This window comes from Pristiophorus japonicus, unplaced genomic scaffold (assembly GCF_044704955.1).
Source record: "Pristiophorus japonicus isolate sPriJap1 unplaced genomic scaffold, sPriJap1.hap1 HAP1_SCAFFOLD_117, whole genome shotgun sequence".
Classification (NCBI taxonomy): domain Eukaryota; kingdom Metazoa; phylum Chordata; class Chondrichthyes; family Pristiophoridae; genus Pristiophorus; species Pristiophorus japonicus.
In genome coordinates, this window is record NW_027250831.1 from 1,111,569 (window position 1) to 1,183,657 (window position 72,089).

The following is a 72,089-nucleotide window of genomic DNA, read 5'->3' on the forward strand; positions in this document are numbered from 1 at the left end:
CACATCATTCCAAATATCATTCCACAAATCATTCCAAACATCATTCCACATGTCATTCAACACAACATTCCACACATCATTCCACACCTCATTCCACACATCATTACACACCTCATTCCACACATCATTCCACACCACATTCTATACCTCATTCCACAACTCATTCCACACATCATTCCACACATCATACCACACATCATTCCAAACATCATTCCACACATCATTCCACACATCATTCCATATCACATGCCACACCTCGTTCCACACATAATTCCAAACATCATTGCATGCATCATTCCACACATCATTCCACACCTCATTCCACACCTCATTCCACACCTTATTCCAAACATCATTCCACATATCTTTCCACACCTCATTCCACACATCATTCCATACATCATTCCACACAACAGTCCACACCTCATTCCATACCAAATTCCACACTTATTTCTACACCTCATTCCACACATCATTCCAAACCTCATTCCACAACACATTCCACACATCATTCCACACATCATTCCACACCTCATTCCACACATCATTCCACACAACATTCCATACCTCATTCCACACATCATTCCACAACTCATTCCATACATTATTCCAAACCTCATTCTACACATCATTCCACACATCATTCCACAACTCATTACACACATCATTCCACACATCATTCAAAACATCATTCAAAACATCATTCCACACATCATTCCACACCTGATTCCACACATCATTCCACACAACATTCCAAACCTCATTTCACACATCATTCCACAACTCATTCCACACATCATTCCACAACTCTCTCCACGCTTCATTCCACACATCATTCCACACATCATTCCACACCTCATTCCACACATCATTCCACACCTCATTCAACACATCATTCCACACATAATTCCACAACTCTCTCCACGCTTCATTCCACACATCATTCCACACATCATTCCACACCTCATTCCACACATCATTCCACACCTCATTCAACACATCTCATTCCACACATCATACCAAACCTCATTCCACACGTAATTCCACACATCATTCCACACCACATTCCACATCTCAATCTACACATCATTCCACACATAATTCAACACATCATTACACACATCATACCTCTCATCATTCCACACACCATTTTACACATCATTCCACACCTGATTCCAAACCTCATTTCACACATCATTCCACACATCATTCTACACATCATTCCACACATCATTCCACACATCATTCCACCATCATAGTAGACATCAGTCCACACATCATTGTACACATCATTCCACATATCATTCCACACCTCATTCCACACATCATTCCACACATATCATTCCACTCATCATTCTACACATCATAGTACACATCATTCCATACATCATTCCATCCATCATTCCACACCTCATTCCACACCTCATTCTACACCTCATTCCACACATCATTCCACACCTCATTCCACACATCATTCCACACATCATTCTACACCTCATTCCACACAACATTCCACACCTCATTCCACACCTCATTCCACACATCATTCAACACATCATTCCACTCCTCATACCACTCATCATTCCACACATCATTCCACATATCATTCCGCACCTCATTCCGCACCTCATTCCACACATCATTCCGCACATCATTCTGCACCTCATTCCTCACATCATTATAAACATCATTCCAAAAATCATTGCACACATCATTCCACAGCTCATTCTAAATCTCATTCCACACCTCATTCTCAACTCGTTCCACACATCATTGCACACATCATTCCACACATCATTCTGCACATCATTCCTCACATCATTTCACAACTCATTCCACAGCTCATTCCACACCATATTCCACACATCATTCCACACATCATTCCACACATCATTCCACACCTCATTCCACACATCATTCCACATCTCATTCCACACATCATTCCACACATCATTCCACACATCATTGATACATCATTCCACACCTCATTCCACACATCATTCCAAACAACATTCCAAATATCATCCACTCCTCATTCGACATGTCATTCCACGCATCATTTCACATCTAATTCCACACCTCGTTCCACATATCATTCCACATCTCATTCCACACCTCGTTCCACACATCATTCAACACATCTTTCCACAAATCATTCCACACATCATTGCACACCTCATTCAATGCATCATTCCACACATCATTCCAAACTGATTCCACACATCATTATACAATCATCCACACGTCATTCCACACCACTTTTCACACATCATTCCAAACATTCTTCCACACATCCGGCCACACATTATTCCACAGTTCATTACACATCTCATTACAGATCTCATTCCACACCGGATTCCACACATCATTGCACACATCATTCCACACATCATTGCTCATATCATTCCACACATCATTCCACACATGATTCCACACATCATTCCACACTTCCTTCCACACATCATTCCACACATCATTCCACACATCATTCCACACTTCCTGCCACACATCATTCCACACATCATTCGGCACATCATTCCAGACATCATTCCACACAACATTTCACACATAATTCCAAACCTCATTCCACACCTCATTCCACATCGCATTCCACAAATCATTCGAAACAACATGCCACACATCATTCCCCACATCGTTCTACACCTTATTCCACACAACATACCACACATCATTCCACACCTCATTCCACACATCATTCAACACATCATTCCACACATCAATCCACATATCATTCCGCACCTCATTCCACACATCATTCCACACCTCATTCCACACATCATTCCACACGTCATTCTACACCTCATTGCACACAACATTCCACACCTCATTCCACACCACATTCCACACATCATTCAACACATCATTCCACACATCATTCAACACATCATTCCACACATCATTCCACATATCATTCCGCACCTCATTCCACACATCATTCCACACCTCATTCCACACATCATTCCACACGTCATTCTACACCTCATTCCACACAACATTCCACACCTCATTCCACACCTCATTCCACACATCATTCAACACATCATTCCACACATCATTCAACACATCATACCACACATCATTCCACATATCATTCCGCTAATCATTCCACACATCATTCCACACCACATTCTATACCTCATTCCACAACTCATTCCACACATCATTCCACACATCATACCACACATCATTCCAAACATCATTCCACACATCATTCCACACATCATTCCATATCACATGCCACACCTCGTTCCACACATAATTCCAAACATCATTGCATGCATCATTCCACACATCATTCCACACCTCATTCCACACCTCATTCCACACCTTATTCCAAACCTCATTCCACACATCTTTCCACACCTCATTCCACACATAATTCCATACATCATTCCACACAACAGTCCACACCTCATTCCATACCAAATTCTACACTTGTTTCCACACCTCATTCCACACATCATTCCAAACCTCATTCCACAACACATTCCACACATCATTCCACACATCATTCCACACCTCATTCCACACATCATTCCACACAACATTCCAAACCTCATTCCACACATCATTCCACAACTCATTCCACACATTATTCCAAACATCATTCTACACATCATTCCACACATCATTCCACAACTCATTCCACACATCATTCCACACATCATTCAAAACATCATTCAAAACATCATTCCACACATTATTGCACACCTCATTCCACACATCATTCCACACAACATTCCAAACCTCATTTCACACATCATTCCACAACTCATTCCACACGTTATTCCACACATCATTCTAAATATCATTCCACACATCATTCCACAATTCATTCCACGCTTCATTCCACACATCATTCCACACATCATTGCACACCTCATTCCACACATCATTCCACACCTCATTCAACACATCATTCCACACATAATTCCATGCATCATTCCACATCTCATTCCACACATCATTCCAAACCTCATTCCACACATAATTCCACACATCATTCCACACATCATTCCACACCACATTCCACATCTCATTCTACACATCATTCCACACATAATTCAGCACATCATTACACATATCATACCTCTCATCATTCCACACATCATTTTACACATCATTCCACACCTGATTCCAAACCTCATTTCACACATCATTCCACACATCATTCTACACATCATTCCACACATCATTCCACACGTCATTCCACACATCATAGAAGACATCAGTCCACACATCTTTGTACACATCATTCCACATATCATTCCACACCTCATTCCACATATCATTCCACAAATCATTCCACTCATCATTCTATACATCATAGTACACATCATTCCATACATCATTCCATACATCATTCCACACCTCATTCCACACCTCATTCTACACCTCATTCCACACATCATTCCACACCTCATTCCACACATCATTCCACACATCATTCTACACCTCATTCCATACAACATTCCACACCTCATTCAACACCTCATTCCACACATCATTCAACACATCATTCCACACATCATACCACTCATCATTCCACACATCATTCCACATATCATTCCGCACCGCATTCCGCACCTCATTCCACGCATCATTCCGCACATCATTCTGCACATCATTCCTCACATCATTATAAACATCATTCCAAAACTCATTGCACACATCATTCCATAGCTCATTCTAAATCTCATTCCACACCTCATTCTCACATCATTCCACACATCATTGCACACATCATTCCACACATCATTCCGCACATCATTCTGCACATCATTCCTCACATCATTCCACAACTCATTCCACAGCTCATTCCACACCATATTCCACACATCATTCCACACATCATTCCACACATCATTCCACACCTCATTCCACACATCATTCCACATCTCATTCCACACATCATTCCACACATCATTCCACAAATCATTCAACACATCACCACAGATCATTCTACTCATCATTCCACACATCATTCCACACTTCATTCTACACATCATTCCACACATCATTCCACACCTCATTCCACAACTCATTACACACATCATTCCACACATCATTCCACACATCATTCCACACATCATTGATACATCATTCCACACCTCATTCCACACATCATTCCAAACAACATTCCAAATATCATCCACTCCTCATTCGACATATCATTCCACGCATCATTCCACATCTCATTCCACACCTCGTTCCACACATCATTCCACACATCTTTCCACACTTCATTCCACACATCATTCTCCACTCCATTCCACACCTCATTCCAGACATTATTCCACACATCATTCCACATATCATTCCACACATCATTGCACACTTCATTCAATGCATCATTCCACACATCATTCCAAACCTGATTCCACACATCATTATACAATCATCCACACCTCATTGCACACCACATTTCATACATCATTCCACACATCCGTCCACACATTATTTCACAGTTTATTACACATCTCATTACAGATCTCATTCCACACCGGATTCCACACATCATTGCACACATCATTCCACACATCATTCCACTTATCATTCCACACATCATTCCACACATGATTCCACACATCATTCCACACTTCCTTCCACACATCATTCCACACATCATTCCACACATCATTCCACACTTTCTTCCACACATCATTCCGCACATCATTCGGCACATCATTCCAGACATCATTCCAGTCATCATTCCACACATCATTCCAAACCTCATTCCACACCTCATTCCACATCTCATTCCACAAATCATTCGAAACAACATGCCACACATCATTCCCCACATCGTACTACACCTTATTCCACACAATATTCCACACATCATTCCACACCTCATTCCACACATCATTCAACACATCATTCCACACATCATTCCACATATCATTCCGCACCTCATTCCACACATCATTCCGCACCTCATTCCACACATCATTCCACACATCATTCTACACCTCATTCCACACAACATTCCAAACGTCATTCCGCACCTCATTCCGCACCTCATTCCACACATCATTCCTTAACATTCCACACATCATTACACACGTCAATCCACACTTCATGCCGCACATCATTCTACACATCATTCCAAACATCATTCCACACCACATTCCACACATCATTCCATAACATTCCACACATCATTACACACGTTAATCCTCACTTCATGCCGCACATCATTCCACACATCATTCCAAACATCATTCCACACCTCATTCCACACTTCATTCCATAACATTCCACACATCATTACACACATCAATCCACACATCATTCCAAACAACATTCCAAATATCATCCACTCCTCATTCCACATGTCATTCCACGCATCATTCCACATCTCATTCCACAACTCGTTCCCACATCATTCCACACATCTTTCCACACTTCATTCCAAACATCATTCCTCACCTCATTCCACACATCATTCCACACATCATTCAATACAACATTCCACATATCATTCCCACATCATTCCACGCATCATTCCACATCTCATTCCACACATAATTCCACACATCTTTCCACACCTCAATTCACACCTCGTTCCACACATCATTAAACACATCTTTCCACACAACATTCCACACATCATTCCACACATCATTCCACACATAATTCCACATATCATTCCACACTTATTTCCACACATCATTCCACAGATCATTCCATACACCATTCCACATTTCATTTACCGCGTACTTCCATACTTCATTCCACACATCATTTCACACATCATTCCACACATCATTCCAAACCTCATTCCAAAGATCATTCCACACCTCATTCCACATAACATTCCACACCACATTCCACAACTCATTCCACACATCATTCCACAAAACATTCCACACATCATTGCACACATCATTCCACACATCATTCCACACATCATTGCACACATCATTCCACACGTAATTCCACACATCATTCCACATTTCATTCCACGCATCATTCCATACATCATTCCACACATCATTCCACACATCATTCCACAAATCATTCCACACAGCATTTGACACATCATTCCACACGTCATTCCACACCTCATTCCACACCTCATTCCACACGTCATTCCAAATATCATTCCACGCATCATTCCACACATCATTACACACATCATACAATACATCATTCAATATATCATTCCACACATCATTCCACACAACATTCCACACATCATTCCACCCATCATTCCACACATCATTCCACACCTCATTCAACACCACATTCCACACCTCATTCCAAATATCATTCCACGCATCATTCCACACGTCATTCAACACAACATTCCACACGTCATTCCAAACCTCATTCCAAACATCATTCCACACGTCATTACATACCTCATTCCACAACTCATTCCACACATCATTCCACACATCATTCTACACATCATTCCACACATCATTCCACATCACATGCCACACCTCCTTCCATACATAATTCCAAACATCATTGCATACATCATTCCACACATCATTCCACACCTCATTCCACACATCATTCCAAACCTCATTTCACAATTCATTCCACACATCATTCCACACATCATTCCACACCACATTCCACATCTGATTCTACACATCATTCCACACATAATTCAACACATCATTACACACATCATACCTCTCATCATTCCACACATCATTTTACACGTCATTCCACACCTGATTCCAAACCTCATTTCACACATCATTCCACACATCATTCTACACATCATTCCACACATCATTCCACACGTCATTCCACACATCATAGAAGACATCAGTCCACACATCGTTGTACACATCATTCCACATATCATTCCACACCTCATTCCACACATCATTCCACAAATTATTCCACTCATCATTCTACACATCATAGTACACATCATTCCATACATCATTCCATACATCATTCCACACATGATTCCACACATCATTCCACACTTCCTTCCACACATCATTCCACACATCATTCCACACATCATTCCACACTTTCTTCCACACATCATTCCGCACATCATTCGGCACATCATTCCAGACATCATTCCAGACATCATTCCACACATCATTCCAAACCTCATTCCACACCTCATTCCACATCTCATTCCACAAATCATTCGAAACAACATGCCACACATCATTCCCCACATCGTTCTACACCTTATTCCACACAACATTCCACACATCATTCCACACCTCATTCCACACATCATTCAACACATCATTCCACACATCATTCCACATATCATTCCGCACCTCATTCCACACATCATTCCGCACCTCATTCCACACATCATTCCACACATCATTCTACACCTCATTCCACACAACATTCCAAACCTCATTCCGCACCTCATTCCGCACCTCATTCCACACATCATTCCTTAACATTCCACACATCATTACACACGTCAATCCACACTTCATGCCGCACATCATTCTACACATCATTCCAAACATCATTCCACACCACATTCCACACATCATTCCATAACATTCCACACATCATTACACACGTTAATCCTCACTTCATGCCGCACATCATTCCACACATCATTCCAAACATCATTCCACACCTCATTCCACACTTCATTCCATAACATTCCACACATCATTACACACATCAATCCACACATCATTCCAAACAACATTCCAAATATCATCCACTCCTCATTCCACATGTCATTCCACGCATCATTCCACATCTCATTCCACAACTCGTTCCCACATCATTCCACACATCTTTCCACACTTCATTCCAAACATCATTCCTCACCTCATTCCACACATCATTCCACACATCATTCAATACAACATTCCACATATCATTCCCAATCATTCCACGCATCATTCCACATCTCATTCCACACATAATTCCACACATCTTTCCACACCTCAATTCACACCTCGTTCCACACATCATTAAACACATCATTCCACACATAATTCCACATATCATTCCACACTTATTTCCACATATCATTCCACAGATCATTCCATACACCATTCCACATTTCATTTACCGCGTACTTCCATACTTCATTCCACACATCATTCCACACATCATTCCACACATCATTCCAAACCTCATTCCAAAGATCATTCCACACCTCATTCCACATAACATTCCACACCACATTCCACAACTCATTCCACACATCATTCCACAAAACATTCCACACATCATTGCACACATCATTCCACACATCATTCCACACATCATTGCACACATCATTCCACACGTAATTCCACACATCATTCCACATTTCATTCCACGCATCATTCCATACATCATTCCACACATCATTCCACACATCATTCCACAAATCATTCCACACAGCATTTGACACATCATTCCACACGTCATTCCACACCTCATTCCACACCTCATTCCACACGTCATTCCAAATATCATTCCACGCATCATTCCACACATCATTACACACATCATACAATACATCATTCAATATATCATTCCACACATCATTCCACACAACATTCCACACATCATTCCACACATCATTCCACACATCATTCCACACCTCATTCAACACCAAATTCCACACCTCATTCCAAATATCATTCCACGCATCATTCCACACGTCATTCAACACAACATTCCACACGTCATTCCAAACCTCATTCCAAACATCATTCCACACGTCATTCCATACCTCATTCCACAACTCATTCCACACATCATTCCACACATCATTCTACACATCATTCCACACATCATTCCACATCACATGCCACACCTCCTTCCATACATAATTCCAAACATCATTGCATACATCATTCCACACATCATTCCACACCTCATTCCACACATCATTCCAAACCTCATTTCACAATTCATTCCACACATCATTCCACACATCATTCCACACCACATTCCACATCTGATTCTACACATCATTCCACACATAATTCAACACATCATTACACACATCATACCTCTCATCATTCCACACATCATTTTACACATCATTCCACACCTGATTCCAAACCTCATTTCACACATCATTCCACACATCATTCTACACATCATTCCACACCTCATTCCACACAACATTCCACACCTCATTCCACACCTCATTCCACACATCATTCAACACATCATTCCACACATCATACCACTCCTCATTCCACACATCATTCCACATATCATTCCGCACCTCATTCCGCACCTCATTCCACACATCATTACGCACATCATTCTGCACATCATTCCTCACATCATTATAAACATCATTCCAAAACTCATTGCATACATCATTCCATAGCTCATTCTAAATCTCATTCCACACCTCAATCTCACATCATTCCACACATCATTGCACACATCATTCCACACATCATTCCGCACATCATTCTGCACATCATTCCTCACATCATTCCACAACTCATTCCACAGCTCATTCCACACCATATTCCACACATCATTCCACACATCATTCCACACATCATTCCACACCTCATTCCACACATCATTCCAAATCTCATTCCACACATCATTCCACACATCATTCCACAAATCATTCAACACATCACCACAGATCATTCTACTCATCATTCCACACATCATTCCACACCTCATTCCACAACTCATTACACACATCATTCCACACACCATTCCACACATCATTCCACACATCATTGATACATCATTCCACACCTCATTCCACACATCATTCCAAACAACATTCCAAATATCATCCACTCCTCATTCGACATGTCATTCCACGCATCATTCCACATCTCATTCCACACCTCGTTCCACACATCATTCCACACATCTTTCCACACTTCATTCCACACATCATTCTCCACTCCATTCCATACCTCATTCCACACATTATTCCACACATCATTCCACATATCATTCCACACATCATTGCACACCTCATTCAATGCATCATTCCACACATCATTCCAAACCTGATTCCACACATCATTATACAACCATCCACACCTCATTCCACACCACATTTCACACATCATTCCACACATCCTTCCACACATCCGTCCACACATTATTCCACAGTTTATTACACATCTCATTACAGATGTCATTCCACACCGGATTCCACACATCATTGCACACATCATTCCACACATCATTCCACATATCATTCCACACATCATTCCACACATGATTCCACACATCATTCCACACTTCCTTCCACACATCATTCCACACATCATTCCACACATCATTCCAAACTTCCTTCCACACATCATTCCGCACACCATTCGGCACATCATTCCAGACATCATTCCAGACATCATTCCACACATCATTCCAAACCTCATTCCACACCTCATTCCACATCTCATTCCACAAATCATTCGAAACAACATGCCACACATCATTCCCCACACCATTCTACACCTTATTCCACACAACATTCCACACATCATTCCACACCGCATTCCACACATCATTCAACACATCATTCCACACATCATTCCACATATCATTCCGCACCTCATTCCACACATCATTCCGCACCTCATTCCACACATCATTCCACCCCTCATTCCACAGCTCATTCCACACCTTATTCCAAACCTCATTCCACACAGCTTTCCACACCTCATTCCACACATCATTCTATACATCATTCCACACAACAGTCCACACCTCATTCCATACCACATTCCACACTTCTTCCCACACCTCATTCCACACATCATTCCAAACCTCATTCCACAACACATTCCACACATCATTCCACACATCATTCAAAACATCATTCAAAACATCATTCCACACATCAGTCCACACCTCATTCCACACATCATTCCACACAACATTCCAAACCTCATTTCACACATCATTCCACAACTCATTCCACACATTATTCCACACATCATTCTACACATCATTCCACACATCATTCCACGACTCATTCCATGCTTCATTCCACACATCATTCCACACATCATTCCACACCTCATTCCACACATCATTCCACACATCATTCAACACATAATTCCACACATAATTCCATGCATCATTCCACATCTCATTCCACACATCATTCCAAACCTCATTCCACACATAATTCCACGCATCATTCCACACAGCATTCCACACCACATTCCACATCTCATTCTACACATCATTCCACACATAATTCAACACATTATTACACACATCATACCTCTCATCATTCCACACATCATTTTACACATCATTCCACACCTGATTCCAAACCTCATTTCACACATCATTCCACACATCATTCTACACATCATTCCACACATCATTCCACACGTCATTCCACACATCATAGTAGACATCAGTCCATACATCATTCCACACCTCATTCCACACCTCATTCTAAACCTCATTCCACACATCATTCCACACCTCATTCCACACATCATTCCATACCTCATTCCACACATTATTCCACACATCATTCCACATATCATTCCACACATCATTGCACACCTCATTCAATGCATCATTCCACACATCATTCCAAATCTGATTCCACACATCATTTTACAACCATCCACACCTCATTCCACACCACATTTCACACATCATTCCACACATCCTTCCACACATCCGTCCACACATTATTCCACAGTTTATTACACATCTCATTACAGATCTCATTCCACACCGGATTCCACACATCATTGCACACATCATTCCACACATCATTCCACACTTCCTTCCACACATCATTCCACACATCATTCCACACATCATTCCACACTTCCTTCCACACATCATTCCGCACACAATTCGGCACATCATTCCAGACATCATTCCAGACATCATTCCACACATCATTCCAAACCTCATTCCACACCTCATTCCACATCTCATTCCACAAATCATTCGAAACAACTTGCCACACATCATTCCCCACACCATTCTACACCTTATTCCACACAACATTCCACACATCATTCCACACCTCATTCCACACATCATTCAACACATCATTCCACACATCATTCCACATATCATTCCGCACCTCATTCCACACATCATTCCGCACCTCATTCCACACATCATTCCACCCCTCATTCCACAGCTCATTCCACACCTTATTCCAAACATCATACCACACACCTTTCCACACCTCATTCTATACATCATTCCACACAACAGTCCACACCTCATTCCATACCACATTCCACACTTCTTCCCACACCTCATTCCACACATCATTCCAAACCTCATTCCACACATCATTCCACACCTCATTCCACACATCATTCAACACATCATTCCACACATCATTCCACATATCATTCCGCACCTCATTCCACACATCATTCCGCACCTCATTCCACACATCATTCCACCCCTCATTCCACAGCTCATTCCACACCTTATTCCAAACATCATACCACACAGCTTTCCACACCTCATTCCACACATCATTCTATACATCATTCCACACAACAGTCCACACCTCATTCCATACCACATTCCACCCTTCTTCCCACACATCATTCCACACAACATTCCAAACCTCATTTCACACATCATTCCACAACTCATTCCACACATTATTCCACACATCATTCCACACATCATTCCACACATCATTCCACGACTCATTCCATGCTTCATTCCACACATCATTCCACACATCATTCCACACATCATTCCACACATCATTCCACACATCATTCCACGACTCATTCCATGCTTCATTCTACACATCATTCCACACATAATTCAACACATTATTACACACATCATACCTCTCATCATTCCACACATCATTTTACACATCATTCCACACCTGATTCCAAACCTCATTTCACACATCATTCCACACATCATTCTACACATCATTCCACACATCATTCCACAAGTCATTCCACACATCATAGTAGACATCAGTCCATACATCATTCCACACCTCATTCCACACCTAATTCTAAACCTCATTCCACACATCATTCCACACCTCATTCCACACATCATTCCACACATCATTCCACACATTATTCCACACTACATTCCACACTTCATTCCACACATCATTGCACACCTCATTCAATGCATCATTCCACACATCATTCCAATCCTCATTCCACACATCATTATACAATCATCCACACCTCATTCCACACCACATTTCACACATCATTCCACACATGCTTCCACACATGCGTCCACACATTATTCCACAGTTCATTACACATCTCATTACAGATCTCATTCCACACCGGATTCCACACATCATTCCACACATCATTCCACACATCATTCCACATATCATTCCACACATCATTCGACACATGATTCCACACATCATTCCACAACTCATTCCACAGCTCATTCCTCATATCATTACAAATCTCACTCCACACATCATTCGAAACATCATTCCAAACCTCATTACAAACATCATTCCACATCTCATTCCACTCTTCATTCCACACCTCATTCCACACCTCATTCCACACCTCATTCCAAACCTCATTCCACACATCATTCCATACATCATTCCATACAACAGTCCACACCTCATTCCATACCACATTCCACACTTCTTTCCACACATCATTACACACAACATTCCACACCTCATTCCATACCACATTCAACACATCATTCCACACATCATTCCACACAGCATTCCACACATCGTTCCGCACATCATTCCACACATCATTCCACACATCATTCCACACATCAGTCCACACCTCATTCCACACATCATTCCACACAACATTCCAAACCTCATTTCACACATCATTCCACAACTCATTCCACACATTATTCCACACATCATTCTACACATCATTCCACACATCATTCCACGACTCATTCCATGCTTCATTCCACACATCATTCCACACATCATTCCACACCTCATTCCACACATCATTCCACACCTCATTCAACACATAATTCCACACATAATTCCATGCATCATTCCACATCTCATTCCACACATCATTCCAAACCTCATTCCACACATAATTCCACGCATCATTCCACACAGCATTCCACACCACATTCCACATCTCATTCTACACATCATTCCACACATAATTCAACACATTATTACACACATCATACCTCTCATCATTCCACACATCATTTTACACATCATTCCACACCTGATTCCAAACCTCATTTCACACATCATTCCACACATCATTCTACACATCATTCCACACATCATTCCACAAGTCATTCCACACATCATAGTAGACATCAGTCCATACATCATTCCACACCTCATTCCACACCTCATTCTAAACCTCATTCCACACATCATTCCACACCTCATTCCACACATCATTCCACACATCATTCCACACATTATTCCACACTACATTCCACACTTCATTCCACACATCATTGCACACCTCATTCAATGCATCATTCCACACATCATTCCAATCCTCATTCCACACATCATTATACAATCATCCACACCTCATTCCACACCACATTTCACACATCATTCCACACATGCTTCCACACATGCGTCCACACATTATTCCACAGTTCATTACACATCTCATTACAGATCTCATTCCTCACCGGATTCCACACATCATTCCACACATCATTCCACACATCATTCCACATATCATTCCACACATCATTCGACACATGATTCCACACATCATTCCACAACTCATTCCACAGCTCATTCCTCACATCATTACAAATCTCACTCCACACATCATTCGAAACATCATTCCAAACCTCATTACAAACATCATTCCACATCTCATTCCACTCTTCATTCCACACCTCATTCCACACCTCATTCCACACCTCATTCCAAACCTCATTCCACACATCATTCCATACATCATTCCATACAACAGTCCACACCTCATTCCATACCACATTCCACACTTCTTTCCACACATCATTACACACAACATTCCACACCTCATTCCATACCACATTCAACACATCATTCCACACATCATTCCACACAGCATTCCACACATCGTTCCGCACATCATTCCACACATCATTCCACACATCATAGTACACATCATTCTACACATCATTCCACACATCATTCCACACATCATTCTACACCTCATTCCACACCACATTTCACTCATCATTCCACACTTCATTCCACACATCATTCTTCACATCATTCCACACATCATTCCACAACTCATTCCACACATTATTCCAGACATCTTTCCACACCTCATTCCACAACTCATTCCACACATCATTACCCACATCACTCCACACATCATTGATACATCATTCCACACATCATTCCACACATCATTGCACACAACTTTCCACACATCATTCCAAACATCATTTCACACATCATTCCACACATCATTCCATAGAATTTCACACATCATTCCAAACTTCAATCCACATATCATTCCACACATCAGTTCCTACCTCATTTCACACATCATTCCACATATCATTCCACACATCATTCTCCACTCCATTCCACACCTCATTCCACACATTATTCCACACATCATTCCACATATCATTCCACACATGATTCCACGCTTCATTCCACACATCATTCCACACATCATTCCACACATCATTCCACACTTCCTTCCACACATCATTCCATACATCATTCGGCACATCATTCCAGACATCATTCCACACATCATTCCACACTTCATTCCAAACCTCATTACACACTTCATTCCATATCTCATTCCACAAATCATTCGAAACAACATGCCACACATCATTCCACACATCATTCCACACATCATTCTACACCTTATTCCACACAACATTCCACACATCATTCCACACCTCATTCCACACTTCATTCAACACATCATTCCACACATCATTCCACATAACATTCCGCACCTCATTCCACACATCATTGCATACCTCATTCCACACATCATTCCACACATTATTCTTCACCTCACTCCACCCAACATGCCACACCTCATTCCACACCTCATTCCACACATCATTCAACACATCATTCCACACATCATACCACTCATCATTCCACACATCATTCCACATATCATTCCGCACGTCATTCCGCACCTCATTCCACACATCATTCCGCACATCATTCTGCACATCATTCCTCACATCATTATAAACATCATTCCAAAACTCATTACACACATCATTCCACAGCTCATTCCAGATCTCATTCAGACCTCATTCTCACATCATTCCGCACATCATTGCACACATCATTCCACACATCATTCCACACCTCATTCCGCACATCATTCTGCACATCATTCCTCACATCATTCCACAACTCATTCCACAGCTCATTCCACACCATATTCCACACATCATTCAACACATCATTCCACACATCATTCCACACCACATTCCACACCTCATTCCTCCAATCATTACAAATCTCACTCCACACATCATTCGAAACATCATTCCAAACCTCATTACAAACATCATTCCACATCTCATTCCACTCTTCATTCCACACCTCATTCCACACCTCATGCCAAACCTCATTCCAAACCTCATTCCACACATCTTTCCACACCTCATTCCACACATCATTCCATATTTCATTCCACACAACAGTTAACACCTCATTCCATACCACATTCCACACTTCTTTCCACACATCATTCCACACAACATTCCACATCTCATTCCATACCACATTCAACACATCATTCCACACATCATTCCAAACAGCATTCCACACATCGTTCCACACATCATTCCACACATCATTCCACACATCATAGTACACATCATTCCACAAAATATTCCACAAATCATTCCACACGTCATTCCATGCATCATTCCACACCTCATTCCACACCTCATTCCTTACATCATTCCACACATCATTCTACACCTCATTCCACAGCAAATTTCACTCATCATTCCTCACCTCATTCCACACATCACTCTACACATCATTCCACACATGATTCCACAACTCATTCCACACATTATTCCAGACATCTTTCCACACCTCATTCCACAACTCATTCCACACATCATTCCACATTTCATTCCACGCATCATTCCATACATCATTCCACACATCATTCCACACTGCATTTGACACATCATTCCACACGTCATTCCACACCTCATTCCACACCTCATTCCAGACGTCATTCCAAATATCATTCCAGGCATCATTCCACACATCATTCCACACATCATTCAATACATCATTCAATATATCATTCCACACAACATTCCACACATCCTTCCACACATCATTCCACACATCATTCCACATTTCATTGCATGCGTCATTCCATACATCATTCCACACATCATTCCACACATCATTCCACACATCATTCCACACAGCATTTGACACATCATTCCACACGTCATTCCACACCTGATTCCGCACCTCATTCAACACCTCATTCCAAATATCATTCCACGCATCATTCCACACGTAATTCAACACAATATTCCACACGTCATTCCACACCTCATTCCACACATCATTCCACACGTCATTCCATACCTCATTCCACAACTCATTCCACACATCATTCCACACATCATTCCAAACATCATTCCACATCACATGCCACACCTCCTTCCAAACATAATTCCAAACATCATTGCATACATCATTCCACACATCATTCCACACCTCATTCCACACATCATTCCAAACCTCATTCCACAAATCATTCCACACATCATTCCACCCACTGATCATTCAAAACATCATTCCAAACATCATTCCACACCTCATTCCACACATCATTCCACGCAACATTCCAAACCTCATTCCACACATCATTCCACAACTCATTGCACACATTATTAAACACATCATTCTAAACATCATTCCACACATCATTCCACAACTCATTCCACACATCATTCAAAACATCATTCAAAACATCATTCTATACTTCATTCCATACATCATTCCACACCTCATTCCACACATCATTCCACACATCATTCCACGCATCATTCCACACATCATTCCACACCTCATTCCACACATCATACCACACCTCATTCAACACATCATTCCACACATAATTCCATGCATTATTCCACATCTCATTCCACACATCATTCCACACCTCATTCCACACGTAATTCCACACATCATTCCACACATCATTCCACACCACATTCCACATCTCATTCTGCACATCATTCCACACATAATTCAACACATCATTACACACATCATACCTCTCATCATTCCACACATCATTTTACACATCATTCCACACCTGATTCCAAACCTCATTTCACACATCATTCCACACATCATTCTATGCATCATTCCACACATCATTCCACACGTCATTCCACACATCATATTAGACATCAGTCCACACATCATTGTACACATCATTCCACATATCATTCCACACCTCATTTCATACATCATTCCACAAATCATTCCACTCATCATTCTACACATCATAGTACACATCATTCCGAACATCATTCCACACATTATTCCACACTACATTCCACACCTCATTCCACACATCATTCCACACATCATTCCACACATCATTCCACACATCATTCCACATATCATTCCACACATCATTGCACAGCTCATTCAACGCATCATTCCACACATCATTCCAAACCTCATTCCAAACATCATTATACAATCATCCACACCTCATTCCAAATCACATTTCACACGTCATTCCACACATCCTTCCACACATCCGTCCACATATTATTCCACAGTTCATTACACATCTCATCACAGTTCTGATTCCACAACGGATTCCACACATCATTCCACACATCATTCCTCATCACATGCCACACCTCCTTCCACACATAATTCCAAACATCATTGCATACATCATTCCACACATCATTCCACACCTCATTCCACACATCATTCCAAACCTCATTCCACAAATCATTCCACACATCATTCCACCCACTGATCATTCAAAACATCATTCCAAACATCATTCCACACCTCATGCCACACATCATTCCACGCAACATTCCAAACCTCATTTCACACGTCATTCCACAACTCATTGCACACATTATTATACACATCATTCTAAACATCATTCCACACATCATTCCACAACTCATTCCACACATCATTCCACACATCATTCAAAACATCATTCTACACTTCATTCCATACATCATTCCACACCTCATTCCACACATCATTCCACACATCATTCCACACATCATTCCACACATCATTCCACACCTCATTCCACACATCATTCCACACCTCATTCAACACATCATTCCACACATAATTCCATGCATTATTCCACATCTCATTCCACACATCATTCCACACCTCATTCCACACATAATTCCACACATCATTCCACACATCATTCCACACCACATTCCACATCTCATTCTGCACATCATTCCACACATAATTCAACACATCATTACACACATCATACCTCTCATCATTCCACACATCATTTTACACATCATTCCACACCTGATTCCAAACCTCATTTCACACATCATTCCACACATCATTCTACGCATCATTCCACACATCATTCCACACGTCATTCCACACATCATATTAGACATCAGTCCACACATCATTGTACACATCATTCCACATATCATTCCACACCTCATTTCATACATCATTCCACAAATCATTCCACTCATCATTCTACACATCATAGTACACATCATTCCGAACATCATTCCACACATTATTCCACACTACATTCCACACCTCATTCCACACATCATTCCACACATCATTCCACACATCATTCCACACATCATTCCACATATCATTCCACACATCATTGCACAGCTTATTCAACGCATCATTCCACACATCATTCCAAACCTCATTCCAAACATCATTATACAATCATCCACACCTCATTCCAAATCACATTTCACACGTCATTCCACACATACTTCCACACATCCGTCCACATATTATTCCACAGTTCATTACACATCTCATCACAGTTCTGATTCCACACCGGATTCCACAATTCATTCCACACATCATTCCACACATCATTCCACACATCATTCCACACATCATTCCACACATGATTCCACACATGATTCCACACTTCTTTCCACACTTCCTTCCACACATCATTCCACACATCATTCCACACATCATTCCACACTTCCTTCCACACATCATTCCACACATCATTCCACACTTCCTTCCACACTTTTTTCCACACATCATTCGGCACATCATTCCAGACATCATTCCACACATCATTTCACACATCATTCCAAACCTCATTCCACACCTCATTCCACATCTCATTCCACAAATCATTCGAAACAACATTCCACACATCATTCCACACCTCATTCCACACATCATTCAACACATCATTCCACACATCATTCCACATTTCATTCCACACCTCATTCCACACATCATTCCACACATCATTCTACACCTCATTCCACGCAACATTCCACACCTCATTCCACACATCATACCACTCATCATTCCACACATCATTCCACTTATCATTCCGCACCTCATTCCACACATCATTCCGCACGTCATTCTGTACATCATTCCTCACATCATTCTAAACATCATTCCAAAACTCATTACGGACATCATTCCACAGCTCATTTTTAATCTCATTCCACATTCATTCTCACATCATTCAACACATCATTCCACACATCATTCCACATTTCATTCCGCACCTCATTCCACACATCATACCACACCTCATTCCACACATCATTCCACACATCATTCTACACCTCATTCCACACAACATTCCACACCTCATTCCGCACATCATTCTGCACATCATTCCTCACATCATTCCACAACACATTCCACAGCTCATTAGACACCATATTCCACACATCATTGCACACATCATTCCACACATCATTCCACACCACATTCCACACCTCATTCCTCACATCATTACAAATCTCACTCCACACATCATTCGAAACATCATTCCAAAGCTCATTACAAACATCATTCAACTCTTCATTCCACTCTTCATTCCACACCTCATTCCACACCTCATTCCACACCTGTTTTCCGAGATCCACTCCTTCACAAAACCGTTGTCCCATATTTGCTCTCAATATAAAAAACAACAAATTTTGTACCAAACGGAGCGGCCGCGTGGCCTAATGCATAAGGTGTCTGACTTCGATTGTAATTGTAATTTTATCAGAAGATTGCAGGTTCGAGTCCTGCTGCGGTCAGCTAACGCGCCGTGTGAACTTTTATATTCTTTGCTTTGATTCTGCCTCAAAACCAGGCATCTCGGACAGTCACTCACCTGAAGTAAAGGAAGGCTGTTTGGTTTAAGAAGCTAATGGCACATTTTCATCACTGTCGATCTAGTTTCACGGGCAAAACAAGCGGTGAAGTAGACTTTCGTGCAAATTATTTCTGTTTGAATGCAAAAAGTAGGGGATGGATGTCTGACTTTGCAGTTAATAGGAGACAAGGTGACTGAGAGGTTCAGGCAATGGACTGCTGATCCAGTATGCCCCAGCTTCGTCGTTATTGTGTTAAATATTTCCCCTCGTTTTTTTTATTCAATCACATTTATCCTCATTGCCAAATTCACCTTTTACTGAAAAGGATGCAACTCGTTGCTGAAGTAATGTCACAAAAAATAATCACTTCATCAAAGGGAAAACATTAGCAGGACGATGGAGAGGGGGACTCATGAGATCGGTCTCTGAGAGTCAGCACAGGCACGATGGGCCGAATAGCAAACTAACGTCAGAAACTGAGAGCTACGTTTCTCGCTGTCGGTGGCTCGTTGGTCTAGGGGTATGATTCTCGCTTTGGGATTATAATAATTGAAATGCGAGAGGTCCCGGGTTCAAATCCCGGACGAGCCCTGCCAACTTTTAGTCAAAAAACGACTTCTCAGCCGGTCGACATGTGAGAAAACTGACATGTTTCAAATTAAAACGTGTGATTGCACTCCGTTGTTCACACAGCTTCTAAAAATCCTGGAGATTCACAGGAGCAAAGTGAAACTCACCGAACTGAGTAAAGTTCATGTCTCTCAGATGTACTCGGCTCTGCGTCTCATTGGACAACCTAAACCCCGGTGTGATTCCGGCAAATACTTGATCAGTGTATCTTCCTTTCTGCACGCATGAGCTCACCTCCAAAGGGATAAGCATACATTCAACGTCAATCTCAAATTCAACTTGAAACAGACTCTGCCCTGAATATGATTGCGTCCTGTTTCTCTCGCGCTGAAAATATGTGAGAAGCTGGCATTGGATTTAGTCCCTTGGCTGCCGAATTTAAATCATGCAGGAAATCAATCCGGGGTGGCCAAGCTGCCTGGTCTGATTAAAAGGCGTTCAAACCCTACATTCCAGGCATGTCATAGTGTTCTGGCCTCAACATTCGGTTCAACGTATCGGATCATAAGCACCGCTCCCATTGTCTGCTAATGGTTCTGCTGTTCACACTAACACCTCCTCTGGTCCATCCTTTGTTACTTTATTGCCCGCTTACCACCCACTTTGCCTTTTCGCATTGTGCCATGTATTATTCAATCACTCCTACGCTCCACTGTATCACAAGCATTCCCTTTTGTCCTTCCTCGCTGCCTATTTTTTTCCAGGCGCTATTTTCGTGGAAAAATCTGTAAACTTTACATTTTTCTTAAAAGATCGGAATGATCATCTGACTGAACGTGAGCCCGGGAAATTCATCCACAGGGTGTTCACGGCCTGCTGAGTTTTACAGAATGCTTTGTTTTTGTTCATTGTGTTTCTGTATCCCTTTTAAGGTGATGTGCTGGTCTGCCCGGGGTCATTCTCTGTCTCTCCAAAATGGTGTGCTATCAGTATCGGATCATTATCTATCTGTTTAAAAGGAATGTGCTGTCTGTCCCGGATTTCAAATTTCAAATTTCAAAAACTGCCTTTGGAGGGTGCAGAATTTTTAGTTTGTTGGAGTGTTTGTGTAAGTGAGAGAGTGCGTGGAAACGTTCTGCGCGATCTTACTGTGCATTTCATGTCATGGGAGGAAAAATGCATTACATGCAACTTGACGCCACACTGATTTGATTCAACACGCATTCGGGGACTGCCTGACAGGAGAAGAATCTGCTGTGGGATTTTGCTATTCCACATGTGAAAGAAGGCAAATTATATAAGTTAGAAACATAGCGATTTTAGCGAGAGCTTGCGGATGGGCTGTGTGACATGATGAGCTCCTTCCCCCTTATTTTCAAATACAAATCAAATCCAGACAAGACAAGACATGACTGACTGACTGACTTTGTTTATATAAATATATGTATCAATATTTATATATGCATATATTTACATACATTCCCTACTTTTTAACTTTCACAATAAATGTGCTTTTTCTGTTCTGCCTGCATTGGCACTATTACATTTGACCTCTTTCACAGCACACGCAGCTTCTGTCTGATCCTGCAGAAAAGCACTCGCGACTTTAAAAGATGGCCTTTGTTGCCCACATCTTCCCTCGTGGCTTGTCTTACACCATGGGCTTACTGTGTTTGGGTATTTACTGACTGCACACCATGATTTCCAGTGGATTTCATGCAGTCGCACAGACTTCGTTCAATCAAAAATATATAGATTAAGAAACAATTATTTATTTATTTCAATCAAATCAAATTTAATTTTTTGCAATAAAATTGTAAATTTATTTATTTTCTTATCATGATAAATATATATATGTTTTAAATTGTCTGTTTGTCTGGGTTGGTTTTATTTCCCTCCCTCTTTCCTGCTTGTCTGTCACCTGTGGCTTCAACAACCGTCCCAGTCCCGCGTGCTCATGAGAACCGCGCTCAATCACGCACAGCACAATTGCATTCAGGAATGATAGAAATCCCACTTTATTCTTCTGAAAGACAACTGCTGTCCGTGAATGGCAATTCTACAGCTGTGTAAGAGGGATGTGCTTCCTGTCCAGGATCATTCGGTGTCTGTTTCAACGGGATGGTTGTCAGTTCCGGTTCATCAATTGCCCCTTTAAAACGTATTTTCTCATTATCCGGATCCTCCTGTACATTTAAAAAGGAGTGTGATTATCAGCTGTGAGAACCGAGTTGTTAAACTGTTGTGTTTCAAGCTACATTGACAATGCCTGTGTCCGTGTACATCCATATCGCAGCGCATCTGTTCACGACTCAAAATATGCTCATGTTTTCCGATATCCACTCCTTGATGCAACCCTTGTCCCAAATTTGCTCTCAATAGAAAAAACAACAAATTATGCACCGACGATAGCGGCCACGTGGCCTAAAGGATAAGGTGTCTGACTTCGATTGTAACTGTGATCTTATCAGAAGATTGCAAGTTCGAGTCCTGCAGCGGTCAGCTATCGCGCCGCGTGAAATTTTATATTCTTTGTTTTGATTCTGCCTCAAAACCAAGCATCTCGGACAGTCACTCACCTGAAGTAAAGGAAGGCTGTGTGCTTTAAGAAGCTAATGGCATATTTTCATCACTGTCGATCTGGTTGCACGGACAAAACAAGCGGTGAACTAGACTTTCGTGCACATTATTTCTGTTTGAATGCAAAAATAGGGGATGGATGTCTGACTTTGCAGGAAAGAGGAGACAAGGTGACTGACAGGTTGAGGCAATGGACTGCTGATCCAGTATGCCCCCAGCTTCGTCGTTATTGTGTTAAACACTTTCCCCTCGTTTTTTTATTCAATCACATTTATCCTCATTGCCAAATTCACCTTTTACTGAAAAGGATGCAACTCGTTGCTGAAGTAATGTCACAAAAAATAATCACTTCATCAAAGGGAAAACATTAGCAGGACGATGGAGAGGGGGACTCATGAGATCGGTCTCTGAGAGTCAGCACAGGCACGATGGGCCGAATAGCAAACTAACGTCAGAAACTGAGAGCTACGTTTCTCGCTGTCGGTGGCTCGTTGGTCTAGGGGTATGATTCTCGCTTTGGGATTATAATAATTGAAATGCGAGAGGTCCCGGGTTCAAATCCCGGACGAGCCCTGCCAACTTTTAGTCAAAAAACGACTTCTCAGCCGGTCGACATGTGAGAAAACTGACATGTTTCAAATTAAAACGTGTGATTGCACTCCGTTGTTCACACAGCTTCTAAAAATCCTGGAGATTCACAGGAGCAAAGTGAAACTCACCGAACTGAGTAAAGTTCATGTCTCTCAGATGTACTCGGCTCTGCGTCTCATTGGACAACCTAAACCCCGGTGTGATTCCGGCAAATACTTGATCAGTGAATCTTCCTTTCTGCACGCATGAGCTCACCTCCAAAGGGATAAGCATACATTCAACGTCAATCTCAAATTCAACTTGAAACAGACTCTGCCCTGAATATGATTGCGTCCTGTTTCTCTCGCGCTGAAAAGATGTGAGAAGCTGGCTTTGGATTTAGTCCCTTGGCTGCCGAATTTAAATCATGCAGGAAATCAATCCGGGGTGGCCAAGCTGCCTGGTCTGATTAAAAGGCGTTCAAACCCTACATTCCAGGCATGTCATAGTGTTCTGGCCTCAACATTCGGTTCAACGTATCGGATCATAAGCACCGCTCCCATTGTATGCTAATGGTTCTGCTGTTCACACTAACACCTCCTCTGGTCCATCCTTTGTTACTTTATTGCCCGCTTACCACCCACTTTGCCTTTTCGCATTGTGCCATTTATTATTCAATCACTCCTACGCTCCACTGTATCACAAGCATTCCCTTTTGTCCTTCCTCGCTGCCTATTTTTTTCCAGGCGCTATTTTCGTGGAAAAATCTGTAAACTTTAAATTTTTCTTAAAAGATCGGAATGATCATCTGACTGAACGTGAGCCCGGGAAATTCATCCACAGAATGTTCACGGCCTGCTGAGTTTTACAGAATGCTTTGTTTTTGTTCATTGTGTTTCTGTATCCCTTTTAAGGTGATGTGCAGGTCTGCCCGGGGTCATTCTCTGTCTCTACAAAATGGTGTGCTATCAGTATCGGATCATTATCTATCTGTTTAAAAGGAATGTGCTGTCTGTCCCGGATTTCAAATTTCTAATTTCAAAAACTGCCTTTGGAGGGTGCAGAATTTTTAGTTTGTTGGAGTGTTTGTGTAAGTGAGAGAGTGCGTGGAAACGTTCTGCGCGATCTTACTGTGCATTTCATGTCATGGGAGGAAAAATGCATTACATGCAACTTGAAGCCACACTGATTTGATTCAACACGCATTCGGGGACTGCCTGACAGGAGAAGAATCTGCTGTGGGATTTTGCTATTCCACATGTGAAAGAAGGCAAATTATATAAGTTAGAAACATAGCGATTTTAGCGAGAGCTTGCGGATGGGCTGTGTGACATGATGAGCTCCTTTCCCCTTATTTCCAAATACAAATCAAATCAAGACAAGACAAGACATGACTGACTGACTGACTTTGTTTATATAAATATATGTATCAATATTTATATATGCATATATTTACATACATTCCCTACTTTTTAACTTTGACAATAAATGTGCTTTTCTGTTCTGCCTGCATTGGCTCTATTACATTTGACCTCTTTCACAGCACACGCAGCTTCTGTCCGATCCTGCAGAAAAGCACTCGCGACTTTAAAAGATGCCCTTTGTTGCCCACATCTTCCCTTGTGGCTTGTCTTACACCATGGGCTTACTGTGTTTGGGTATTTACTGACTGCACACCCTGATTGCCAGTGCATTTCATGCAGTCGCACAGACTTCGTTCAATCAAAAATATATAGATTAAGAAACAATTATTTATTTATTTCAATCAAATCAAATTCAATTTTTTGCAATAAAATTGTAAATTTACTTATTTTCTTATTATGATAAATATATATATGTTTTAAATTGTCTGTTTGTCTGGGTTGGTTTTATTTCCCTCCCTCTTTCCTGCTTGTCTATCACCTGTGGCTTCAACAACCGTCCCAGTCCCGCGTGTTCATGAGAACCGCGCTCAATCACGCACAACACAATTGCATTCAGGAATGATGGAAATCCCACTTTATTCTTCTGAAAGGCAACTGCTGTCCGTGAACGGCAATTCTACAGCTGTGTAAGAGGGATGTGCTTCCTGTCCAAGATCATTCGGTGTCTGTTTCAACGGGATGGTTGTCAGTTCCGGTTCATCAATTGCCCCTTTAAAACGTATTTTCTCATTATCCGGATCATCCTGTATAATTAAAAACGAGTGTGATTATCAGCTGTGAGAACCGAATTGTTAAACTTTTGTGTTTCAAGCTACATTGACTTTGCCTGTGTCCGTGTACATCCATATCGCAGCGCATCTGTTCATTACTCAAAATATGCTCATGTTTTCCGATATCCACTCCTTGATGTAACCCTTGACCCAAATTTGCTCTCAATATAAAAAATAACAAATTATGCACCGCCTATAGCGGCCGCGTGGCCTAAAGGATAATGTGTCTGACTTCGATTGTAACTGTGATCTTATCAGAAGATTGCAGGTTCTAGTCCTGCAGTGGTCAGCTATCGCGCTGCGTGAAATTTTATATTCTTTGTTTTGATTCTGCCTCAAAACCAACCATCTCGGACAGTCACTCACCTGAAGTAAAGGAAGGCTGTGTGCTTTAAGAAGCTAATGGTACATTTTCTTCACTGTCGATCTGGTTGCACGGGCAAAACAAGCGGTGAAGTAGACTTTCGTGCACATTATCTCTGTTTGAAAGCAAAAAGTAGAGGATGGATGTCTGACTTTGCAGTAAATAGGAGACAAGGTGACTGACAGGTTGAGGCAATGGACTGCTGATCCAGTATGCCCCCAGCTTCGTCGTTATTGTGTTAAACACTTTCCCCTCGTTTTTTTATTCAATCACATTTATCCTCATTGCCAAATTCACCTTTTACTGAAAAGGATGCAACTCGTTGGTGAAGTAATGTCACAAAAAATAATCACTTCATCAAAGGGAAAACATTAGCAGGACGATGGAGAGGGGGACTCATGAGATCGGTCTCTGAGAGTCAGCACAGGCACGATGGGCCGAATAGCAAACTAACGTCAGAAACTGAGAGCTACGTTTCTCACTGTCGGTGGCTCGTTGGTCTAGGGGTATGATTCTCGCTTTGGGATTATAATAATTGAAATGCGAGAGGTCCCGGGTTCAAATCCCGGACGAGCCCTGCCAACTTTTAGTCAAAAAACGACTTCTCAGCCGGTCGACATGTGAGAAAACTGACATGTTTCAAATTAAAACGTGTGATTGCACTCCGTTGTTCACACAGCGTCTAAAAATCCTGGAGATTCACAGGAGCAAAGTGAAACTCACCGAACTGAGTGAAGTTCATGTCTCTCAGATGTACTCGGCTCTGCGTCTCATTGGACAACCTAAACCCCGGTTTGATTCCGGCAAATACTTGATCAGTGTATCTTCCTTTCTGCACGCATGAGCTCACCTCCAAAGGGATAAGCATACATTCAACGTCAATCTCAAATTCAACTTGAAACAGACTCTGCCCTGAATATGATTGCGTCCTGTTTCTCTCGCGCTGAAAAGATGTGAGAAGCTGGCTTTGGATTTAGTCCCTTGGCTGCCGAATTTAAATCATGCAGGAAATCAATCCGGGGTGGCCAAGCTGCCTGGTCTGATTAAAAGGCGTTCAAACCCTACATTCCAGGCATGTTATAGTGTTCTGGCCTCAACATTCGGTTCAACGTATCGGATCATAAGCACCGCTCCCATTGTCTGCTAATGGTTCTGCTGTTCACACTAACACCTCCTCTGGTCCATCCTTTGTTACTTTATTGCCCGCTTACCACCCACTTTGCCTTTTCGCATTGTGCCATTTATTATTCAATCACTCCTACGCTCCACTGTATCACAAGCATTCCCTTTTGTCCTTCCTCGCTGCCTATTTTTTTCCAGGCGCTATTTTCGTGGAAATTCTGTAAACTTTACATTTTTCTTAAAAGATCGGAATGATCATCTGACTGAACGTGAGCCCGGGAAATTCATCCACAGAATGTTCACGGCCTGCTGAGTTTTACAGAATGCTTTGTTTTTGTTCATTGTGTTTCTGTAGCCCTTTTAAGGTGATGTGCTCGTCTGCCCGGGGTCATTCTCTGTCTCTCCAAAATGGTGTGCTATCAGTATCGGATCATTATCTATCTGTTTAAAAGGAATGTGCTGTCTGTCACGGATTTCAAATTTCAAATTTCAAAAACTGCCTTTGGAGGGTGCAGAATTTTTAGTTTGTTGGAGTGTTTGTGTAAGTGAGAGAGTGCGTGGAAACGTTCTGCGCGATCTTACTGTGCATTTCATGTCATGGGAGGAAAAATGCATTACATGCAACTTGAAGCCACACTGATTTGATTCAACACGCATTCGGGGACTGCCTGACAGGAGAAGAATCTGCTGTGGGATTTTGCTATTCCACATGTGAAAGAAGGCAAATTATATAAGTTAGAAACATAGCGATTTTAGCGAGAGCTTGCGGATGGGCTGTGTGACATGATGAGCTCCTTCCCCCTTATTTTCAAATACAAATCAAATCAAGACAAGACAAGACATGACTGACTGACTGACTTTGTTTATATAAATATATGTATCAATATTTATATATGCATATATTTACATACATTCCCTACTTTTTAACTTTCACAATAAATGTGCTTTTCTGTTCTGCCTGCATTGGCTCTATTACATTTGACCTCTTTCACAGCACACGCAGCTTCAGTCTGATCCTGCAAAAAAGCACTCGCGACTTTAAAAGATGGCCTTTGTTGCCCACATCTTCCCTCGTGGCTTGTCTTACACCATGGGCTTACTGTGTTTGGGTATTTACTGACTGCACACCATGATTTCCAGTGGATTTCATGCAGTCGCACAGACTTCGTTCAATCAAAAATATATAGATTAAGAAACAATTATTTATTTATTTCAATCAAATCAAATTAAATTTTTTGCAATAAAATTGTAAATTTATTTATTTTCTTATCATGATAAATATATATATGTTTTAAATTGTCTGTTTGTCTGGGTTGGTTTTATTTCCCTCCCTCTTTCCTGCTTGTCTGTCACCTGTGGCTTCAACAACCGTCCCAGTCCCGCGTGCTCATGAGAACCGCGCTCAATCACGCACAACACAATTGCATTCAGGAATGATAGAAATCCCACTTTATTCTTCTGAAAGACAACTGCTGTCCGTGAATGGCAATTCTACAGCTGTGTAAGAGGGATGTGCTTCCTGTCCAGGATCATTCGGTGTCTGTTTCAACGGGATGGTTGTCAGTTCCGGTTCATCAATTGCCCCTTTAAAACGTATTTTCTCGTTATCCGGATCATCCTGTACATTTAAAAAGGAGTGTGATTATCAGCTGTGAGAACCGAGTTGTTAAACTGTTGTGTTTCAAGCTACATTGACAATGCCTGTGTCCGTGTACATCCATATCGCAGCGCATCTGTTCATTACTCAAAATATGCTCATGTTTTCCGATATCCACTCCTTGATGCAACCCTTGTCCCAAATTTGCTCTCAATATAAAAAACAACAAATTATGCACCGACGATAGCGGCCGCGTGGCCTAAAGGATAAGGTGTCTGACTTCGATTGTAACTGTGATCTTATCAGAAGATTGCAAGTTCGAGTCCTGCAGCGGTCAGCTATCGCGCCACGTGAAATTTTATATTCTTTGTTTTGATTCTGCCTCAAAACCAACCATCTCGGACAGTCACTCACCTGAACTAAAGGAAGGCTGTGTGCTTTAAGAAGCTAATGGCATATTTTCGTCACTGTCGATCTGGTTGCACGGGCAAAACAAGCGGTGAAGTAGACTTTCGTGCACATTATTTCTGTTTGAATGCAAAAATAGGGGATGGATGTCTGACTTTGCAATAAATAGGAGACAAGGTGACTGACAGGTTGAGGCAATGGACTGCTGATCCAGTATGCCCCCAGCTTCGTCGTTATTGTGTTAAACACTTTCCCCTCGTTTTTTTATTCAATCACATTTATCCTCATTGCCAAATTCACCTTTTACTGAAAAGGATGCAACTCGTTGGTGAAGTAATGTCACAAAAAATAATCACTACATCAAAGGGAAAACATTAGCAGGACGATGGAGAGGGGGACTCATGAGATCGGTCTCTGAGAGTCAGCACAGGCACGATGGGCCGAATAGCAAACTAACGTCAGAAACTGAGAGCTACGTTTCTCACTGTCGGTGGCTCGTTGGTCTAGGGGTATGATTCTCGCTTTGGGATTATAATAATTGAAATGCGAGAGGTCCCGAGTTCAAATCCCGGACGAGCCCTGCCAACTTTTAGTCAAAAAACGACTTCTCAGCCGGTCGACATGTGAGAAAACTGACATGTTTCAAATTAAAACGTGTGCTTGCACTCCGTTGTTCACACAGCGTCTAAAAATCCTGGAGATTCACAGTAGCAAAGTGAAACTCACCGAACTGAGTAAAGTTCATGTCTCTCAGATGTACTCGGCTCTGCGTCTCATTGGACAACCTAAACCCCGGTTTGATTCCGGCAAATACTTGATCAGTGTATCTTCCTTTCTGCACGCATGAGTTCACCTCCAAAGGGATAACCATACATTCAACGTCAATCTCAAATTCAACTTGAAACAGACTCTGCCCTGAATATGATTGCGTCCTGTTTCTCTCGCGCTGAAAAGATGTGAGAAGCTGGCTTTGGATTTAGTCCCTTGGCTGCCGAATTTAAATCATGCAGGAAATCAATCCGGGGTGGCCAAGCTGCCTGGTCTGATTAAAATGCGTTCAAACCCTACATTCCAGGCATGTCATAGTGTTCTGGCCTCAACATTCGGTTCAACGTATCGGATCATAAGCACCGCTCCCATTGTCTGCTAATGGTTCTGCTGTTCACACTAACACCTCCTCTGGTCCATCCTTTGTTACTTTATTGGCCGCTTACCACCCACTTTGCCTTTTCGCATTGTGCCATTTATTATTCAATCACTCCTACGCTCCACTGTATCACAAGCATTCCCTTTTGTCCTTCCTCGCTGCCTATTTTTTTCCAGGCGCTATTTTCGTGGAAAAATCTGTAAACTTTACATTTTTCTTAAAAGATCGGAATGATCATCTGACTGAACGTGAGCCCGGGAAATTCATCCACAGAATGTTCACGGCCTGCTGAGTTTTACAGAATGCTTTGTTTTTGTTCATTGTGTTTCTGTATCCCTTTTAAGGTGATGTGCTGGTCTGCCCGGGGTCATTCTCTGTCTCTCCAAAATGGTGTGCTATCAGTATCGGATCATTATCTATCTGTTTAAAAGGAATGTGCTGTCTGTCCCGGATTTCAAATTTCAAATTTCAAAAACTGCCTTTGGAGGGTGCAGAATTTTTAGTTTGTTGGAGTGTTTGTGTAAGTGAGAGAGTGCGTGGAAACGTTCTGCGCGATCTTACTGTGCATTTCATGTCATGGGAGGAAAAATGCATTACATGCAACTTGAAGCCACACTGATTTGATTCAACACGCATTCGGGGACTGCCTGACAGGAGAAGAATCTGCTGTGGGATTTTGCTATTCCACATGTGAAAGAAGGCAAATTATATAAGTTAGAAACATAGCGATTTTAGCGAGAGCTTGCGGATGGGCTGTGTGACATGATGAGCCCCTTCCCCCTTATTTTCAAATACAAATCAAATCAAGACAAGACAAGACATGACTGACTGACTGACTTTGTTTATATAAATATACGTATCAATATTTATATATGCATATATTTACATACATTCCCTACTTTTTAACTTTCACAATAAATGTGCTTTTTCTGTTCTGCCTGCATTGGCTCTATTACATTTTACCTCTTTCACAGCACACGCAGCTTCTGTCTGATCCTGCAGAAAAGCACTCGCGACTTTAAAAGATGGGCTTTGTTGCCCACATCTTCCCTCGTGGCTTGTCTTACACCATGGGCTTACTGTGTTTGGGTATTTACTGACTGCACACCATGATTTCCAGTGGATTTCATGCAGTCGCACAGACTTCGTTCAATCAAAAATATATAGATTAATAAACAATTATTTATTTATTTCAATCAAATCAAATTAAATTTTTTGCAATAAAATTGTAAATTTATTTATTTTCTTATCATGATAAATATATATATGTTTTAAATTGTCTGTTTGTCTGGGTTGGTTTTATTTCCCTCCCTCTTTCCTGCTTGTCTGTCACCTGTGGCTTCAACAACCGTCCCAGTCCCGCGTGCTCATGAGAACCGCGCTCATTCACGCACAACACAATTGCATTCAGGAATGATAGAAATTCCAATTTATTCTTCTGAAAGACAACTGCTGTCCGTGAATGGCAATTCTACAGCTGTGTAAGAGGGATGTGCTTCCTGTCCAGGATCATTCGGTGTCTGTTTCAACGGGATGGTTGTCAGTTCCGGTTCATCAATTGCCCCTTTAAAATGTATTTTCTCATTATCCGGATCCTCCTGTACATTTAAAAAGGAGTGTGATTATCAGCTGTGAGAACCGAGTTGTTAAACTGTTGTGTTTCAAGCTACATTGACAATGCCTGTGTCCGTGTACATCCATATCGCAGCGCATCTGTTCATGACTCAAAATATGCTCATGTTTTCCGATATCCACTCCTTGATGCAACCCTTGTCCCAAATTTGCTCTCAATAGAAAAAACAACAAATTATGCACCGACGATAGCGGCCGCGTGGCCTAAAGGATAAGGTGTCTGACTTCGATTGTAACTGTGATCTTATCAGAAGATTGCAAGTTCGAGTCCTGCAGCGGTCAGCTATCGCGCCGCGTGAAATTTTATATTCTTTGTTTTGATTCTGCCTCAAAACCAAGCATCTCGGACAGTCACTCACCTGAAGTAAAGGAAGGCTGTGTGCTTTCAGAAGCTTATGGCATATTTTCATCACTGTCGATCTGGTTGCACGGACAAAACAAGCGGTGAACTGGACTTTCGTGCACATTATTTCTGTTTGAATGCAAAAATAGGGAATGGATGTCTGACTTTGCAGTAAAGAGGAGACAAGGTGACTGACAGGTTGAGGCAATGGACTGCTGATCCAGTATGCCCCCAGCTTCGTCGTTATTGTGTTAAACACTTTCCCCTCGTTTTTTTATTCAATCACATTTATCCTCATTGCCAAATTCACCTTTTACTGAAAAGGATGCAACTCGTTGGTGAAGTAATGTCACAAAAAATAATCACTTCATCAAAGGGAAAACATTAGCAGGACGATGGAGAGGGGGACTCATGAGATCGGTCTCTGAGAGTCAGCACAGGCACGATGGGCCGAATAGCAAACTAACGTCAGAAACTGAGAGCTACGTTTCTCGCTGTCGGTGGCTCGTTGGTCTAGGGGTATGATTCTCGCTTTGGGATTGTAATAATTGAAATGCGAGAGGTCCCGGGTTCAAATCCCGGACGAGCCCTGCCAACTTTTAGTCAAAAAACGACTTCTCAGCCGGTCGACATGTGAGAAAACTGACATGTTTCAAATTAAAACGTGTGATTGCACTCCGTTGTTCACACAGCGTCTAAAAATCCTGGAGATTCACAGGAGCAAAGTGAAACTCACCGAACTGAGTAAAGTTCATGTCTCTCAGATGTACTCGGCTCTGCGTCTCATTGGACAACCTAAACCCCGGTGTGATTCCGGCAAATACTTGATCAGTGTATCTTCCTTTCTGCACGCATGAGCTCACCTCCAAAGGGATAAGCATACATTCAACGTCAATCTCAAATTCAACTTGAAACAGACTCTGCCCTGAATATGATTGCGTCCTGTTTCTCTCGCGCTGAAAAGATGTGAGAAGCTGGCTTTGGATTTAGTCCCTTGGCTGCCGAATTTAAATCATGCAGGAAATCAATCCGGGGTGGCCAAGCTGCCTGGTCTGATTAAAAGGCGTTCAAACCCTACATTCCAGGCATGTCATAGTGTTCTGGCCTCAACATTCGGTTCAACGTATCGGATCATAAGCACCGCTCCCATTGTCTGCTAATGGTTCTGCTGTTCACACTAACACCTCCTCTGGTCCATCCTTTGTTACTTTATTGCCCGCTTACCACCCACTTTGCCTTTTCGCATTGTGCCATTTATTATTCAATCACTCCTACGCTCCATTGTATCACAAGCATTCCCTTTTGTCCTTCCTCGCTGCCTATTTTTTTCCAGGCGCTATTTTCGTGGAAAAATCTGTAAACTTTACATTTTTCTTAAAAGATCGGAATGATCATCTGACTGAACGTGAGCCCGGGAAATTCATCCACAGAATGTTCACGGCCTGCTGAGTTTTACAGAATGCTTTGTTTTTGTTCATTGTGTTTCTGTATCCCTTTTAAGGTGATGTGCTGGTCTGCCCGGGGTCATTCTCTGTCTCTCCAAAATGGTGTGCTATCAGTATCGGATCATTATCTATCTCTTTAAAAGGAATGTGCTGTCTGTCCCGGATTTCAAATTTCAAATTTCAAAAACTGCCTTTGGAGGGTGATTAATTTTTAGTTTGTTGGAGTGTTTGTGTAAGTGAGAGAGTGCGTGGAAACGTTCTGCGCGATCTTACTGTGCATTTCATGTCATGGGAGGAAAAATGCATTACATGCAACCTGAAGCCAGACTGATTTGATTCAACAATCATTCGGGGACTGCCTGACAGGAGAAGAATCTGCTGTGGGATTTTGCTATTCCACATGTGAAAGAAGGCAAATTATATAAGTTAGAAACATAGCGATTTTAGCGAGAGCTTGCGGATGGGCTGTGTGACATGATGAGCTCCTTCCCCCTTATTTTCAAATACAAATCAAATCAAGACAAGACAAGACATGACTGACTGACTGACTTTGTTTATATAAATATATGTATCAATATTTATATATGCATATTTTTACCTACATTCCCTACTTTTTAACTTTGACAATAAATGTGCTTTTCTGTTCTGCCTGCATTGGCTTTATTACATTTGACCTCTTTCAGAGCACACGCAGCTTCTGTCTGATCCTGCAGAAAAGCAATCGCGACTTTAAAAGATGGCCTTTGTTGCCCACATCTTCCCTTGTGGCTTGTCTTACACCATGGGCTTACTGTGTTTGGGTATTTACTGACTGCACACCCTGATTTCCAGTGGATTTCATGCAGTCGCACAGACTTTGTTCAATCAAAAATATATAGATTAAGAAACAATTATTTATTTATTTCAATCAAATCAAATTAAATTGTTTGCAATAAAATTGTAAATTTATTTATTTTCTTATCATGATAAATATATATATGTTTTAAATTGTCTGTTTGTCTGGGTTGGTTTTATTTCCCTCCATCTTTCCTGCTTGTCTGTCACCTGTGGCTTCAACAACCGTCCCCGTCCCGCGTGCTCATGAGAACCGCGCTCAATCACGCACAACACATTTGCATTCAGGAATGATAGAAATCCCACTTTATTCTTCTGAAAGGCAACTGCTGTCCGTGAAGGGCAATTCTACAGCTGTGTAAGAGGGATGTGCTTCCTGTCCAGGATCATTCGGTGTCTGTTTCAACGGGATGGTTGTCAGTTCCGGTTCATCAATTGCCCCTTTAAAACGTATTTTCTCATTATCCGGATCATCCTGTACATTTAAAAAGGAGTGTGATTATCAGCTGTGAGAACCGAATTGTTAAACTGTTGTGTTTCAAGCTACATTGACTTTGCCTGTGTCCGTGTACATCCATATCGCAGCGCATCTGTTCATTACTCAAAATATGCTCATGTTTTCCGATATCCACTCCTTGATGCAACCCTTGTCCCAAATTTAATCTCAATATAAAAAACAACAAATTATGCACCGACGACAGCGGCCGCGAGGCCTAAAGGATAAGGTGTCTGACTTCAATTGTAATTATGATCTTATCAGAAGATTGCAGGTTCTAGTCCTGCAGCGGTCAGCTATCGCGCCATGTGAAATTTTATATTCTTTGTTTTGATTCTGCCTCAAAACCAACCATCTCGGACAGTCACTCACCTGAAGTAAAGGAAGGCTGTGTGCTTTAAGAAGCTAATGGTACATTTTCATCACTGTCGATCTGGTTGCACGGGCAAAACAAGCGGTGAAGTAGACTTTCGTGCACATTATCTCTGTTTGAAAGCAAAAAGTAAGGGATGGATGTCTGACTTTGCAGTAAATAGGAGACAAGGTGAGTGACAGGTTGAGGCAATGGACTGCTGATCCAGTATGCCCCCAGCTTCGTCGTTATTGTGTTAAACATTTTCCCCTAGTTTTTTTATTCAATCACATTTATCCTCATTGCCAAATTCACATTTTACTGAAAAGGATGCAACTCGTTGGTGAAGTAATGTCACAAAAAATAATCACTTCATCAAAGGGAAAACACGAGCAGGACGATGGAGAGGGGGACTCATGAGATCGGTCTCTGAGAGTCAGCACAGGCACGATGGGCCGAATAGCAAACTAACGTCAGAAACTGAGAGCTATGTCCTTCACTGTCGGTGGCTCGTTGGTCTAGGGGTATGATTCTCGCTTTGGGATTATAATAATTGAAATGCGAGAGGTCCCGGGTCCCGAGCCCTGCCAACTTTTAGTCAAAAAACGACTTCTCAGCCGGTCGACATGTGAGAAAACTGACATGTTTCAAATTAAAACGTGTGATTGCACTCCGTTGTTCACACAGCGTCTAAAAATCCTGGAGATTCACAGGAGCAAAGTGAAACTCACCGAACTGAGTAAAGTTCATGTCTCTCAGATGTACTCGGCTCTGCGTTTCATTGGACAACCTAAACCCCGGTTTGATTCCGGCAAATACTTGATCAGTGTATTTTCCTTTCTGCACGCATGAGCTCACCTCCAAAGGGATAAGCATACATTCAACGTCAATCTCAAATTCAACTTGAAACAGACTCTGCCCTGAATATGATTGCGTCCTGTTTCTCTCGCGCTGAAAAGATGTGAGAAGCTGGCTTTCGAGTTAGTCCCTTGGCTGCCGAATTTAAATCATGCAGGAAATCAATCCGGGGTGGCCAAGCTGCCTGGTCTGATTAAAAGGCGTTCAAACCCTACATTCCAGGCATGTTATAGTGTTCTGGCCTCAACATTCGGTTCAACGTATCGGATCATAAGCACCGCTCCCATTGTCTGCTAATGGTTCTGCTGTTCACACTAACACCTCCTCTGGTCCATCCTTTGTTACTTTATTGCCCGCTTACCACTCACTTTGCCTTTTCGCATTGTGCCACTTATTATTCAATCACTCCTACGACCACTGTATCACAAGCATTCCCTTTTGTCCTTCCTCGCTGCCTATTTTTTTCCAGGCGCTATTTTCGTGGAAAAATCTGTAAACTTTACATTTTTCTTAAAAGATCGGAATGATCATCTGACTGAACGTGAGCCCGGGAAATTCATCCACAGAATGTTCACGGCCTGCTGAGTTTTACAGAATGCTTTGTTTTTGTTCATTGTGTTTCTGTATCCCTTTTAAGGTGATGTGCTGGTCTGCCCGGGGTCATTCTCTGTCTCTCCAAAATGGTGTGCTATCAGTATCGGATCATTATCTATCTGTTTAAAAGGAATGTGCTGTCGGTCCCGGATTTCAAATTTCAAATTTCAAAAACTGCCTTTGGAGGGTGCAGAATTTTTAGTTTGTTGGAGTGTTTGTGTCAGTGAGAGAGTGCGTGGAAACGTTCTGCGCGATCTTACTGTGCATTTCATGTCATGGGAGGAAAAATGCATTACATGCAACTTGAAGCCACACTGATTTGATTCAACACGCATTCGGGGACTGCCTGACAGGAGAAGAATCTGCTGTGGGATTTTGCTATTCCACATGTGAAAGAAGGCAAATTATATAAGTTAGAAACATAGCGAATTTAGCGAGAGCTTGCGGATGGGCTGTGTGACATGATGAGCTCCTTCCCCCTTATTTTCAAATACAAATCAAATCATGACAAGACAAGACATGACTGACTGACTGACTTTGTTTATGTAAATATATGTATCAATATTTATATATGCATATATTTACATACATTCCCAACTTTTTAACTTTGACAATAAATGTGCTTTTCTGTTCTGCCTGCATTGGCTCTATTACATTTGACCTCTTTCAGAGCACACGCAGCTTCTGTCTGATCCTGCAGAAAAGCAATCGCGACTTTAAAAGATGCCCTTTGTTGCCCACATCTTCCCTTGTGGCTTGTCTTACACCATGGGCTTACTGTGTTTGGGTATTTACTGACTGCACACCTTGATTTCCAGTGGATTTCATGCAGTCGCACAGACTTCGTTCAATCAAAAATATATAGATTAAGAAACAATTATTTATTTATTTCAATCAAATCAAATTCAATTTTTTGCAATAAAATTGTAAATTTATTTATTTTCTTATTATGATAAATATATATATGTTTTAAATTGTCTGTTTGTCTGTGTTGGTTTTATTTCCCTCCCTCTTTCCTGCTTGTCTATCACCTGTGGCTTCAACAACCGTCCCAGTCCCGCGTGTTCATGAGAACCGCGCTCAATCACGCACAACACAATTGCATTCAGGAATGATGGAAATCCCACTTTATTCTTCTGAAAGGCAACTGCTGTCCTTGAACGGCAATTCTACAGCTGTGTAAGAGGGATGTGCTTCCTGTCCAGGATCATTCGGTGTCTGTTTCAACGGGATGGTTGTCAGTTCCGGTTCATCAATTGCCCCTTTAAAACGTATTTTCTCATTATCCGGATCATCCTGTACAATTAAAAAGGAGTGTGATTATCAGCTAAGAGAACCGAATTGTTAAACCTTTGTGTTTCAAGCTACATTGACTTTGCCTGTGTCCGTGTTCATCCATATCGCAGCGCATCTGTTCATTACTCAAAATTTGCTCATGTTTTCCGATATCCACTCCTTGATGTAACCCTTGTCCCAAATTTGCTCTCAATATAAAAAACAACAAATTATGCACCGACGATAGCGGCCGCGTGGCCTAAAGGATAAGGTGTCTGACTTCGATTGTAACTGTGATCTTGTCAGAAGATTGCAAGTTCGAGTCCTGCAGCGGTCAGCTATCGCGCCGCGTGAAATTTTATATTCTTTGTTTTGATTCTGCCTCAAAACCAACCATCTCGGACAGTCACTCACCTGAAGTGAAGGAAGGCTGTGTGCTTTAAGAAGCTAATGGCATATTTTCATCACTGTCGATCTGGTTTCACGGGCAAAACAAGCGGTGAAGTAGACTTTCGTGCACATTATTTCTGTTTGAATGCAAAAATAGTGGTTGGATGTCTGACTTTGCAGTAAATAGGAGGCAAGGTGACTGACAGGTTGAGGCAATGGACTGCTGATCCAGTATGCCCCCAGCTTCGTCGTTATTGTGTTAAACACTTTCCCCTCGTTTTTTTATTCAATCACATTTATCCTCATTGCCAAATTCACCTTTTACTGAAAAGGATGCAACTCGTTGATGAAGTAATGTAACAAAAAATAATCACTTCATCAAAGGGAAAACATTAGCAGGACGATGGAGAGGGGGACTCATGAGATCGGTCTCTGAGAGTCAGCACAGGCACGATGGGCCGAATAGCAAACTAACGTCAGAAACTGAGAGCTACGTTTCTCATTGTCGGCGGCTCGTTGGTCTAGGTGTATGATTCTCGCTTTGGGATTATAATAATTGAAATGCGAGAGGTCCCGGGTTCAAATCCCGGACGAGACCTTCCAACTTTTAGTCAAAAAACGACTTCTCAGCCGGTCGACATGTGAGAAAACTGACATGTTTCAAATTAAAACGTGTGATTGCACTCCGTTGTTCACACAGCGTCTAAAAATCCTGGAGATTCACAGGAGCAAAGTGAAACTCACCGAACTGAGTCAAGTTCATGTCTCTCAGATGTACTCGGCTCTGCGTCTCATTGGACAACCTAAACCCCGGTTTGATTCCGGCAAATACTTGATCAGTGTATCTTCCTTTCTGCACGCATGAGCTCACCTCCAAAGGGATAAGCATACATTCAACGTCAATCTCAAATTCAACTTGAAACAGACTCTGCCCTGAATATGATTGCGTCCTGTTTCTCTCGCGCTGAAAAGATGTGAGAAGCTGGCTTTGGATTTAGTCCCTTGGCTGCCGAATTTAAATCATGCAGGAAATCAATCCGGGGTGGCCAAGCTGCCTGGTCTGATTAAAAGGCGTTCAAACCCTACATTCCAGGCATGTTACAGTGTTCTGGCCTCAACATTCGGTTCTTCGTATCGGATCATAAGCACCGCTCCCATTGTCTGCTAATGGTTCTGCTGTTCACACTAACACCTCCTCTGGTCCATCCTTTGTTACTTTATTGCCTGCTTACCACCCACTTTGCCTTTTCGCATTGTGCCATTTATTATTCAATCACTCCTACGCTCCACTGTATCACAAGCATTCCCTTTTGTCCTTCCTCGCTGCCTATTTTTTTCCAGGCGCTATTTTCGTGGAAAAATCTGTAAACTTTACATTTTTCTTAAAAGATCGGAATGATCATCTGACTGAACGTGAGCCCGGGAAATTCATCCACAGAATGTTCACGGCCTGCTGAGTTTTACAGAATGCTTTGTTTTTGTTCATTGTGCTTCTGTATCCCTTTTAAGGTGATGTGCTGGTCTGCCCGGGGTCATTCTCTGTCTCTCCAAAATGGTGTGCTATCAGTATCGGATCATTATCTATCTGTTTAAAAGGAATGTGCTGTCTGTCCCGGGTTTCAAATTTCAAATTTCAAAAACTGCCTTTGGAGGGTGCAGAATTTTTAGTTTGTTGGAGTGTTTGTGTAAGTGAGAGAGTGCGTGGAAACGTTCTGCGCGATCTTACTGTGCATTTCATGTCATGGGAGGAAAAATGCATTACATGCAACTTGAAGCCACACTGATTTGATTCAACACGCATTCGGGGACTGCCTGACAGGAGAAGAATCTGCTGTGGGATTTTGCTATTCCACATGTGAAAGAAGGCAAATTATATAAGTTAGAAACATAGCGATTTTAGCGAGAGCTTGCGGATGGGCTGTGTGACATGATGAGCTCCTTCCCCCTTATTTTCAAATACAAATCAAATCAAGACAAGACAAGACATGACTGACTGACTGACTTTGTTTATATAAATATATGTATCAATATTTATATATGCATATATTTACATACATTCCCTACTTTTTAACTTTCACAATAAATGTGCTTTTTCTGTTCTGCCTGCATTGGCTCTATTACATTTGACCTCTTTCACAGCACACGCAGCTTCACTCTGATCCTGCAGAAAAGCACTCGCGACTTTAAAAGATGGCCTTTGTTGCCCACATCTTCCCTCGTGGCTTGTCTTACACCATGGGCTTACTGTGTTTGGGTATTTACTGACTGCACACCATGATTTCCAGTGGATTTCATGCAGTCGCACAGACTTCGTTCAATGAAAAATATATAGATTAAGAAACAATTATTTATTTATTTCAATCAAATCAAATTAAATTTTTTGCAATAAAATTGTAAATTTATTTATTTTCTTATCATGATAAATATATATATGTTTTAAATTGTCTGTTTGTCTGGGTTGCTTTTATTTCCCTCCCTCTTTCCTGCTTGTCTGTCACCTGTGGCTTCAACAACCGTCCCAGTCCCGCGTGCTCATGAGAACCGCGCTCAATCACGCACAACACAATTGCATTCAGGAATGATAGAAATCCCACTTTATTCTTCTGAAAGGCAACTGCTGTCCGTGAATGGCAATTCTACAGCTGTGCAAGAGGGATGTGCTTCCTGTCCAGGATCATTCGGTGTCTGTTTCAACGGGATGGTTGTCAGTTCCGGTTCATCAATTGCCCCTTTAAAACGTATTTTCTCATTATCCGGATCATCCTGTACATTTATAAAGGAGTGTGATTATCAGCTTTGAGAACCGAATTGTTAAACTGTTGTGTTTCAAGCTACATTGACTTTGCCTGTGTCCGTGTACGTCCATATCGCAGCGCATCTGTTCATACTCAAAATATGCTCATGTTTTCCGATATCCACTCCTTGATGCAACCCTTGTCCCAAATTTGCTCTCAATATAAAAAACAACAAATTATGCACTGACGATAGCGGCCGCGTGGCCTAAAGGATAAGGTGTCTGACTTCGATTGTAAATATGATCTTATCAGAAGATTGCAAGTTCGAGTCCAGCAGCGGTCAGCTATCTTGCCGCGTGAAATTTTATATTCTTTGTTTTGATTCTGCCTCAAAACCAACCATCTCGGACAGTCACTCACCTGAAGTAAAGGAAGGCTGTGTGCTTTAAGAAGCTAATGGCATATTTTCATCACTGTCGATCTGGTTGCACGGGCAAAACAAGCGGTGAAGTAGACTTTCGTGCACATTATTTCTGTTTGAATGCAAAAATAAGGGATGGATGTCTGACTTTGCAGTAAAGAGGAGACAAGGTGACTGACAGGTTGAGGCAATGGACTGCTGATCCAGTATGCCCCCAGCTTCGTCGTTATTGTGTTAAACACTTTCCCCTCGTTTTTTTATTCAATCACATTTATCCTCATTGCCAAATTCACCTTTTACTGAAAAGGATGCAACTCGTTGGTGAAGTAATGTCACAAAAAATAATCACTTCATCAAAGGGAAAACATTAGCAGGACGATGCAGAGGGGGACTCATGAGATCGGTCTCTGAGAGTCAGCACAGACACGATGGGTCGAATAGCAAACTAACGTCAGAAACTGAGAGCTACGTTTCTCACTGTAGGTGGCTCGTTGGTCTAGGGGTATGATTCTCGCTTTGGGATTATAATAATTGAAATGCGAGAGGTCCCGGGTCCCGAGCCCTGCCAACTTTTAGTCAAAAAACGACTTCTCAGCCGGTCGACATGTGAGAAAACTGACATGTTTCAAATTAAAACGTGTGATTGCACTCCGTTGTTCACACAGCGTCTAAAAATCCTGGAGATTCACAGGAGCAAAGTGAAACTCACCGAACTGAGTAAAGTTCATGTCTCTCAGATGTACTCGGCTCTGCGTCTCATTGGACTACCTAAACCCCGGTTTGATTCCGGCAAATACTTGATCAGTGTATCTTCCTTTCTGCACGCATGAGCTCACCTCCAAAAGGATAAGCATACATTCAACGTCAATCTCAAATTCAACTTGAAACAGACTCTGCCCTGAATATGATTGCGTCCTGTTTCTCTCGCGCTGAAAAGATGTGAGAAGCTGGCTTTGGATTTAGTCCCTTGGCTGCCGAATTTAAATCATGCAGGAAATCAATCCGGGGTGGCCAAGCTGCCTGGTCTGATTAAAAGGCGTTCAAACCCTACATTCCAGGCATGTTATAGTGTTCTGGCCTCAACATTCGGTTCAACGTATCGGATCATAAGCACCGCTCCCATTGTCTGCTAATGGTTCTGCTGTTCACACTAACACCTCCTCTGGTCCATCCTTTGTTACTTTATTGCCCGCTTACCACCCACTTTGCCTTTTCGCATTGTGCCATTTATTATTCAATCACTCCTACGCTCCACTGTATCACAAGCATTCCCTTTTGTCCTTCCTCGCTGCCTATTTTTTTCCAGGCGCTATTTTCGTGGAAAAATCTGTAAACTTTACATTTTTCTTAAAAGATCGGAATGATCATCTGACTGAACGTGAACCCGGGAAATTCATCCACAGAATGTTCACGGCCTGCTGAGTTTTACAGAATGCTTTGTTTTTGTTCATTGTGTTTCTGTATCCCTTTTAAGGTGATGTGCTGGTCTGCCCGGGGTCATTCTCTGTCTCTCAAAAATGGTGTGCTATCAGTATCGGATCATTATCTATCTGTTTAAAAGGAATGTGCTGTCGGTCCCGGATTTCAAATTTCAAATTTCAAAAACTGCCTTTGGAGGGTGCAGAAATTTTAGTTTGTTGGAGTGTTTGTGTCAGTGAGAGAGTGCGTGGAAACGTTATGCGCGATCTTACTGTGCATTTCATGTCATGGGAGGAAAAATGCATTACATGCAACTTGAAGCCACACTGATTTGATTCAACACGCATTCGGGGACTGCCTGACAGGAGAAGAATCTGCTGTGGGATTTTGCTATTCCACATGTGAAAGAAGGCAAATTATATAAGTTAGAAACATAGCGATTTTAGCGAGAGCTTGCGGATGGGCTGTGTGACATGATGAGCTCCTTCCCCCTTATTTTCAAATACAAATCAAATCATGACAAGACATGACATGACTGACTGACTGACTTTGTTTATATAAATATATGTATCAATATTTATATATGCATATATTTACATACATTCCCAACTTTTTAACTTTGACAATAAATGTGCTTTTCTGTTCTGCCTGCATTGGCTCTATTACATTTGACCTCTTTCAGAGCACACGCAGCTTCTGTCTGATCCTGCAGAAAAGCAATCGCGACTTTAAAAGATGGCCTTTGTTGCCCACATCTTCCCTTGTGGCTTGTCTTACACCATGGGCTTACTGTGTTTGGGTATTTACTGACTGCACACCTTGATTTCCAGTGGATTTCATGCAGTCGCCCAGACTTCGTTCAATCAAAAATATATAGATTAAGAAACAATTATTTATTTATTTCAATCAAATCAAATTCAATTTTTTGCAATAAAATTGTAAATTTATTTATTTTCTTATTATGATAAATATATATATGTTTTAAATTGTCTGTTTGTCTGTGTTGGTTTTATTTCCCTCCCTCTTTCCTGCTTGTCTATCACCTGTGGCTTCAACAACCGTCCCAGTCCCGCGTGTTCATGAGAACCGCGCTCAATCACGCACAACACAATTGCATTCAGGAATGATGGAAATCCCACTTTATTCTTCTGAAAGGCAACTGCTGTCCTTGAACGGCAATTCTACAGCTGTGTAAGAGGGATGTGCTTCCTGTCCAGGATCATTCGGTGTCTGTTTCAACGGGATGGTTGTCAGTTCCGGTTCATCAATTGCCCCTTTAAAACGTATTTTCTCATTATCCGGATCATCCTGTACAATTAAAAAGGAGTGTGATTATCAGCTGTGAGAACCGAATTGTTAAACCTTTGTGTTTCAAGCTACATTGACTTTGCCTGTGTCCGTGTTCATCCATATCGCAGCGCATCTGTTCATTACTCAAAATTTGCTCATGTTTTCCGATATCCACTCCTTGATGTAACCCTTGTCCCAAATTTGCTCTCAATATAAAAAACAACAAATTAAGCACCGACGATAGCGGCCGCGTGGCCTAAAGGATAAGGTGTCTGACTTCGATTCTAACTGTGATCTTGTCAGAAGATTGCAAGTTCGAGTCCTGCAGCGGTCAGCTATCGCGCCGCGTGAAATTTTATATTCTTTGTTTTGATTCTGCCTCAAAACCAACCATCTCGGACAGTCACTCACCTGAAGTGAAGGAAGGCTGTGTGCTTTAAGAAGCTAATGGCATATTTTCATCACTGTCGATCTGGTTTCACGGGCAAAACAAGCGGTGAAGTAGACTTTCGTGCACATTATTTCTGTTTGAATGCAAAAATAGGGGATGGATGTCTGACTTTGCAGTAAAGAGGAGACAAGGTGACTGACAGGTTGAGGCAATGGACTGCTGATCCAGTATGCCCCCAGCTTCGTCGTTATTGTGTTAAACACTTTCCCCTCGTTTTTTTATTCAATCACATTTATCCTCATTGCCAAATTCACCTTTTACTGAAAAGGATGCAGCTCGTTGGTGAAGTAATGTAACAAAAAATAATCACTTCATCAAAGGGAAAACATTAGCAGGACGATGGAGAGGGGGACTCATGAGATCGGTCTCTGAGAGTCAGCACAGGCACGATGGGCCGAATAGCAAACTAACGTCAGAAACTGAGAGCTACGTTTCGCATTGTCGGCGGCTCGTTGGTCTAGGGGTATGATTCTCGCTTTGGGATTATAATAATTGAAATGCGAGAGGTCCCGGGTTCAAATCCTGGACGAGACCTGCCAACTTTTAGTCAAAAAACGACTTCTCAGCCGGTCGACATGTGAGAAAACTGACATGTTTCAAATTAAAACGTGTGATTGCACTCCGTTGTTCACACAGCGTCTAAAAATCCTGGAGATTCACAGGAGCAAAGTGAAACTCACCGAACTGAGTCAAGTTCATGTCTCTCAGATGTACTCGGCTCTGCGTCTCATTGGACAACCTAAACCCCGGTTTGATTCCGGCAAATACTTGATCAGTGTATCTTCCTTTCTGCACGCATGAGCTCACCTCCAAAGGGATAAGCATACATTCAACGTCAATCTCAAATTCAACTTGAAACAGACTCTGCCCTGAATATGATTACGTCCTGTTTCTCTCGCGCTGAAAAGATGTGAGAAGCTGGCTTTGGATTTAGTCCCTTGGCTGCCGAATTTAAATCATGCAGGAAATCAATCCGGGGTGGCCAAGCTGCCTGGTCTGATTAAAAGGCGTTCAAACCCTACATTCCAGGCATGTTACAGTGTTCTGGCCTCAACATTCGGTTCAACGTATCGGATCATAAGCACCGCTCCCATTGTCTGCTAATGGTTCTGCTGTTCACACTAACACCTCCTCTGGTCCATCCTTTGTTACTTTATTGCCTGCTTACCACCCACTTTGCCTTTTCGCATTGTGCCATTTATTATTCAATCACTCCTACGCTCCACTGTATCACAAGCATTCCCTTTTGTCCTTCCTCGCTGCCTATTTTTTTCCAGGCGCTATTTTCGTGGAAAAATCTGTAAACTTTACATTTTTCTTAAAAGATCGGAATGATCATCTGACTGAACGTGAGCCCGGGAAATTCATCCACAGAATGTTCACGGCCTGCTGAGTTTTACAGAATGCTTTGTTTTTGTTCATTGTGCTTCTGTATCCCTTTTAAGGTGATGTGCTGGTCTGCCCGGGGTCATTCTCTGTCTCTCCAAAATGGTGTGCTCTCAGTATCGGATCATTATCTATCTGTTTAAAAGGAATGTGCTGTCTGTCCCGGGTTTCAAATTTCAAATTTCAAAAACTGCCTTTGGAGGGTGCAGAATTTTTAGTTTGTTGGAGTGTTTGTGTAAGTGAGAGAGTGTGTGGAAACGTTCTGCGCGATCTTACTGTGCATTTCATGTCATGGGAGGAAAAATGCATTACATGCAACTTGAAGCCACACTGATTTGATTCAACACGCATTCGGGGACTGCCTGACAGGAGAAGAATCTGCTGTGGGATTTTGCTATTCCACATGTGAAAGAAGGCAAATTATATAAGTTAGAAACACAGCGATTTTAGCGAGAGCTTGCGGATGGGCTGTGTGACATGATGAGCTCCTTCCCCCTTATTTTCAAATACAAATCAAATCAAGACAAGACAAGACATGACTGACTGACTGACTTTGTTTATATAAATATATGTATCAATATTTATATATGCATATATTTACATACATTCCCTACTTTTTAACTTTCACAATAAATGTGCTTTTTCTGTTCTGCCTGCATTGGCTCTATTACATTTGACCTCTTTCACAGCACACGCAGCTTCTGTCTGATCCTGCAGAAAAGCACTCGCGACTTTAAAAGATGGCCTTTGTTGCCCACATCTTCCCTCGTGGCTTGTCTTACACCATGGGCTTACTGTGTTTGGGTATTTACTGACTGCACACCATGTTTTCCAGTGGATTTCATGCAGTCGCACAGACTTCGTTCAATCAAAAATATATAGATTAAGAAACAATTATTTATTTATTTCAATCAAATCAAATTAAATTTTTTGCAATAAAATTGTAAATTTATTTATTTTCTTATTATGATAAATATATATATGTTTTAATTGTCTGTTTGTCTGGGTTGGTTTTATTTCCCTCCCTCTTTCCTGCTTGTCTATCACCTGTGGCTTCAACAACCGTCCCAGTCCCGCGTGCTCATGAGAACCGCGCTCAATCATGCACAACACAATTGCATTCAGGAATGATGGAAATCCCACTTTATTCTTCTGAAAGGCAACTGCTGTCCGTGAAGGGCAATTCTACAGCTGTGTAAGAGGGATGTGCTTCCTGTCCAGGATCATTCGGTGTCTGTTTCAACGGGATGGTTGTCAGTTCCGGTTCATCAATTGCCCCTTTAAAACGTATTTTCTCATTATCCGGATCATCCTGTACAATTAAAAAGGAGTGTGATTATCAGCTGTGAGAACCGAATTGTTAAACTTTTGTGTTTCAAGCTACATTGACGTTGCATGTGTCCGTGTACATCCATATCATAGAAACATAGAAACATAGACAATAGCTGCAGGAGTAGGCCATTCGGCCCTTCTACCCTGCACCGCCATTCAATGAGTTCATGGCTGAACATTCAACTTCAGTACCCCATTCCTACTTTCTCGCCATATCCCTTGATCCCCCTAGTAGTAAGGACATCATCTAACTCCTTTTTTAATATATTTAGTGAATTGGCCTCAACAACTTTCTGTGGTCGAGCATTCCACAGGTTCACCACTCTCTGGGTGAAGAAGTTCCTCCGCATCTCGGTCCTAAATGGCTTAACCCTTATCCTTAGACTGTGACCTCTGGTTCTGGACTTCCCCAACATTGGGAACATTCTTCCTGCATCTAACCTGTCTAACCCCGTCAGAATTTTAAATGTTTCTATGAGGTTCCCTCTCATTCTTCTGAACTCCAGTGAATACAAGCCCAGTTGATCCAGTCTTTCTTGATAGGTCAGTCCCGCCATCCCGGGAATCAGTCTGGTGAACGTTCGCTGCACTCCCTCAATCGCAAGAATGTCCTTCCTCAGGTTAGGAGACCAAAACTGTACACAATACTCCAGGTGTGGCATCACCAAAGCCCTGTACAACTGTAGCAACACTTCCCTGCCCCTGTACTCAAAACCCCTTGCTATGAAGGCCAACATGCCATTTGCATTCTTAACCGCCTGCTGCACCTGCATGCCAACCTTCAATGACTGATGTACCACGACACTCAGGTCTCTTTACACCTCCCCTTTTCCTAATCTGTCACCATTCAGATAATAGTTTGTCTCTCTGTTTTTACCACCAAAGTGGATAACCTCACATGTATCCACATTATACTTCATCTGCCATGCATTTGCCCACTCACCTAACCTATCCAAGTCGCTCTGCAGCCTCACAGCATCCTCTTCGCAGCTCACACTGCCACCCAACTTAGTGTCATCCGCAAATTTGGAGATACTACATTTAATCCCCTCATCTAAATCATTAATGTACAATGTAAACAGCTGGGGACCCAGCACAGAACCTTGCGGTACCCCTCTAGTCATAGCCTGCCATTCTGAAAAGTACCCATTTACTCCTACTCTTTGGTTCCTGTCTGACAACCAGTTCTCAATCCATGTCAGCACACTACCCCCAATCCCATGTGCTCTATCTTTGCATATCAATCTCTTGTGTGGGACCTTGTCGAATGCCTTCTGAAAGTCCAAATATACACATCAACTCGTTCTCCCTTGTCCACTCTACTGAAAACATCCTCAAAAAATTCCACAAGATTTGTCAAGCATGATTTCCCTTTCACAAATCCATGCTGACTTGGACCTATCATGTCACCTCTTTATAAATGCACTGCTATGAAATCCTTAATAATTGATTCCATCATTTTGCCCACTATCGATGTCAGGCTGACCGGTCTATAATTTCCTGTTTTCTCTCTCCCACCTTTTTTAAAAAGTGGGGTTACATTGGCTACCCTCCACTCTATAGGAACTGATCCAGAGTCAATGGAATGTTGGAAAATGACTGTCAATGCATCCACTATTTCCAAGGCCACCTCCTTAAGTATGACTATTCCGTTACCAAGGTGACCATGTCTGTCCGCAGTATTCAGTGGGAAGGGGATTAAATCATTGCACTGGGATTTGGACGCTGTGGAAGCATCGGCGCAAAATCACACGTTTTAACGTGAAATATGTCTGTTTTCTCACATGTCGAGCGATTGTGAGAAATGGAACTTTCAGTAACAAGTGGTGGGGCTCGTCCGCGAACCTCTCACACATCAAATGTGATCATCCCAAAGCAAAAATCATACCCCGAGACCAACGAGCCGCCGACAGTAAAGAGTGTAGCTATAAGATTCTGACGGTAGAGAGAAAAGATATTCGGCCCATCGTGCTTGTGCTGTCCCTCAGAGACCATTCTAATTTGTCCCCCTCTCCATAGTCTGACAAATTTTATCCTTTTGAGGAATATATTATTAATTTGAGAAATGACATGAGCAAAGTACAGCATCCTTGCAAGTAAAAGGGGAATTTGGTGATGAGGTTAAATGTGAATGACAACACGACCAGGAAGGTCAAAGTTGTTAGACAATGATGACGAGAATGCGATTCGCACCCATTCCACAGAGCCCATTAGCAGTTCATCGCCTTAACCTCTCGGCCACCTCGTCACTTGTGCAGCGCATTGTAGCCATTCAATCTCCTGCTTTTTGTATCCAAACAGAAATAATGTGCAAGAAAGTCCACTTCACAGCTTGCTCTGCCCGTGCATGCAGATTTAGAATGATGAAAACGTGTCATGAGTTTCCTTCAGCAAACAGCCTTCCTTTACTTCAGGTGAGTGACTGGAAGAGATGGTTGGTTTCTCGGCAGAATCAAAACAAAAAATGTAAAATTTCACACAACAAGCTCAGTTGACCACGGCAGGACTCGAAGCTGCAATCTTCTGATAACTTCGGAATGAGAATGGAAGTAAGACTCCTTATCCATTCGGCCACGCGGCCTCTACCATGACCATTCATTCTGTTATTGTGTCTATTGCGAGCAGATTTGGGGCCACTGCAATATCAAGGAGTGGATTTAGGAAAAGATGAGCATATTTCGAGTGAATGATCAGATGCACGGCGATCTGGGTGTGCACCGGCGCAGGCAACCCCAATGTAAATTGAAACACAACAGTTTAACAATTCGGTCATTGCAGCTGAAATCATACTCCTTCTCAAACTATACAGGATGACCAAAGTTTATGAGAAAATCCGTTTCAAAGGGAAAGATTATGAACCGGATCTGACAACCAGCCCGTTTTCTCAGACACAGAATGATCCGGGACTGCAAGGACATCGCTTTTTCCCAGTTGCAGAATGACACTTGACTGACAGCAGTTCTCTTTTAAAAGAATAAAGTGAGATTTCTATCATCCCTGAAGGCAATTGTGTATTGGGCCTCAGGACCACGCGGGGAAGAGACGGTTATTGAAGCCACAGGCAGGAAGGAGGGAGGGACGTAAAGCCAGCCCATATTGAAATATATATATATTTAACATTTTAAGAAAATAAATGCATTTAAATTTTATTTTTAAACAATTGAATTTGAGTTGTTTTAAATAAATATATAATTGATTCATAATCTATATATTTTTTGATTGAAGGAAGGCTGTGTGACTGGAAGAATATCAGTGGAAATGAGGGGTGCAGTCAATCATTATCCAAACACAGTAAGCCCATGGTGGAAGACAAGTCACGAGGGAAGATGTGGGCTACAAAGGCGATCTTTTAAAGTCGCGTGTGTCTTTCTGCTGGAGCTGACAGCAGCTGTTTGTGCTGTGAAAGAGGTCAAATGTAATAGGGCCCGGTGCAGGCGGAACAAAAAAAGCATGTTTATTTTGGAAGTTCAAAATTTGGGATTACATATAAATATACACATATTTATACATGTAGAAACAAAGTCAGTCAGTCAGTCATGTCTTGTCTTGGTTTGATTTGATTTGAATTTAAAAATAAGGATGGAGGATATCATCATATCACACAGCCCACACGCAAGCCCTGGCTAAAATCGCTTTATTTCTAACTTGTGTATTTTCCCTTCTTTCAGATGTGGAATTACAAATTCCCACAGCAGATTCTTCTACCGTCAGAGAATCCACGAAGGAGTGTTCAATCAAATCAGTACGGTTTCAAGTTGCATGTAATGCATTTTTCTCACATGACAGTAAGATCGCACAGTACGTTTGAACACACTCTGGCTTACACAAACACACAAACAAACTAAAATTCCTGCACCCTCCAAAGGAAGTTTTTGAAATTTGAAATCGGAAATCCGGGACAGACAGCACATCGCTTTTAAACAGACACAGAATAATGCGGGGCTGATAGTACACCATTTTAAACAGTCAGAGAATGACCTCGGACAGACAGCACATCCCCTTAAAAGGGACACGGAAATAGAATGAATAAAAACAGATAATATGCAAAACTCGGCAGGTCGTGCAGATTCTGTGGAGGAAGAATCCGGTTTCACGTTCTGTCGGATAATGATTCCGAAATTTTAGGAAAAAGTTAAGATTACAGATTTTTTCATCAAAAATAGCGCCTGGAAAAAATACGCAGCGAGAAAAGTCAAATGGGAACGTCTGTGATACAGTGGAACGCAGGAGTGATTAAATAATAAATGGCACAATGGAGAAAGGCAAAGTGGGTTGTAATCGGGCGATAACGTAACAAAGGATGGTCCAGAGGAGGTGTTAGTGGGAATAGCAGAACCATTACCAGGCAATCGGAGCGGTGCTTTTGATCCGATACGGTGAACCTAATGTTGAGACCAGAAGACGAGAACATGACTACAATACATGGTTTCACCGCCTTTTAATCAGACCAGTCAGCATTGCCAGCCCGGATAGATTTCCTGTCCGCTTTGAATTCGGCAGCCAAGGGACTAATTCAAAAGGCAGCTTCTCACATCTTTTAGCTCTAGAGAAACAGGACGCACTCATATTCAGGGCAGAGGTGGAGATTGACGCTGAATGTATGCTTATCCCAATTGATGTGAGCTTCTGCGTACAGACAGGAAGATATACTGATGAAGGATTGGCCGGAACCAAACAAGGGATAGGTTATCCAACGAGTCACAGAGCCGAGTACCTCTGAGATATTTTAACTTTACTCAGTTTGGCGGGTTTCACTTTGCTCTGGGATTTGGATGCTAAGGGAACATCGGCGCAAAATCACACGTTTTAACGTGAAACATGTCTGTTTTCTCACATTTCGAGTGGCTGTGAGAAGCGGAACATTGATTAAAACATGGCGGGGCTCGTCCGTAATTTGGCCCGAGAACTCTCGCATTTCAAATGTGATCATTCCTAAGCGAGAATCATAAGCGTGGACCAACGAGCCGCCGACAGTGAAAAGCGCAGCTCTCAGATTCTGACGGTAGTGAGAAAAGATATTAGGCCCATCGTGCATGTGCTGTCTCTCAGAAACCTATCTAATTAGTGCCGCTCGCCATTGTCCTGCAACTGTTCACCTTTTGACGAATATATTATTAATTTGAGACATGACATGAGGAAAGTACAGCATGCTTGGAAGTAAAAGGGGAATTTGGCGATGAGGTTAAATGTGAATGACAAAACGAGGACAAAGCTGTAAGACAACGTCGACGAGGATGGGATTTGAATCCATGCGTGCAGAGCACAATGGATGAGCAGTCCATCGCCTTCAACTCTCGGCCACCTCGTCACTTGTGCAGCGCATTGTCAGCCAATCAATCTCCTGCTTTTTGTATCCAAACAAAAATAATGTGCAAGAAAGTCCACTTCACAGCTTGCTCTGCCCGTGCATGCAAATCGACAATGATGAAAACGTGTCATCAGATTCTTTCAGCAAACAGCCTTCCTTTACTTCAGGTGAGTGACTCGAAGAGGTGGTTGGTTTCTCGGCAGAATCACAACAAAGAATATATAAAATTTCACGCAGCGAGCCTAGTTGACCGCGACAGGACTCGAAATAGCAATCTTGTGATAACTTCATGGTTACATCGCAAGTCAGATATGTTATCCATTAGGTCACACGGCCTCTGCCAACGGCGGACATTGTGTTGTTGTATATATTGGGAACAAATTAGGGGCAACTGCAACATCAAGGAGTGGATATCGAAAAACGTGGGCATATTTCGAGTGAATGAACAGATGCACTGCAATCTGGGTGCGCACCGGCGCAGGCAACCACAATGTCAATTGGAACACAACAGTTTAACAATTAAATCATTGCAGTTGAAATCATACTCCTTCTCAAACTATACAGGATGACCCGGGATTATGAGAAAACCGTTTTAAAGGTAAAGATTATGAACCGGAACTGAAAACCAGCCCGGTTGAACAGACACAGAATGATCCGAGACTGCAAGGACATCCCTTTTACCCAGATGCAGAATGACCCTTGACAGAAAGCAGTTCCCTTTTAAAATAATAAAGTGAGATTTCTATCATCCCTGAAGGCAATTGTGCAGTGGAGCTAAGGACCACCAGAGAATGTTATTGAAGCCACAGCTGATGGACAGGCAGGAAGGACGGAGAGACGTAAAACCAGCCCAGACTGAAATATATATATATTTAACACTTTAAGAAAATGAATGCATTTAAATTTTATTTAAAAACAAAATAATTTGATTTGTTTTAAATAAGTAAATAATTGCATCATAATCTGTATACTTTTTGATTGAACGAAGGCTGTGTTACTCGAAGAATTTCATTGGAAATGGGTGCAGTCAAAAATTACCCAAACACAGTAAGCACATGGTGGAAGACAAGCCACGAGGGAAGATGTGTGTGACTAAGGCGATCTTTTAAAGTCGCGTGTGTCTTTCTGCTGGATCTGACAGCAGTTGCTTTTGCTGTGAAAGAGGTCAAATGTAATAGAGCCCGGTGCAGGCAGAACAGAAAAAGCATATTTATTTTGGAAGTTAAAAATTTGGGATTATATACAAATATACAAATGAACATACATGTATAAACAAAGTCAGTCATGTCTTGTCTTGTCTTGTCTTGGTTTGATTTGATTTGAATTTGAAAATAAGGATGGAGGATGTCATCATGTCACACAGCCCACACGCAAGCCCTGGTTAAAATCGTTATATTACTAACGTATGTATTTTTCCTTCTTTCAGATGTGGAATAGCAAAATCCCACTGCAGATTCTTCTACCGTCAGAGAGTCCACGAAGGAGCGTTCAATCAAATCACTACGGTTTCAAATTACATGTAATGCATTTTTCTCAATTGACAGTAAAATCGCACAGCTCCTTTGCACACACTCTGGCTTACACAAACATACAAACAAACTTAAATTCCCGCAGTTTTTGTAATTTGAAATTGGAAATCCGGGACAGACTGCACATAGCTTTTAAACTGACACAGAATATTGCGGGGCTGAAAGCACACCATTTTAAACAAATATAGAATGATCTCGGACAGACAGCACATCCCCTTAAAAGGGACACGGAAATAGAATGAAATAAAACAGATAAATATGTAAAACTCGGCAGGTCGTGCAGATTCTGTGGAGGAAGAATCCGGATTCACGTTCTGTCGGATAATCATTCCGATATTTTTGTGAAACGTTAAACATTACAGATGTTATCAACTTAAATAGCGCCTAGGAAAAATACGCAGTGAGAAAGACAAATGGGAACGTCTGTGATACAGTGGAACGCACGAGTGATTAAATAATAAATGGCACAATGGAGAAAGACAAAGTGGGTGGTAATCGGGCAAAAACGTAACAAAGGATGGTCTAGAGGAGGTGTTAGTGGGAATAGCAGAACCATTAGCAGACAATGGGAGCGGTGCTTATGATCCGATACGTTGAACCTAATGTTGAGGCCAGAAGACGAGAAGATGCCTACAATATAGGGTGTCACCGCCTTTTAATTAGACCCAGGCAGCTTGGCCAGCCCGGATTGATTTCCTGTCCGCTTTGAATTCTGCAGCAAAGGGACTAATTCAAAAGCCAGCTTCTCTCATTTTTTCAGCTCTAGAGAAACAGGACGCAGACATATTCAGGGCAGAGGTGGAGATTGACGCTGAATGTATGCTTATCCCAATTGAGGTGAGCATGTGCGTACAGACAGGAAGATATACTGATCAAGTATCGGCCGGAACCAAACAAGGGTTTAGCTTATCCAACGAGTCACAGAGCCGAGTACCTCTGAGAAACTTTAAGTTTACTCAGTTTGGCGGGTTTCACTTTGCTCTGGGATTTGGGAACATTGGCGCAAAATCACACGTTCTAATGTGAAATATGTCTGTTTTCTCACAAGAGGAGCGGCTGAGAGAAGCGGAACTTCGAGTAAAAAATGGCGGGACTCGTCCGGGATTTAGCCCGAGATCTCTCGCTTTTCAAATATGATCATTCCTAAGCGAGAATCATACCCCTCGACCAACGAGCCGCCGACAGTGAAAAGCGCAGCTCTCAGATTTTGACGGTAGTGAGAAAAGATATTAGTTACATCGTGCTTGTGCTGTCCCTCAGAGACCTATCTAATTAGTCCCCCTTGCCATAGTCCTGCAAATGTTATCCTTTTGACGACTAAATTACTAATTTAAGACATTACATGAGCAAAGTACAGCATCCTTGTCAGGAAAAGGGGAATTTGGCGATGAGGTTAAATGCGAATGACAAAACCACCAGGGATGTAAAAGCTGTAAGACAACAACGACGAGGATGGGATTCGAACCCAATGGAGTAGTAATCCATCGCCTTAACCTCTGGACCACCTCATCTCTTCGGTAGCGCATCGTCAGCCATTCAATCTCCTGCTTTTGGTATCCAAACAGAGATAACGTGCAAGAAAGTCCACTTCACAGCTTGCTCTGCCCGTGCATGCAGATCGACAATGATCAAAACGTGCCATTAGATTCTTAAAGCAAACAGCCTTCTTTTACTTCAGGCGAGTGACTGTAAGAGATGGTTGCTTTTTCGGCAGAATCACAAAAAAGAACATGACAGCTCACGCAGCGAATCAATTGACCACCGTAGGACTCGAACCTGCAATAATCTGATAATGTCACAGATACAATCGCAGTTAGACGCCTTTTCCATTAGACCACGCGGCCTCGACCAGAAAGAAGCTGTGTTCTTACATATATTGTGAGCAAATTCGGGGCAACTGCGAAATGAAGGTGTGGATTTCGGAAAAGATGCGCATATTTCGAGTAAATTAACAGATGCACTGCGATATTGGTGCGCACCGGCGCAGGCAACCCCAATGTAAATATGAACACTACATTTGAAAAATTCGATCATTGCAGCTGAAATCACAATCTTTCTCAAACTCTGCAGGTTGAGGCGGGATTATGAGAAAATCGTCTTAAATGGGCAGATTATGAACCGGAACTGAATGATCCGGGACTGCAAGCAGATCCCTTCTACTCAGATGCAGAATGACGCTTGACTGACAGCAATTCCCTTTTAAAAGAATAAAATTGAGATTTGTATCATCACTGACCAATTGTGCAGTGTGTGTGTGAGCGTGGTTGTCAGGACCACGCGGAGCTGGGATGGTATTAAAGCCACAGGCGATAGAAGGGGAAGGAAGGAAGGGAAGTCCGTAAAACCAACGCAGACAAAAAGACAATTTACAAACATATATATATATTTAACATTTTAAGAAAATAAAGACATTTACATTTTATTTTTAAAAATTAAATGTGATTTTTTTAAACAAATAAATAATTGATTCATAATCTCAATATTTTTTGATTGAACGAAGGCTGTGTGACTGGAAGAATTCCATTGGAAATGATGGTGCGTAATCAATAAATACCCAAACACAGTTAGCCCATGGAGGAAGACAAGCCAGGAGGGAAGATGTGGGCCACAGAGGCGATCGTTTAAACTCGCGTGTGTGTTTCTGCTGGACCTGACAGCAGCAGCTTGTGATGTGAAAGAGATCAAATGTAATAGGGCCCGGTGCAGTCAGAACAGAGTAAGCACATTTATTTTGGAAGTTAAAAAGTTGGGATTGTATATAAATGTACACATCTATATATATACATGTATAAAAAAAGTCAGCCAGTCAGTCATGTCTTTTGTTGTCATGATTTCATTTGATTAAAACTTGAAAATAAGGATGGAGGATGTCATCATATCACACAGCCCACACGCAATCCCTGGCTAAAATCGCTATGTTTCTAACTTGTGTATTTTCCCTTCTTTCAGATGTGGAATAGCAAAATCCCACAGCAGAATCTTCGACCGTCAGAGAGTCCACGCAGGAGTGTTCAATCACATCAGTATGGCTTCAAGTTGCATGAAATGCATTTTTCTCAAATGACATGAAATTCACAGTAAGATCTCACAGCACGTTTGCACACACTCTGGCTTGCACAAAGACGCAAACTAAAATTCCTGCACCCTTCTAAGGCAGTTTATGAAATTGGAAATTTGAAATCCGGGACAGGCAGCACATCCCTTTTCAACAGGCACAGACTGATCCAGAACTGATAGCACACCATTTTAATCAGACAGAGAATGATCCCGGACAGACAGCACATCCCCGTAAAAAGGATATGGAAACAGAGTTAATAAAAACAGATAATTATGTACAATTCAGCAAGTCGTGCAGATTCTGTGGATGAAGAACCCGATTTGACGTTCTGTCGGATAATCATTCCGATATTTAAGGAGAAAATTAAAGATTACAGATTTTTTCAACAAAAATAGCGCCTGGAAAAAATACGCAGCGAGAAAGGAAAAAAAGAAACGTCTGTGATACAGTGGAACGCAGGAGTGATTAAATAATAAATGGCACAATGGGAAACACCAAAGCGGGTGGTAATCGGGCAATAAGTTAACAAACGGTGGTCCAGAGGAGGTGTTCATGGGAACTGCAGAACCATTACCAGAAAATGGTGAACGGTGCTTATGATCCGATAAGTTGAACCTAATGTTGAGGCCAGAAGACTACAACATGCCTACAATATAGGGTGTTAAAGTCTTTTAATCAGACTAGGCATCTTGGTCACCCCGGATTGATTTCCTGTACGGATTGAATTCGGCAAGCAAGGGAATAATTCAAAAGCCAGCTTCTCACATCTATTCAGCTCGAGAGGAACAGGAGGCACTCAAATTCAGGGCGGAGGTGGAGATTGACGCTAAATGTCTGCTTATCCCAATTAAGGTGAGCATATGCGTACAACAGGAGTATCTACTGATCAAGTATTGGCCGGATACAAACGAGACACAGAGCCGAGTACCTCTGAGATACTTAAAATTTATTCAGTTTGGCGGGTTTCACTTTGCTCTGGGATTTGGACGCTGTGGGAACATCAGCGCAAAATTGCACGTTTTAATGTGAAATAGTTCTGTTTTCTCTCATGTCGAACGGCTGTGAGAAGCGGAACTTTGAGTAAAAAATGGCGGGGCTCGTCCGGGATTTGGACCCTGGACCTCTCGCATTTCAAATGTGATCATCCCTAAACAACAAACCTATCCCTAGACAGACGAGCCGCCGACAGTGCATAGTGTTGCTCTCAGATTCTGATGGTAGCGAGAAAAGATATTCGGCCCATCTTGCTTGTGCTGTCCCTCAGAGACCTAACTAATTAGACCCCCACTCCAGAGTCCTACACCCCTCACTCCTTTTAAGAATATATTATTAATTTGAGACATGACATGAGCAAAGTGCTGCATCCTTGTCAGTAAAAGGGGAATTTGGCGATGTGGTGAAATGTCATTGACAAGACGATCAGGAGGTTAAAAAGCTGTAACACAACAACGATGAAGATGGGATTCAACCCTTTGAGAGCAGGGCACAATAAATTAACAGCTCATCGTCTTAACCTCTCGGCCACCTCGTCGCTGATATACCCCAGCCCCAGCTATTCAATCTCCGTTGTTTATAACCAAACAGATATAATGTGCAAGAAAATCCACTTCAAAGCCAGCTCTCCCCGTGTAACCAGATCGACAATGATGCAAACGTGACATTAGATTCTGGAAGCAAACAGTCTTCCTTTCCTTAAGGTGTGTGACGGTAATGGAAGGTTGGTTTTTCGGCAGAATCACAAAAAAGAATATAAAAGTTCACGTAGCGAGCTAATTGACCGCGGCAGAACTCGAGCCTAAAATGTAGTGATAACATTGCGTTTAGTAATCGAAGTCAGACGTCTTACCCATTAGGCCATGCGGCCTCTGCAATCAGCGCACAATGTGTTGTTGTGTACATTGGGAGCAAATTCGGGACAACTGCTATATCAAGGAGTGGATTTAAGAAAAGCTGAGCATATTTCGAGTAAATGAACACTGCCATCTGTGTGCGCACGGCGCAGGCAACCCCAATGTCACTTGGACCACAGCAGTTTAACAATTCGGTCATTGCAGCTGAAATCACACTCCTTCTAACACTATATGGGATGAGGCGGTATTATGAGAACATCCGTCTTAAATGGACAGATTATGAACCGGAACTGACAACCATCCCGTTTAAACAGAGACAGAATGATTCGGGAATGCAAGGACACCCCCTTTGCACAGATGCAGAATGACGCTTGACTGACAGCAGTTCGCTTTTAAAAGAATAAAGTGTGATTTCTGCCATCCCTGAAGGCAATTGTGCAGTGTGTGTGTGAGCGTGGGTGTCAGGACCACGCGGGGCTGGGATGGTTATTGAAGCCACAGGCAATAGACAGGCAGGAAGGAGAGGGACGGAAAACCAACGCATTCAAAAAGCCAATTAAAAAATATAGATATATACATAACATTTTAAGAAAAGAAATACATTTACATCTTAATTAAAAATACTTGAATTTGATTGGTTTTAAATATATGAATAATTGATTGATAATCTATATATTTTTTGATAGAACGAAGTCTGTGTGACTGGTTGAATTCCATTGGAAAGAAGGGGGTGCAGTCAATAAATATCCAAACACAGTAAACCCTTGGAGGAAGACAAGCCACGAGCAAATATGTGGCCTAAAAACGCGATCTTTTAAAGTCGCGTACGTCTATCTGCTGGATCTGACAGCAGCTGCTTGTGCTGTGAAAGAGCTCAAATGTAAGAGAGCCCAGTGCAGGCAGAACAGAAAAAGCACATTTATTGTGAAAGTTAAAAAGTAATGATTGTTTATAAATATTTTTAAATTAATCAGTCGGTCAGTCATGTCTTGTCTTGATTTGATTTGATTTGAATTTGAAAATAAGGGTGGTGGATGCCATCTTGTTGCACAGCCCATACGCAAGCCCTGGCTAAACTCGCTATATTTCCAACTTGTGACTTTGCCCTTCTTTCAGATGTGGAATAGCAAAATCCCACAGCAGATTCTTCGACCGTCAGAGGGTCCACGAAGGAGTGTTCAATTAAATCAGTATGGTTTCAAGTTGCATTTAATGCATTTTTCTCACATGACATGAAATGCACAGCAAGATCGCACAGCGCATTTGCACAAACTCTCGTGCTTACACAAACACACAAACAAACTAAAATTCCTGCACCCTGCAAAGGCAGTTTTTGAAATTTGAAATCCGGGACAGGCAGCACATCCCTTTTAAACAGGCACAGAATGACGCGGGACTGAAAGAACACCATTTTAAACAGCCAGAGAATGATCGCGGACAGTCAGCACGTCCCCTTAAAAGGGATAAGGAAACAGAATGAACACAAACAGAGAATTCTGTAAAACTCAGCAGGTGGTGCAAATCAAGTGGATGGAGAACCAGGTTTCTCGTTCAGTCGGATAATCATTCCGATATTTTAGGAAAAAGTTAAAGATTACAGATTTTTTCAACAAAAATAGCACATGGAAAAAATAGGCTGCGAGAAAGGACAAAAGGGAACGTCTGTGATACAGTGGAACGCAGGAGTGATTAAATAATAAATGGCACAATGGGGAACGGAAATGTGGGTGGTAATCGGGCAATAAAGTAACAAAGGATGGACCAGAGGAGGTGTTAGTGGTAACTGCAGAACCATTACCAGTCATTGGGAGCGGTGCTTGTGATCCGATACGTTGAACCGTATGTTGAGGTCAGAACACGATAACATGCCTGGAATGTAGCGTTTGAACGCCTTTTAATCAGACCAGGCATGTTGGCCACCCCGGACTGATTTCCTGCACGGTTTAAATTCGGCAGCCAAGGGACTAAATCCAAAGCCAGCTTCTCACATATTTCAGCGCTAGAGAAACAGGGCGCACTCATATTCAGGGCAGACTCTGTTTCACGTTGAAGTGGAGATTGACGCTGAATGTATGCTTATCCCAATTGAGGTGAGCTCATGCGTGCAGAAAGGAAGACAGACTGATCAAGTATTGGCTGGAACCAAACACGGGTTTCGGTTGTCCAACGAGACACGGAGCCGAGCACATCTGAGGTACTCAACTTTAATTCGTGGGGTGAGTTTCACTTTGCTTTGGGATTTGGATGCTGTGGGGAACAACGGCGCAAAATCACATGTTTTAACGTGAAATGTTTCTGTTTTCTCACATGCCGACTGGCTTTGAGAAGCGGGTCTTTGAATAAAATATGGCGGGGCTCGTCCGGGATTTGGACCCGCGTCCTCTCGCATTTCAATTTTGAAAATTCAGAAGCGAGAATCATACCCCGAGACCAACGAGTCGCCGACAGTGAAGAGCGTCGCTCTCAGATTCTGAGGGAAGTGAGAAAGGATTTTCCCCCATCGTGCTTGTGCTATCCCTCAGACACCTGTCTAATTAGTCCCCCTCTCCATCGTCCTGCTACATTTATCCCTTTGATGAACAGATTATTAATTTGAGGCATGACATGATCAAAGTGCAACATCCTTGGCAGTAAAAGGGGAATTTTGCCATGAGGTTAAATGTGATTGAAAAAACGACCAGACGGATAAAATATTTAACACAATAACGACGAGAATGGGAATCGAACCCTTGCGTGCAGAGCACAATGAATTACCAGTCCATCGCCTAAACCTCTCAATTTATTTATGTCAACGTCAGCCATTCAATCATCTGCTTTTTGCATCAAAACATACATTACGTGCAAGAAATTCCACTTCACAGCTTGTTCTGCCCTGCAACCAGATCGACAATGATGAAAACGTGCCATTAAGATTTTTAAAACAAACAGCCTTCCTTTAGTTCAGGTGAGCGACTTTCCGAGATTGTTGGTTTTTCGGCAGAATCACAAACAGGAGTATAAAATTTCACGCAGCGAGTTAATTGACCGCAGTATGACTCGATACATGGTGATCCGGGGTTACGAGAAGATCCGTTTTAAAGGGACAGATGATGAATCGGAACTGACAACTATCGCATTTCAACAGACACAGAATGATCCGGGACTGCAAGCACATCCCTTTTACACAGATGCAGAATGACCCTTGACTGACAGCAGTTTCGTTTTAAGAGAATCAAGTGAGATTTCTATCATCCCTGAAGGCAATTGTGCTGTGCGTGAGTGAGCGTGGGGCTCAGGACCACGCGGGGCTGGGACGGTTATTGAAACCCCAGTTGATAGACAGGCAGCAATGAGGGAGGGAAGTAAAACCAACCCAGAAAAAGAGCCAATTTAATATTTTGTATATACCTAATTTACAAAAATGAATACATATGAATTTTATTTTGAAAAAATTGAATTTGATTTGTTTTAAATAAATGTATCATTAATTAATAATCTATTTATTTTTTGATTGAACGAAGGCTGTGTTTCTGGATGGCGAGCATTGTAAATAAGGGTGTGCACGCAGTAAAAACCGACAGACACAGTCAGCCCATGGTGGAAGACAAGCCACGAGGGAAGATGTGGGATGCAATGGTGATCTTTTAAAGTGACGTGTGTCTGTCTGCTGCTTTTCAGATGTGCAATGTCAGGATCCGACAGCAGCTGCTTGTGCTGTGAAAGTGGACAAAAGCAATAGATTGCATTGCAGGCAGAACAGAAAAAGCACATTCACTGTGAAATTTATAAAGCGGGGATGTATACATTGTACATAGGTATACACTCACACGCACACACACATATATATAAACAAAGTCTGTCAGTCATCTCTTGTTTTGTCATGTCCTGTTTTGATTTTATTTGAATTTGAAAATAAGGTGGTTAACGTCATCATGTCACAAAGCCCACACGCAAGCCCTGGCTAAAATCGTATGTTTCTAACTTGGGTTTTTAATATTTTTTCAGATGTGGAATGGCAGATTTTTCTCCTGTAAGATATTCTTCGAAGGAGTGTTCAAGCAAATCGGCATGGATTCAAGTTCCATGTAATGCCTTTTTTTCACACATGATATGAAATGCCAAGCACGATCGCACAGCACGTTTGCACTCTCTCCCTCTTTCTCAACACAAATTCACAAACAAACTTAAATTCTTACATCCTCCCAAGTGAGTTTTTGAAATTTGGAATTTGAAATCTGGCACAGAGAGCACATCCCTTTTAAACAGGCACAGAATGATCCGGGACTGATAGCATATCCCTTTTAAACAGATACAGACATTTCCGGGAATGAAAACAAATCACTCTGAACCAGATATAGAATGATCCTGGCCTGAGGGTTCTTTAATGGTAAACCGGCCCAGAATGACCCTGGTCTGAGAGCAAGTCCCTTCGAAAACAGACACAATATGATCCTGGATTGACAGCAAATCGGTTTAGACCGACACAGAATGACCCCTGACCTCTCGGATTTCCACTATGAAAATACCAAAGAGGGAACCATACTCCCAGACCAACGAGCAGCCGACAGTAATGTGCGCATCCTATTGTATATTAAAACTGCATACTCTGACGGTAATGAAGAAAGCTATTCGGCCCAACGTGGCTGTGCTGTGTCTCTGAGAGAGCGATTAAATTAGTCCCCCTCTCCATAGTCCTGCGAATATAGAAACATACATAGAAACATAGAAAATAGGTGCAGGAGTAGGCCATTCGGCCCTTCTAGCCTGCACCACCATTCAATGAGTTCATGGCTGAACATTCAACTTCAGTACCCCCTTCCTGCTTTCTCGCCATACCCCTTGATCCCCCTAGTAGTAAGGAGCTCATCTAATTCCTTTTTGAATATATTTAGTGAATTGGCCTCAATAACTTTCTGTGGTAGAGAATTCCACAGGTTCACCACTCTCTGGGTGAAGAAGTTCCTCCGCATCTCGGTCCTAAGTGGCTTACCCCTTATCCTTAGATTGTGAACTCTGGTTCTGGACTTCCCCAACATTGGGAACATTCTTCTTGCATCTAACCTGTCTAACCCCGTCAGAATTTTAAATGTTTCTATGAGGTCCCCTCTCATTCGGCTGAACTCCAGTGAATACAAGCCCAGTTGATCCAGTCTTTCTTGATAGGTCAGTCCCGCCATCCCGGGAATCAGTCTGGTGAACCTTCGCTGCACTCCCTCAATAGCAAGAATGTCCTTCCTCAGGTTAGGAGACGAAAACTGTACACAATACTCCATGTGTGGCCTCACCAATGCCCTGTACAACTGTAGCAACACCTCCCTGCCCCTGTACTCAAATCCCCTTGCTATGAAGGCCAACATGCCATTTGCTTTCTTAACTGCCTGCTCACCTGCATGCCAACCTTCAATGACTGATGTACCATGACACCCAGGTCTCTTTGCACCTCCCCTTTTCCTAATCTGTCACCATTCAGATAATAGTCTGTCTCTCTGTTTTTACCACCAAAGTGGATAACCTCACATTTATCCACATTATACTTCATCTGCCATGCATTTGACCACTCACCTAATCTATCCATGTCGCTCTGCAGCCTCACAGCATCCTCCTCGCAGCTCACACTGCCACCCAACTTAGTGTCATCCGCAAATTTGGAGATACTACATTTAATCCCCTCATCTAAATCATTAATGTACAGTGTAAACAGCTGGAACATAAGAACATAGATTTTCCCTTTGATAAATGTATTGGGCCTGAAGTCACTTTGCTCGGCTTCCCCTGGGCGTGTGGCTAAAATAGGAATAAGGTTCCACACCTACCTTTTGCTCCTGCGTGTGAGGACTTCTCTTCCCGCGCTTCGCAGCGCATTCACGTCTTGGAGCTCCGGAGGGATAAGCTGGATTCATGTGACTCTGGACAGCCAATGAATGTACAGTATTATCATTCATATTCATAGCATCTCCGCAAGTAGAGGTTGTCATTATTACGATTGAGAACAACCCCATCACACAAACACACGGAAAAAGTTTTTAAAAATACCTCACGCATTTAACATTAATTTAAATTAAAGTTAACAAATGTGTTGGATAAAAATATACTTTTCGAATTCTTCAAAAAGTTTGGTATTTAGGGTTTAAAATAAACCTTCCTTAGTGGACAGGGGTTTTAACATAAAAATGTTGTTACATTTTATTTTTATACCTCTTTATATTTTTTATATATTTTAAAACTCTTACGCTGATAAATGTAGGCTATGCACCTGCTTTTCCCAGGCGCAAGCAATTTAAGGACATTCGCTGGGCAATAGATGGGCAAATAGCGCACACTCACCCATGCGAATGTCCTTTTCCTGAAGAAGCGTTGGATCTGTCATGCAAATATTTGACATTGGAAAAGCTGGTTTAAGTGCATGCTCCTCGCACGCCAAAGAAGGGCATTTATGGGTCCTTGCCGGTTGTATACGTATTCTGTTCAGACCCAGTGCGGCCGGAATTACAGGCCCTATATTAATTTGAGACATGACATGACCAAAGTACAGCATCCTTGACAGTAAAACGCAAATTTGGCCATGAGGTTTTATGTGATTGACAAAACAACAAGAGGCTTCAAATGTTTAACACAATAATGACGAGTATGGGATCCGGACCCACGCATGCAGATCACAATGAGACTATTCGCCTTATTCGCCTTAAACTCTGGGCCACATCTTCTCCACTTTGCAGCAACGTTAGGCATTCAATTTCGTGCTTTTTGCATTCAAACAGAAATATTTCCACTGCGCCGCTTGTCCTGCCTATGCAACCAGATCGACAATGTTGAAACTATGCAATCAGCTTCTTAAAGCAAACGACTTTCCATTAGTTCAGGTGAGAGGCTGTATACACGTGAAATTAAATGCACCAGATACAGCAGAAGTAGGTGCTGCTGAAACAGCGGAGTTAGGATATTCATAAAAAGGTATGACTTGGGATGGGGCATTAGAAACAGGGGAACTCGGAGCTCCGGAAACAGTAGAATTAGAAGCTCCAGAAACACGGAAATTAGGTACTCCAGAAACATCAACATTGGTTGATCTCTAGAAACAACGGAATGAGAGTGCCCTAGAATGACGGGAAATAGGATCAATAAACAGTTGAATTCGGATCTCCAGAAACACGGAGAATTAGGGTCAACAGAAACAGGAGAATTAGGAGCTCCAGGTACGGGGGAATTATGAACGACACTAGAAACAGGGGAATTAGGAGACCGTAACGGAAACCTGAAAATTACTAGAGAGCTCCATAAACAGGGAAATTACTAGACAGCTCCAGTTACAGTGGAATTATAAGCTCCGAATGCTGCGGAGTTAGGAGAGGGCATCATAATCAGGGAAAGTCGGAGCGCCAGAGATACGGTAATTAGGAACAGGAAAATTAAGAGCTCCAGCACTCAGCCTTGTAAAGCAGGGGAATTAAGAGCACCAGAAAAGGAGAGTTAGCAGTTAAAGAGGTGAATTAGAATCACCTGATCGAGGGGAATTATGAGCTCCAGTGACAGGGGCATTAGTTACTCCAAAACAGGGGACAAAGAAGCTACTGAAACAGTAGAACGAGGAGCTGCAGCAACAGTGGAATTGGAGCGCCAGAAAGAGGATAATCTGGAGTTCCTGACACAGGGAAATGAGGGGCTCCTGAAACTGGGGAATTCGAAGCTGCTGCAATAGAGAAATGAGGAGCGCAAGAAAATGCAGAATTCGGAACTGCAGAAACAGAGGGGTAAGGAGCTCTAGACACAGAGGAATTAGGAGCTCTAGAAACAGTGGGATAACGAGCTCCAGAAACAAAGGGATAAGGAGCTCCCGAAACAGCTGCGATAAGGAGCTGCTGAAACAGAGGGATAAGGAGCTCCTGCAACAGAGGGATAAGGAGCTGCTGAGACAGAGGGATAAGGAGCTCCTGAAACAGAGGGATAATGACCTCCAGAAACAGAGGGATAAGAAGCTCCTAAAACAGTGGGTTAAGGAGCTCTTGAAACAGAGGGATAAGGGCTTCTGAAACAGATGGATAAGGATTTCCTTAAACAGGGGGATAAGGAGCTCCAGAAACAGAGGGTTAAGGAGCTCCAGAAGCAGAGGGGTAATGGACCCCTGACACAGAGGGAGAAATAGCTCCTGAAACAGTGGGATAAAGAGAACTTGAAACAGAGGGATTAGGAGCTCCTGAAACAGAGGGATAAGGAGCTCCTGAAAAATAGGGATAACGAGCTCCTGAAACAGAGGGATAAATAGCTCTTGTAACAGAGTGATAAGGATCTCCAGAAACAGAGGGATAAGGAGCTCCTGAAACAGTGGGATAAGGAGCTCTTGAAACAGAGGGATACGGAGCTCTTGAAACAGAGGGAAAAGGAGCTCCTGAAACAGAGGAATAAAGAGCTCCAGAAACAGTGGGATAAGGAGCTCCTGACACATGGGGTATTCATAGCTCTGGCTACAGGCAAATTAGGAGTTTCAGAAACAGAGGCATTTGGTGGTGAAAACGCAGGGGAATTATAACCACCAAAAACAGGGGGATGAGGAGAGATTTCAGTACTTGCACTGCTAAATATCATTGTCAGGTATATTTTCTAAATACAATATAATCTAATATATCTTTCTTAGGTTCAATATGAAATAATTTACACTTCGCCACAGGGACCTATATCTGCATAGTTATTTTCACAAACATTTTCATAAGCGTATCTTTGCAACTTTACGTTCCACGACACTATTTACAGTGCCAGTTACATTATTATTCATTAAATTGGACGAGAGAGCGGAACTGGAAAGAGTCTCCCCGTTTGTTATTCTGACTCTGTCTCCTCACATCTATCTTTCTTTCTGTCTGCCCATCTGTTTCCAACACTCTCTCGCCCAACCTATCACTCCGCCATCTTTCTCGCCAATTGTGTAACCCGCGTCTGACTTTCTCTGTGCCCTTCCCGCCTGTCTTTCCGTCTGACTCCCACTGTCTTCTTCTTTCCTCTGCTGTTATCTCTATTTCTGTCTCCCTGTCTGTGCCCATCAGTCTCTCCCCCTCCATCCCTCTGCCGTCCGTCTCTCAAGTCTGTCCCTTGCAGTTCTCCTTCCGTCTGGCCCCGCAGTCTGTCCACCTATTTCTCTCACTGTCTGTCTCTGTCGCTACTTTCCTGTCTGCCACCTGTTTAAATTCCCCGTTTACCTCTGTTCCCTCTCTCTCTCCTTTTACATCCTCCCGTCTGTCTACAACAATCAGCCTCAACCACTTTGTCTCCTTCTTTTCCATTTCAAGTCGGACTATCTCCAACATACAGTCTGTCACTCGCTCTCTATCACCTTCTGTAGGTCTCTCTCTCTCTCTCTCTCTCTGCCCCCATCTCACTCTATCTCTTTCCTATCTCTCGCCCGTCTTTCTCTCACCATCTCTGTTGCCCCTTTTGGCTCACCAGTTTGCCTGCTCCCGTCTGGCACCGTCCCTGCCTTTGTCTTTGTAACATATCATCTATCCACCACAACCTGTCGCAATCCGTCATTCTTCCAGTCAATCTCCCCCCCACCACACCTAATTTGTTGCTCTCTCTCTCTGTCTCTCGCTCCCCTAACTCTTTTTCTTTGTCTACCTAGTCGTTTTCTCCCTGTTTCTGTGGTCTGTTTTCTGCACATTCCTCTCCCACGTCTGTCCCATTCTAACCCTCCGCACGTACAATCACTTCTGCATCAAACCCGTCTGCCTCTGTCTATCAACAGCTGTCTCCCCATCTCTCACTCTCTCTGTCACACCCAAATGCTTATCTCTCATTTTTTCCCTCGCCGATCTGTCTGTCTCTCTCTGTGCCTCCGCCTACTCGTTCTCTCCCTCTTTCTCCCCACGTCTAATTTCCTGCTGTATCTTCATCTCTCTCACTCTGTTTGACCATTCCATTACCCCGCCGTCTGCCGCTGTCTCTATATCTCTCTCTGTCGGTCTCTTTCCCTGTCTCGAACACGTTTTTTTAAAATTCATTCAGAAATGTGCGCGTCGCGAACAAGGACTCCTTTCCTTTATTGCCATTCTGAAACTGCCCCATAGAAGGACGGCGGTGAGCCGACTATTTGCACCGCTGCAGTCCGTGTGGTGAAGGTACTCCCGCAGTGCTGACATGTCCACCGCCTGTCTCCGTCACTCTTTCTCCCTCCCCACTCTCCTACCCGTGTCTGACTCTTGCTCTGATCCCCCGTATGTGCCTCTCATTCTGACTCCTCGTATGTCTTTCTGTTCCTGTCTCTCCTGTATGCCTCTCTCTCTGCCTCTGTCTCTGTCTCCTCATCTTC

The 72,089-nt window shown here is 42.2% G+C and overlaps 6 non-coding genes across 6 annotated transcripts; 5 read left to right on the forward strand and 1 right to left on the reverse strand.

Annotated features, from left to right (window-relative positions):
- The first annotated feature begins 22,766 nt into the window (after window positions 1–22,766).
- Window positions 22,767–22,854, forward strand: trnap-ugg (transfer RNA proline (anticodon UGG)). Its single transcript is given in 2 exon segments — window positions 22,767–22,802; window positions 22,819–22,854. It is a non-coding gene; the product is annotated as a tRNA-Pro (tRNA).
- Window positions 22,855–25,898: 3,044 nt separating this feature from the next.
- On the forward strand, window positions 25,899–25,986 carry trnap-ugg (transfer RNA proline (anticodon UGG)). Its single transcript is given in 2 exon segments — window positions 25,899–25,934; window positions 25,951–25,986. It is a non-coding gene; the product is annotated as a tRNA-Pro (tRNA).
- A 3,044-nt stretch (window positions 25,987–29,030) lies between these two features.
- On the forward strand, window positions 29,031–29,118 carry trnap-ugg (transfer RNA proline (anticodon UGG)). The gene is given in 2 exon segments: window positions 29,031–29,066; window positions 29,083–29,118. It is a non-coding gene; the product is annotated as a tRNA-Pro (tRNA).
- A 3,042-nt stretch (window positions 29,119–32,160) lies between these two features.
- Window positions 32,161–32,248, forward strand: trnap-ugg (transfer RNA proline (anticodon UGG)). Its single transcript is given in 2 exon segments — window positions 32,161–32,196; window positions 32,213–32,248. It is a non-coding gene; the product is annotated as a tRNA-Pro (tRNA).
- A 3,044-nt stretch (window positions 32,249–35,292) lies between these two features.
- Window positions 35,293–35,380, forward strand: trnap-ugg (transfer RNA proline (anticodon UGG)). Its single transcript is given in 2 exon segments — window positions 35,293–35,328; window positions 35,345–35,380. It is a non-coding gene; the product is annotated as a tRNA-Pro (tRNA).
- A 19,914-nt stretch (window positions 35,381–55,294) lies between these two features.
- On the reverse strand, window positions 55,295–55,376 carry trnas-gcu (transfer RNA serine (anticodon GCU)). Its single transcript has one exon. It is a non-coding gene; the product is annotated as a tRNA-Ser (tRNA).
- Window positions 55,377–72,089: the final 16,713 nt, after the last annotated feature.